The sequence below is a fragment of the Triticum urartu genome, chromosome 1, assembly GCF_003073215.2.
Source record: "Triticum urartu cultivar G1812 chromosome 1, Tu2.1, whole genome shotgun sequence".
Taxonomy (NCBI): domain Eukaryota; kingdom Viridiplantae; phylum Streptophyta; class Magnoliopsida; order Poales; family Poaceae; genus Triticum; species Triticum urartu.
Window position 1 is genome coordinate 445,242,638 of NC_053022.1, and position 72,089 is coordinate 445,314,726.

General features: G+C 44.3%; 4 protein-coding genes across 5 annotated transcripts; 2 read left to right on the top strand and 2 right to left on the bottom strand.

Annotated features, from left to right (window-relative positions):
• Positions 1-16,923: 16,923 nt before the first annotated feature.
• LOC125517436 (probable disease resistance RPP8-like protein 2) lies at positions 16,924-20,739 on the bottom strand. Of its 2 annotated transcripts, XM_048682646.1 has the most exons (3): positions 20,602-20,739; positions 20,422-20,465; positions 16,924-20,354 (listed from the first exon to the last, which is right to left on the bottom strand). In XM_048682646.1, exon 3 carries the CDS (start codon positions 20,268-20,270, stop codon positions 17,478-17,480), a length of 2,793 nt encoding a protein of 930 aa, XP_048538603.1. In that variant the 5' UTR covers positions 20,271-20,354; positions 20,422-20,465; positions 20,602-20,739; the 3' UTR covers positions 16,924-17,477. The 2 variants fall into 2 exon arrangements, with proteins under 2 accessions (XP_048538603.1, XP_048538598.1); XM_048682641.1 differs by lacking the exon at positions 20,602-20,739 and having other exon boundaries at positions 20,422-20,585.
• Positions 20,740-20,946: 207 nt separating this feature from the next.
• LOC125517427 (disease resistance protein RGA2-like) lies at positions 20,947-26,056 on the top strand. The gene has a single exon (XM_048682634.1). It carries the CDS (start codon positions 21,236-21,238, stop codon positions 24,407-24,409), a length of 3,174 nt encoding a protein of 1,057 aa, XP_048538591.1. The 5' UTR covers positions 20,947-21,235; the 3' UTR covers positions 24,410-26,056.
• Positions 26,057-34,969: 8,913 nt separating this feature from the next.
• Positions 34,970-37,509, top strand: LOC125517460. Its single transcript, XM_048682661.1, has one exon. It carries the CDS (start codon positions 35,175-35,177, stop codon positions 37,281-37,283), a length of 2,109 nt encoding a protein of 702 aa, XP_048538618.1. The 5' UTR covers positions 34,970-35,174; the 3' UTR covers positions 37,284-37,509.
• A 1,648-nt stretch (positions 37,510-39,157) lies between these two features.
• On the bottom strand, positions 39,158-51,515 carry LOC125517450 (probable manganese-transporting ATPase PDR2). The gene is made up of 22 exons (XM_048682654.1): positions 51,333-51,515; positions 50,963-51,246; positions 50,768-50,860; positions 50,485-50,687; positions 49,263-49,335; positions 49,013-49,185; positions 48,769-48,934; positions 47,913-48,017; positions 47,718-47,828; positions 47,551-47,637; positions 47,255-47,437; positions 47,132-47,182; positions 46,935-47,060; positions 46,758-46,837; positions 45,777-45,885; positions 44,158-44,286; positions 43,232-43,297; positions 43,073-43,144; positions 42,707-42,855; positions 42,095-42,206; positions 41,904-42,020; positions 39,158-40,530 (listed from the first exon to the last, which is right to left on the bottom strand). The coding sequence occupies exons 2-22, from the start codon at positions 51,209-51,211 to the stop codon at positions 39,460-39,462; spliced, it is 3,525 nt and encodes a 1,174-aa protein (XP_048538611.1). The 5' UTR covers positions 51,212-51,246; positions 51,333-51,515; the 3' UTR covers positions 39,158-39,459.
• Positions 51,516-72,089: the final 20,574 nt, after the last annotated feature.

The following is a 72,089-nucleotide window of genomic DNA, read 5'->3' on the forward strand; positions in this document are numbered from 1 at the left end:
TAGACGTGGAGATCAGAAACGTTTCTAGGATCCCCTACGTGTGCGATCAATCTCCACTACACACATGACATCCTCTTGAAAACTGTTTGTGTTAGGCCACCTTGCGCAAACGTTTACGACATAAAAACTATGTGTGATGAATAGCCTTTGCCACACAGTTTCTTCTATGGACCGTGTGTGATGCATTCAATAACGCAAACGATGAAATTGCTAATATCGTGTGCAATGGCAACGCTATCACAAACGGTTTAATGGAAAAAATTGTGTGTGATATACCTGTGAACGGAAACATTTTCCTTGGAGCGACTGTGTGGGATGTACATACGAATGGAAACGTTTAGTAGGGACTGACAGTGTGGGATGTACTTGCGACCGGAAACAATTTCGCCTGTATAATTGTATTTTTTAGCTCTCATGTATGTATTTCCGTATTTGAGCGCTCGTCAGTCGCACACAAACTCATTTTGCCAGGCGTCTGTGCCAGGAGGGCCATATCCCTGACGGTTTCTGGGTCGTGTGGGAAGGACCCCCCTATCGTCGTCACTCACTAGGCGACGGTTCCAAATGTTGTCGTGGAAAGGGGTTTAAAACCGTTCATATAGCACCGACGCGTACCAGTATATGCCCGAGGATGTTGTCAAGAAGAAGGTCTTCCATTTATCTTTGAAGGGAAGGCATTGACATGGTATAGGCTATTGGATAATATTGGATCACGGAACTACAACCGATTGAAATTGGAATTTCATCAGAAGTTTTATCCTATGCATTTGGTTCATCGTGATTGGAATTATATATATAATTTTTGGCCTCATGAAGGAGAAAGTATTGCTCAAGCTTAGGGGAGGCTTAAGTCAATGTTATATTCATGCCCCAATCATGAGCTTTCAATAGAAATTATTATTCAAAAAAATTATGATCGGCTTTCTCATAATGATCGATCCATGCTCGATACTTCTTGTACTGGTTCCTATATGAAGAAGGATATTGAATTCAAATGGGATTTATTGGAAAGAATTAAAGGCAAATCTGAAGATTGGGAAATCCACGAAGGTAAAGAGTCAGGTATAAACCTTAAGTTTGATTGTGTTAAATCTTTTATGGATACCGATGTTTTTCATGATTTTAGCACTAAATATGGACTTGACTATGAGATAGTAGCTTCTTTCTGTGAATCTTTTGCTACTCATGTTGATCTCCCTAAGGAGAAGTGGTTTAAATATCATCCTCCCATTGAGGTTAAAGTAGTTGAACCTGTTAAAGTTGAAGAAGAAACTATTACTTACAATGTTGATCCTATTGTTCCTACTGCTTATATTGAGAAACCACCATTCCCTGTTAGAATAAAGAATCATTCTAAAGCTTCAATGTGGTCAATGAAAGTTACATTAGAACACCCAAACCCCCTAAGAAAATTAAAGTTGAACCTAGTATTGCTATGGTTAAAGATCTCTTGGTTGATAATATTGATGGGCATGTTATTTATTTTTGTGATGAAGCTGCTAGAATTGCTAAACCCGATATGAAAGATAAACATAGACCTGTTGTTGGCATGCATGTTGTTTATGTTAAAATCGGAGATCATTGTTATCATGGCTTATGTGATGTGGGTACTAGTCTGAGTGCAATTCCTTATACCTTATATAAAGAAATTATGAATGATATTGCACCTGCTGAGATACAAGATATTGATGTTACTGTTAAGCTTGCTAATAGAGATACTATATCACCAATTGGGATTGTTAGAGATGTTGAAGTCTTGTGTGGGAAGATAAAATATCCTACAAATTTTCTTGTTCTTGCTTCCCCACAAGATAATTTTTGTCCCATTATATTTGGCAGACCCTTCTTGAATACTGTTAATGCTAAGATAGACTGCGAGAAAGATATTGTTATTGTTGGTTTGGGGGATATGTCTCATGATTTTAATTTCTCTAAATTCCGTAGACAACCTCATGATAAAGAATTGCCTAGTAAGGATGAAATCATTGGTCTTGCTTCTATTGTCGTGCCTCCGGCTGATCCTTTAGAACAATATTTGCTAGACCATGAAAATGATATGTTTATGAATGAAAGAAGGGAAATAGATGAAGTATTATTTAATCAAGGGCCTATTTTGAAACACAATTTTCCTGTTGAAATCCTTGGGGATCCTCCTCCACCTAAGGGTGATCCCGTGTTTGAGCTTAAAAAATTACCTGATACTCTGAAATATGCTTATCTTGATGAAGAGAAGATATATCCTATTATTATTAGTGCTAACCTTTCAGAGCACAAACAAAAGAAATTATTGAAAACTCTGAAGAAGCACCGTGCCGCTATTGGATATACTCTTGATGCTTAAGGGCATTGGTCCCACTCTATGTCAGCACAAAATTAAATTGGAGAAAGATGCTAAACCAGTTGTTGACCATCAACGATGGTTAAATCCTAAGATGAAAGAAGTGGTAAGAAATGAAATACTAAAGATTCTGGAGGTAGGTATAATTTATCCTATTGCTGATAGTCAATGGGTAAGTCTTGTTCATTGTGTCCCTAAGAAGGGAGGTATTACTGTTGTTCCTAATGATAAGAATTAATTGATTCCTCAAAGAATTGTTACAGGTTATAGATTGGTAATTGATTTCTGCAAATTAAATAAAGCTACTAGAAAAGATCATTACCCTCTACCCATTATTGATCAAATGCTAGAAATATTATCCAAGCATACACATTTTTGCTTTCTAGATGGTTACTCTGGTTTCTCTCAAATACCTGTGTCAAAAGAGGATCAAGAGAAAACCACTTTTACTTGTCCTTTCGGTACCTTTGCTTATAGACGTATGCCTTTTGGTTTATGTAATGCACCCGCTACCTTTCAAAGATGCATGACTGCTATATTCTCTGCTTTTTGTGAAAAGAGTGTTGAGGTTTTCATGGATGATTTCTCCGTTTACGGAACTTCTTTTGATGATTGCTTAAGCAACCTTGATTGAGTTTTGCAGAGATGTGAAGAAACTAATCTTGTCTTGAATTGGGAGAAGTGCCAATTTATGGTTAATGAAGGTATTGTCTTGGGGCATAAAATTTCTAAAAGAGGTATTGAAGTTGATAAAGCTAAAGTAGATGCTATTGAAAAGATGTCATGTCCAACAGATATCAAAGGTATAAGAAGTTTCCTTGGTCATGTTGGTTTCTATAGGAGGTTTATTAAATACTTCTCTAAAATTTCTAGGCCTCTCACTAATATCTTACAAAAATATGTTCCTTTTGTTTTTTATGATGACTGTGTAGAAGCATTTGAAATACTTAAGAAAGCCTTGATTTCTGCACCTATTGTTCAGCCACCTGATTGGAATTTACCCTTTGAAATTATGTGTGATGCTAGTGATTAAGTTGTTGGTGCTGTTCTAGGACAAAGAGTTTATAAGAGATTGAATGTTATTCAGTATGCTAGTAAAACTCTAGACAGTGACCAGAGAAATTATTCTACCACTGAAAAGGAATTTTTAGTAGTTGTATTTGCATGTGATAAGTTTAGACCATATATTGTTGATTCCAAAGTAACTGTTCACACTGATCATGCTGCTATTAAATATCTTATGGAAAAGAAAGATGCTAAACCTAGACTTGTTAGATGGGTTCTCTTGCTACAAGAATTTGATTTGCATATTATTGATAGAAAGGGAGCTGAGAACCCTGTTGTAGACAACTTGTCTAGGTTAGAAAATGTTCTTGATGACCCGCTGCCTATTGATGATAGTTTTCTTGATGAACAATTAGCTGTCATAAATGCTTCTCGTAATACTCCATGGTATGTTGATTATGCTAATTACATTGTTGCTAAATTTATACCACCTAGTTTCACATACTAGCAAAAGAAAAAGGTTTTCTATGATTTAAGACATTACTTCTGGGATGACCCACACCTTTATAAAGAAGGAGTAGATGGTGTTATTAGACGTTGTGTACCTGAGCATGAACAGGAACAGATCCTACGCAAGTGCCACTCCGAGGCTTACGGAGGGCACCACGCTGGAGATAGAACTGCACACAAGGTATTGCAATCCGGTTCCTATTGGCCCACTCTCTTTAAGGATGCTCGTAAGTTTGTCTTGTCTTGTGATGAATGCTAGAGAATTGGTAATATTAGTAGACGTCAGGAAATGCCAATGAACTATTCACTTGTTATTGAACCATTTGATGTTTGGGTCTTTGATTATATGGGACCTTTTCCTTCCTCTAATGGGTATACACATATTTTAGTTGTTGTTGATTACGTTACTAAATGGGTAGGAGATATTCCAAATAGTAGTGTCGATCATAACACGTCTATTAAGATGCTTAAAGAAGTTATTTTTTCGAGGTTTGGAGTCCCTAGATATTTAATGACTAATGGTGGTTCACATTTTATTCATGGTGCTTTCCGTAAAATGCTTGCTAAGTATGATGTTAATCATAGAATTGCATCTCCTTATCATCCTTAGTCTAGTGGTCAAGTAGAATTGAGTAATAGAGAGCTCAAATTAATTTTGCAAAAGATTGTTAATAGATCTAGAAAGAATTGGTCTAAGAAACTTGATGATGCTTTGTGGGCTTATAGAACTGCTTATAAGAATCCTATGAGCATGTCTCTGTATAAAATGGTTTATGAAAAAGCATGTCACTTACCTCTTGAACTAGAACATAAGGCATATTGGGCCATTAAAGAGCTCAATTATGATTTCAAACTTGCCAATGAGAAGAGGTTATTTGACATTAGCTCACTTGATGAATGGAGAACCCAAGCCTATGAGAATGCCAAGTTGTTTAAAGAGAAAGTTAAAAATGGCATGACAAAAGGATACAAAAGCGTGAGTTTAATGTAGGTGATCATGTTTTGCTATACAACTCTCGTTTAAGATTTTTTGCAAGAAAGCTTCTCTCTAAATGGGAAGGTCCCTACATTATCGAGGAGGTCTATCGTTCCGGTGCCATAAAAATCAACAACGCCAAAAATCCGAAGGTGGTAAATGGTCAAAGAATCAAACATTATATCTCAGGTACTCCCATAAATGCTGAGACCAATATAATTAAAACCGTAACACCGGAGGAGTACATAAGGCACACTTTCCAGAATGTTTCAGACTCCGAAAAGGAATAGGTATGTGGTACGGTAAGTAAACCGACTCCAAAACGTTTCCAATGATAATTTTTCTCCGTTTTGGAATATTTAAAAAATTAGGAAAATTAAAAGTAGTCTGAAAGAGACACGAGGCGTCCACAAGGGTAGAGGGCACGCCCTGCCCCCCTGCCCCCCCCCCCCGTCCTTGTGGCTACCTCGTGTGCCTTCCGAACTCCGTTTTCTTGCACGATACTCCTTTTGGTCGGTAAAAATTCATTATATAATCTCCCGAAGGTTTTGACCACCGTACCATGAAAAAATCTCCTGATTTTGTTTTGAGTTGTTTCTGCAACAGATTTAGAGCAATATGGCATCCCAAGATTCGGAGGGAGAGAGCTATGTAGTTGATTTCATCACACACCCTGAGGTGCATGGGGATTTGGAGCATTATGGTTGGACCACGGAGGAAGAAGAATACTATGATCCGAAAGGAAAGGAAGAGACAAGTTTCGATGAAGAGGAAGTTCCACTACCCCAACCTGGGGACATGCACGTGGAGTTCAAAAAGTCAAGTCTCCCGAACAAAGCAAAGAAACCAAAGATCAAGTTTATCCCTTTTATTCTTTTGCGGGAGAATAAGCAAGATTTATGCAGAAGGGTATTAACACTGGAACGGGAGATCGGTGAGCTGAAGGAGGAAAATTGCATCCTCAAGCGTAAGCTGAGGAAAAAGGGCAAGCCTACTACATCAGCAACTCCTTCATCATCACCTCCAAAGAAAGATATCTAAATACATGGGTATGGGCACTCCCCTTGGCAACTGCCAAGCTTGGGGGAGTGCCCCAGTATCGTATCACCATCATACCTCTATCTTTATCGTTTTGCTTAGTTCGATCCTTTTGGTTATATCTTGATCTAGTAGAATAAAGTTTTTAGTATGATCGAGCATTGAGTTTTGCTTTGATCCCTATCTATGTAATCGAGTCCTTGAGATATATAATAAAGAGTAGTTTTGAGTTAAGGGGTTTGCTTTCTTGCTATGATCTTGAAGGAATTAAATAAAAGAAAGAATAAAAAGAAATAAAAAGATCATATATTGATCTTATGGAGAGTAATGACTTCACATATAAAGAGTATGATGAATAAAAGTTGTTGGGAGTTGACAAACATAGTTTTGGTCATTGTTGCAATTAATAGGAAGTAACAAAGAAAGAGAGGCTTCACATATAAATATACTATCTTGGACATATTTTGTAATTGTGAGCACTCATTAAAATATGACATGCTAAAAGGATGATGTTGGACAAGGAAGGCAATATAATAGGTTATGTTTTCTTATATCCCAATAGAAGTTATATTGGATCATCCAACATGTTGAGCTTGCCTTTCCCTCTCTGATACGTCTCCAACGTATCTACAATTTTTTATTGTTCCATGCTATTATATTATCATTCTTGAATGTTTTATAATCATTTTATAGTCATTTTGATGTCGACCGAACCTCAATAGCGAGATCTGATCCGTTGTTGCGGCCCGACCTTTCACGACACTCCACCTTCACCAGCAGTAGCCTCTCGCCCGCGCACGCGATGTACATGAAGTAGAGGGTTTGAACCTTGTGGCTCAGCACAAGAGAAACAATCTGGACGACGGCACCTCACGCGCAAAACAATTTCCTCGAAGAGAAATCGCAACACCGAGGTTTTCTAAAGCTTCCTCCAAAACTTAGGGATTTTTAGACAGCTTCCCCCAAAACTCGATACAGGTATTTTACCCTAAAAACACATCGTGTCTATTCATAAAAATATATCCTCCCCTTTATATGGCGCACGTAGTTCACCTTATATACTAATCGACCCATCTAACTTGACGGACAAACTCAACACGTCTATCTCTACAATCTTGACCTTCTACCAATTTAAATAGCATCTGCCTTTTACATCTCAGCAGGTACTAAACCGACTTAAACATACCTAAGATAAAAAGGTATCTATCTGGACTGTTGCGCCATCTTCAAATGCTTCATGTTCTGCAGGTGGGCCCCATCCCACTTCTTTTAAGGAAAGGTGTACATGTACAAATATTCTTTGCCAAGGATCTTGTTCCTTGCGTGGCTGTAAAAGAAACAAATATCTCCTCTTTATTTCCTTGACAAATCCGAACACATTAACCCTTTCCATTTGATATCCTAGAATGTTTCATCCATACATTAATTCTCTATGTAAATTAGAGTCCCAAAGTTCTAATCTTTTGGCTTCATGCCAACCAAAATTACCAAGGAAATCACGTGCATGTAGAGGTTCCAAATGTACTTCTTTTCCTTTTCCTAGCTGAACAACACCAATCTTTCTTAGCGTATCCGCATGCATACATGCAACGGAAACTAGTTCATTGCCAAAGCTCGATTGTAAATAATATGATGGTACAAATACATCGCCAACAGTGACTAGCAAAGTCGCGGAAGCTTTCTGGTTGGCAGCTTGTACGTTGTCGTCATTGGTCCAACTATAGACGAAACTGGTCATATCATCCTCTCCCCCTTGGAAAGAAACCATCCTCGGTTTTGTGTCTTTCTCTTCAGTTGTATTTATATGTGTAGACTGATCAACCACCATTGAATTATTAGTAGCTTCGGCCTTCTTCGTTTCTGCCTCTTTCTTTATCTTATCAAGATGTTCTCTTCTCCAAGCAACAAAATGATCCTCTCCCATTGGCACGAGGCTGCACTTCTTACCTCGCTTGACGGTATATGTGTGTGTTTTGTAATCATACGCAACATCATGCTTTTTGTACCATGGCTCGCCCAACAATAAGTGACATGAAATCATCGGTGTCGAAATCACATCGCACAAAACCTCACAAAAATAATTACCCAGCAAAAATTGTACCTTGGTTTGGTGCATAACAATAAGCTCGTCATGACCCCAACGAAACAAATATGGTTGTTGACGTGGTGTCATTGGTAGATTTAGTTTCTCCACCATCTCGATGCTTGTTGCGTTGATCAAACTCATATGGTCGATTGTCATGGCACATGACCTCTCCTGTATCACAACACGAGTATGAAAAAGCCCATCCCATCGACCTTCCTCCTCCAATTGAAATCCATAGCTTAGCTTCCAGGATAATCCAGTCATCTCCTGAATAGTGTCGTGAACAACCTTGCTCTGATACCACCTGATGTCGACCGAACCTCAATGGAGAGATCTGATCCGTTGTTGCGGCCCGACCTTTCACGACACTCCACCTTCAGCAGTAGTAGCCTCTCGCCCACACATGCGATGTACACGAAGTAGAGGGTTTGAACATTGCGGCTCAGCATGAGAGAAACAATCTGGACGACGGCACCTCACGTGCAAAACAATTTTCTCGAAGAGAAATCGCAACTCAGAGGTTTTCTAAAGCTTCCTCCAAAACTTAGGGATTTTTAGACAGCTTCCCCCAAAACTCGATACGGGTATTTTACCCTAAAAACACATCGTGTCTATTCATAAAAATATATCCTCCCCTTTACATGGCGCACGTAGTTCACCTTATATACTAATCGACCCATCTAACTTGACGGACAAACTCAACACGTCTATCTCTACAATCTTGACCTTCTACCAATTTAAATAGCATCTGCCTTTTACATCTCAGCAGGTACTAAACCGACTTAAACATACCTAAGATAACAAGGTATCTATCTGGACTGCTGCGCCATCTTCAAATGCTTCATGTTCTGCAGGTGGGCCCCATCCCACTTCTTTTAAGGAAAGGTGCACATGTACAAATATTCTTTGCCAAGGATCTTGTTCCTTGCGTGGCTGTAAAAGAAACAAATATCTCCTCTTTATTTCCTTGACAAATCCGAACACATTAACACTTTCCATTTGATATCCTAGAACGTTGCATCCATACATTAATTCTCTATGGAAATTAGAGTCCCAAAGTTCTAATCTTTTGGCTTCATGCCAACCAAAATTACCAAGGTAATCACGTGCATGTAGAGGTTCCAGATGTACTTCTTTTCCTTTTCCTAGCTGAACAACACCAATCTTTCTTGGCGTATCCGCATGCATACATGCAATGGGAACTAGTTCATTGCCAAAGCTCGACTGTAAATAATATGATGGTACAAATACATCGCCAACAGTGACTAGCAAAGTCGCGGAAGCTTTCTGGTTGGCAGCTTGTACGTCGTCGTCGTTGGTCCGACTATAGACGAAACTGGTCGTATCACATTTTATATCATTTTTTGGGACTAACCTATTGACATAGTGCCAAGTGCCAGTTGCTATTTTTTGCATATTTTTTACATCGCAGGAAATCAATATCATACGGAGTCCAAACACCGTGAAACTTTTTGTGGATTTTTTATGGACCAGAAGACCGCCAATCGGCAAGAGCAGCACCTGGGGGTGCCCCGAGGGGGGCACAACCCACCAGGGTGCGCTTGGGGGCACAGGCACGCCTAGGTGGGTTGTGCCCACCTCGGTGGCCTCCCGCACCCCCTCTTTACCCTATAAATTCCCAAATATTCCAAAAACCCTCGGGATTAACCTAGATCAGAAGTTCCGCCGCTGCAAGGCTCGGTAGCCACCGAAAACCAATATAGACCCCGTTCCGGCACCCTACCGGAGGGGGGAATCATCTCCGGTGGCCATCTTCATCATCCCGGCGGCCACCACGATGAGGAGGGAGTAGTCCACCCTCACGGCTGAGGGTTTGTAACAGTAGCTATGTGTTTAATCTCTCTCTCTCTCTCTCGTGTTATTGAGATGTCACAATCTTGATGTATCACAGACTTTGTTAATATAGTCGGATCATATGGTGTTTTCCCCTCTCTATCTTGTTGTGATGAATTGAGTTTTTCCCTTTGAGATTTCGTTATTATCGGATTGAATACTTTTATGAATTTGAGAGCACTTGATATATGTCTTGCATATGAATACTCGTGGTGACAATGGGGTATCATATAGATTCACTTGATATATGTTTTGGCATTCAACTCGCGGATTCCCATGGTGACATTGGGGTAATCTATGCATAGGGGTTGATGCACGTTCTTGTCTTTGTTTCTCCGGTAGAAATCTCGGGACACTCTTTGAAGTTCTTTGTGTTGGATTGAATATTACGAATCTGAATTTGTTTTGGTATTATTTTAGTACAAACAATTGGTTAGATCGATCGGAAAGAATAGCTTGGTGTTATTTTAGTACGAACTCTAGGATAGATTGATCGGAAAGAATAGCTTTGAGGTGGTTTCGTACCCTACAAACAATTTATTCTTATGTTCTCCGCTAGATAGGAACTTTGGAGTGATTCTTCATCGCACTTTGAGGGATGGTTATATGATCCAATTATATTAGCATTGTTGAGAGATCGCACCAGCGAAAGTACGGACCCTAGGCCTCATTTTCAAGCATTGCAATACCGTTTTTGTGCCCGTTTACTATTTGCTACCTTACTGTTTTTAATTATTCAGATTATAAAAATATATTTCTACCATCCATATTACACTTGTATCACCATCTCTTCGCCGAACTAGTGCACCTATACAAATTACCATTGTATTTGGTGTGTTGGGGACACAAGAGACTTTTTATTATTTGGTTGCAGGGTTGTTTAAGAGAGATCATCTTCATCCTACGCCTCCCACGGATTGATAAACCTTAGGTCATCCACTTGAGGGAAAATTGCTACTATCCTACAAAACTCTGCGCTTGGAGGTCCAACACGTGTCTACAAGAATAGAGTTGCGTAGTAAACATCACTCTCATGCTAGCCAAATTCTTTGCACCAAGTAGAGATACTACTTGTGCTTCCAAACATTCTTAAACCCAGTTTTTCCATGAGAGTCCACCATACCTACCTATGGATTGAGTAAGATCCTTCAAGTAAGTTGTCATCGGTGCAAGCAATAAAATTTGCTCTCTAAATATGTATGATCTATTAGAGTGAAGAAAATAAGTTTTATACGAACTTGTGATATGGAAGAAATAAAAGCGACGGACTGCATAATAAAGTTCCTTATCACAAGCGGCAATATAAAGTGACGTTCTTTTGCATTAAGATTTTGTGCATCCAACCATAAAAGTGCATGACAACCTCTGGTTCCCTCTACGAAGGGCCTATCTTTTACTTTTATCTTCTACCCTTATACAAGAGTCATGGTGATCATCACCTTTCCCTTTTACACTTTTTCCTTCGGTGATCATTACATCTTGGAGAGATCCGGATATATATATATCCACTCGGATGTAGGTTATCATAAAGTATTATTGTTGGCATTACCCTTGAGGTAAAAGGTTGGGAGGCAAAACTATAAGCCCCTATCTTTTTCTGTGTCCGACTGAAACTTTATACCCATAAGTATCGCATGAGTGTTAGCAATTGTGAAAGATTAAATGATAGTTGAGTATGTGGACTTGCTGAAAATCTCTTATATTGACTCTTTCCAATATTATGATAAATTGCAATTGCTTCAATGACTAAGATTAGTTTGTTAGTTTTCAATGAAGTTTTTCTGATTCATACTTTGCCCTGTGAACGAATTGTTGCTTTAGCATAAGAAAGTATATGGCAATATATGTTGTTGTTCTAAAGATGATCATGATGCCCTCATGTCCGTATTTTATTTTATCGACTCCTCTATCTCTAAACATGTGGACATATTTATCGATATCGGCTTTCGCTTGAGGACAAGCGAGGTCTAAGCTTGGGGGAGTTGATACGTCCATTTTGCATCATGCTTTTATATTGATATTTATTGCATTATGGGTTGTTATTACACATTATATCATAATACTTATGCCTATTCTCTGTTATTTTATAAGGTTTACATGAAGAGGGAGAATACCGGCAGCTGGAATTCTGGGCTGGAAAAGGAACAAATATTAGAGACCTATTCTGCACAACTCCAAAAGTCCTGAAACTTCACAGAGCATGTTTTTGGAAAAAATATTGGGCGAAGAAAATACCAGAGGGGGGCCACCAGCCAGCCACAAGGGTGGAGGGGCGCCCCCCGACCTTGTGTGCCTCCTGGCGGGCCTCCGGTGCCCATCTTTGGCTATATGGTGTGTTTTGACCTGGAAAAAATCAAAATGAAGCTTTCGGGATGAAGCGTCGCCGTCTCGAGGCAGAACCTGGGCGGAACCAATCTAGGGCTCCGGTGAAGCTATTCTGCCAGGGAAGCATCCCTCTCGGAGGAGGAAATCGAAGCCATCGTCGTCACCAATGATCCTCTCATCGAGAGGGGTCAATCTCCATCAACATCTTCACCAGCACCATCTCCTCTCAAACCCTAGTTCATCACTTGTATTTGATCTTGGTCCCAAAACCTCAAATTGTACATGTGGGTTGCTAGTAGTGTTGATTACTCCTTGTAGTTGATGTTAGTTGGTTTATCCGATGGAAGATTATATTTTCAGATCCTTAATGATAATTAATACTCCTCTGATCTTGATTATGAATATGCTTTGTGAGTAGTTATGTTTGTTCCTGAGGACATGGGAGAAGTCTTGTTATAAGTAATCATGTGAATTTGGTATTCGTTCGATATTTTGATGATATGTATGTTGTCTCTCCTCTAGTGGTGTTATGTGAACATCGACTACATGACACCTCACCATTATTTGGGCCTAGGAGAAGGCATTGGGAAGTAATAAGTGGATGATGGGTTGCTAGTGACCGAATCTTAAACCCTAGTTTATGCGTTGCTTCGTAAGGGGCTAATTTGGATCCATATGTTTCATGCAATGGTTAGGTTTACCTCAATTCTTCTTTCGTAGTTGCGGATGCTTGCGAGAGGGGTTAATCATAAGTGGGAGGCTTGTCCAAGGAAGGGCAGCACCCAAGCACCAGTCCACCAACATATCAAATTATCGAAGTAACGAACGCGAATCATATGAGCATGATGAAAACTAACTTGACAACAATTCCCATGTGTCCTCGGGAGCGCTTTGCTTTATATAAGAGTTTGTCCAGGCTTTTCCTTTGCTACAAAAAGGATTGGTCCACCTTGTTGCACCTTAGTTACTTTATTTACTCGTTACCCGGTACGATTTATCTTATCACAAAACTATCTGTTACCGATAATTTTAGTGCTTGCAGAGAATACCTTGCTGAAGACCACTTGTCATTTCCTTCTACTCCTCGTTGGGTTCGACACTCTTACTTATTGAAAGGACTACGATAGATCCCATATACTTGCGGGTCATCAGTGATGCCTATATTCGTGATCATTGCCTTAGATATCGTCATAACTTTGCGCTTTTCTATCAATTGCTCGGTAGTAATTTCTTCACCCACTGTATTATTTTCTATCTTGAGAGAAGCCTCTAGTGAAACCTATGGCCCCCGGGTCTATTTTCCATCATATAAGTTTTTGATCTACTATTTTGCAATCTTTTCCTTTCTGATCTATAAACCAAAAATACCAAAAATATTTACTTTAGCATTTATCTATCTCTATCAGATCTCACTTCTGCAAGTAACCGTGAATGGATTGACAACCCCTTTATCGCGTTGGGTGCAAGTTGTTTGATTGTTTGTGCAGGTATTCGGTGACTTGTGCGTTATCTCCTACTAGATTGATACCTTGGTTCTCAAACTGAGGGAAATACTTATCTCTACTTTGCTGCATCCCTCTTTCCTCTTCAAGGGAAAAACCAACACAAGCTCAAGAAGTAGCACATCTATCATTGATGAATTAGAAGATTTGGCAGGGTTAGACCCCTATCTGAGCATGAAGTCGAGATCAAGAGTCAATTGAATGCACAGATAGCTAGCATGTTGCGGGAATAGGAACTCAAATGGTACCAACATTCTAACTCTCAATTTATCCTGAAAGGTGATTCGAATACTAGACATTCCATGTTGTCGCCAATGGCAGACATTGGAAAAAACTTATTCATTCCCTATAATAGGAGGAGGGCACAATTGAGGGTCACAAGCAAATTAAATTCTTATATCACTAATTATTATAAAAATCTGTTTGGAGCCCCAAAGGAAGGAAACTTTTCGGTGGATGAGTCCCGAACAGATGACATCCCCCAAGTCTCTGATGAGGAAAATAGCCTTCTAACAGCCCCATATTCGGAGGAGGAAGTTAGAAGACAGTTTTCCTAATGGAGCACAACAAAGCCCTGGGCCTAGATGGTTTCCCCTTCGAGTTTTATCAGAACTTCTAGGAAGTCATCAAACCAGATCTCCTACTTTTGTTTGGCTACCTACATGTTGGCCAACTAGAATTGTTTCACTTAAACTTCGGTGAGATTATTTTATTATCTAAGATTAATGAGGCTGAAAGGATATAACAATATAGACCTATCTGCCTCCTTAATGTTAGTTTTAAAATCTTCACGAAAGTTGCAACGATTAGGCTAAAATCGGTTGTTGAACATGTAGTTCATCCTTCATAGACCGCTTTTATGCAAGGAAAACACATTCTAGATGGAGTTGTTATCCTTCATGAAACAGTCCATGAATTATATCCGAAAAAGGTGAATGGGGTGGTACTCAAAATCTACTTTGAAAAAGCTTATGACAAAGTCAAGTGATCTTTTCTTCAACAGACTCTCAGAATGAAAGGCTTTTCTATAGAGTGGCGCACTATGATCCATAGTTCATTTCTGGAGGTAGTGTGGTCATTAAAGTCAATGATGATGTTGGCCACTATTTCCAAACGAAAAAGGGATTGCGACAAGGTGACTCATTATCGCCCATGCTATTGAATAAGTGGCGGATATGTTAGTGGTCATGATTAAGCGTGCCAAAGTTGATGGCCACATTGATGGGGTAGTGGATCATATAGTTGATGGTGGTCTCTCTATCCTTCAATATGCCAATGATATGATTCTCTTCAGGGATCATGACCTTGAGAAAGCGAGAATCCTAAAATTTATTTTAGCAGCATTTGAGCTACTCTTAGGTTTTAAGATCAATTTTCATAAAAGTGAATTGTTTTGCTTTGGCAAGGCTCAAGACGAGGCCCACTTGTACGCTGACCGGTTCGTATGTGGGTTGGGCCAGTTTCCGATCACATATTTGGGGATACCGATACATTATCGGAGACTCACAAATAGTGAATGGCCACATGTCGAAGAGAGACTACCAAAAAAGACTAAGCAATTGGAAAGATAAATTGTTTTCTCTAGGTGGAAGATTGGTCCTCATAAATTTAGTACTTAGTAGTATGGTACTCCCTCCGTCCCATAATGTAAGACGTTTTTTGACACTAGTGTGGTGTCAAAAAGCGTCTTACATTATGGGACGGAGGGAGTACTATATATGATTTCCTTCTTCCAGTTGCCGAAAGGAGTATTACATAGATTGGATTATTTTCGATCAAGATTCTTTTGGCAAGGAGATAGGGAGAGAAAGAAATATCGACGGGCTCAATGGAGTGTAGTTTGTCGTCCCAAAGACCAAGGCGGGTTGGGCATTCATGACCTTGAGGTTAAGAATAGGGCCCTCCTCGGCAAATGGTTGTTTAGGTTAGTGACGGAAGATGGTGTATGGCAAACCCTACTAAGGAGGAAATATATGAGTTTGAAGGCGGTATCCCAAGTATACTAGAAGCCTATAGATTCTCACTTTTGGGCAGGTCTAATGTCTACGAATGGATCCTTCTCAATTAAGGACGGTTCGGAAATTAGATTCTGGGAGAATAAGTGGCTAGACAATGCTACACTCCGGGAATAATATCCAGCTCTATGCAACATTGTGCGTCACAAGGGTGATACTATCGCCAATGTTTTGGAATCATTTCCGCCAAATGCAACGTTCAGAAGAGATTTAATTGGACCTAGACTCCAATTGTGGAACATCCTGCTCCAGAGGTTGTCCAAGATGCACTTGTCACATGGGTCAGATGTATTTCGTTGGAACCTACATGGGAATGGACAATTCTCAGTGGAGTCTATGTATAGAGCTTTACTCCAGTCTGATGTGCCAGTTGATAATAACAAGAAGATCTGGAAGATGAAGATACCTCTTAAGAATAAAATCTTTGCATGATATCTTCGTCGTGGAGTCATTCTTACCAAAGGTAACCTTATTAAGAGAAATTGGCCTGGAAATACGCAATGTGTCTTTTGTCAGTATGATAAGACAATAAAACATTTGTTATTCCAATGCAAATGGGCTCGTTCTATATGGTCAGTCATCCAAATAGCTTCTGGCTTATATCCTCTTGTAGTGTTACTAATATATATGACAACTGGTTACATGAGATTGATCACAGGTTAAGAACTCTTCTCAGGGTGGGAGCGCTTGCCGTGATTTGGTCGCTTTGACTATGTAGAAATGATAAGATCTTTAACAATAGGGTTTCGCCTCTTTTTTATTTTTGACTTTTATGAGAAGACTTGGTTTGCCTGTGTGAGGCCGGGTTTAATGCTTAAACCTTTTAAGTAATAAACTGACCCTAATTGAAAAATATAGTGTCACAATAATTTGAATATCAGTCGTTGGATATGCTCCATCCAACGGTTGAGAGACAGATAACATCAAATTCAAAAAATATTATCCATTAGATAAAGTTTTCATGCCCTTTTAATTGAAGGATCCTGATAAGTGCCACACGTGTGACACGAACACATGGCAACTCCAAACATTTTTTATGACAAGTTTAGTGACGCAAGAATGACGACTTTTTTTCGGATGACAAGTTCTAGTTTTTTGGTTGTTTTTTTCTTTTCGAATGACAAATTTAGTTGTAAAAAACATCAAGGGCGGAGTGCTTCGTTCAACACGTGTGACACTTATCATTTGGGTTAATTGAATTCCCACTATCGTCTCATATTAGTCTACAAGTTCTCATGCCAAGAATCTGATTCTCCAATAAAAAAACACGTACAGAAGGAAATAAAATGTCAAGAATGTATTCCTCCTGCTATTATATATTTCTTGACGTGCAAAACATGTACTAATTTACTAGTAATAGAAGAGGAGAAGAACAATGCAAGGTCTGATATAAAAGTTAAAAAGGCCACATCGCCAAAAGAAAGGAAACCCCACGCACCTAAACAAACAGCAACTCGAACCTTAAACAAACAGCGACTGAAAGATTTTTTTTTTCTTTCGAAAAGAAGGATTATCCTGGCCTCAGTGAAAGTACTTGGCCCTCTCCTTGAACCAATAGAATGCATCACGCTTAATTTGCTTTGACACATGATCAAATGAATTGAACTTATTCTCAAATACTCTACCCCGCTGCGTTCTTTCCAGATGGTTGAAGAAATATCACCAGTTGCAATTATCAAGAAATTGAAGCCTTGCAAGATTTAGGCCCCGTTTGGAATGGGTGTAATTTTCTGCGCACATCGGTATTTAGTTCCAAGTTTGAGCTAAATCCCTCCAGCCACAAAAAATTTACACCCATTCCAAACAGCCCGTTAGGTGTCGTTTCATGTTAAGCGAGATGCGAACCTTCCATAATTCCATTCGTCTCCTTCAGACACAAGCCCTTTTGACAGTCAGGCCAGGTTTCAAGATTTTCACATTCATGCACCTCCAATACATGGAGTTTCATGAAAGTATCACGCAGTGCCGTCCATGAATAGTTGAGATGCTTGAGGAACCTTAACCGAAGCACGGTCACCTCCCAGTACTTGTCCTCGCCTAGACTACTTATGATACCTCCCCTGATATAGAGTTTCTTCAGGTTTTTCAGCTCTGCAGGATTAACCCAGCAAGGAAATTCTGCTAGTGGGAAGCAACAGATCTCCAGCTTCTCAAGACCCGAGGGGAGAACACAAGGCATCGCATGATTAACAGCGATAGTAGCAGCACTGCTTGATCTTGAAAGACGATTGTCACTGTGTATGGCAGGTACCGAGGATAACCCAGCCCCCCAAGTAAGTGTGAGCGACCGGAGGGCACAAAACTCGTTAATTTTCTCAAACTGACCACTATCTACACTGTTTCCAATTCTAATGCTCAGCGTCCGTAATTTTTTCAGCATGACAAGTTCCTTGAGATGGCACGGGTCTTTGCTCCTAGTGTTTGCCAGAACAAACCCCTTGAGAACTTCAAGGTGAGAAAGCTTGATTAGTCCCTTGGGCATACCTGACAGCAAGTAGCATTCAGAAACGTCCAAGTACTCCAGCTTCACTAGTTTCACTATCTCCTTTGGTAGATCCTCCAGATTATGGCATGCTTTGAGATCAAGGATGACAAGTCTTGTGAGCTTTCCAATCGAGGTAGGAAGGGCCTCAATTCTCGATATCCCTCTGAAGCTCAGGTACTTCAATTGCTTGCATGACTTGACCTGCTTTAGGAATTCAGCATTGTTCAACTCTACGTGATGCGCCCGAGGGTTATAATCTGAATCCTGCCATCGTCCTAACTGCACAGTGCTCAAACATGTCTTTCCAGAAAACCATGTCTTGTCTAACTCCAGATACTGTTGTTTAATATTGTAAATTGTCAACGCATCGCGATGGAAACTGGTAAGGATCTTCCCATCCTGCAAACATGCACGCCGAGTTCTGGTGAAGTCATTCTTGGAGCTGCCGTCAGAATTGAGCTCAACAAATGCTGCGCTCTTTGCAGCTTCAATCAGTAGCGCACGGATCAACGGTTGCACCTTGCACCCGTGGACTTTGTCGCAGTGGTATTTCTTAACTGGCTTAATGAATCCCTTGGTGATAAGCAGCTCATTAAAAACATTCTTCCCCTCGGAAACTGAACTCACAAAGCCTTCTCCAATCCACCAATGAATTAGCAGCCTCTTCTTGATGACTGCATCCTCTGGGAACACAGCAAGGCACAAAAGGCACTGTCTCAACCTCGTCTCCAGTCCATTAATGCTATCCTTCAGCTTCCACATCTGCACACTTTCCCTGTTAATGTTGAATTTATCTGCTGCTGGCATCAATGGACGAGAAGATGAAGCTTCATGTCTTGCAGCCATCGATCTGATGGAGACATCCTGAACCTTGAAAGAGTCATTCACCTTAACCCATATATTTGTTATCTCTTTATGAATCACACGGAACTTTTCTCGCAGGCCACCCATCTGCTGAAGTTTTAACGAGCCTTCAGCATCTAACATAGACCCCTCAAAAAGTTCATCAATATGTTGCTCAATGGCATCAAAGTTACTGTATATCCCTTTCTCTTTCTCCTGGACCTTCTGGAGTACATCTTTGAGCTGTGACAACTCATCGCTGATATTGCCCAGGAGAATAAAAGCACCTGATTTATCTTCATGGGCTAAGGCTTCTAATGGGAGGTGCCTGATGGTGTTCAAACATGTCAATAATGGCGAGAAGGCTGCATTGACAATGCTGAAGTTTGCATTTCCATCCTGCTTCTTTTTCTCAATCATGCCAAGTACATCTACCAAGTGGTTAATGCCTTTTTCGATCTCACCTTGGAAGCTCGGAGGTTCCAATTGAACATTGCAAGTGGCATTAAGGCGTGACAATAGTGGCCAGATGAGACCTTCCATTGTTCTAAAGCTTTCCTCAACCTCTCTCTTATTTATATCAATCACATGTAGTGCATCCTGCAAGCAGTTTACTTGACCATCAATCTTGGTAAGGAACTTATAGTTCTGAGATTTGTCTCCGCCCTCTGTAGCTACTGATACTAGATGATCAATGGTTTTTATAAGTTTCAGTACTGGGGAGAAGACATGGTCTACAATACGCAAGCTCCCATTGGCTGCTTCCGTTCTTGATTGTACGGTGGCAAGAACATCGTTGATACACTGCATTCCAGTCTTGATACCATCCAGGAAACGAGCTTCTGAACCACCTTCTGCAGTCTTAAGGTATCGAAGTGATTCAAAAAACTCATGTTCATCAAAAGACAGCGTCCCAGTATTGGCTTCTGATGTGGTACCATCCTCAACCCACCCCTCATGATGCTCCACTGCCCATTTCATTCCCTCAAAAGGTGCAGGAGCTCCAGATGCATTCCGGTATACTATTCCCAATCTTCTTTGCCACTTAGAGACTGCCATGCTAACAGACGTAATGCTCTCATAGACCCCCTCCTTGTCTTCCTTGATCCCCTCAAACAATTCTTCAAGATGTTGCACTTCCCATCTGATCTTTTCTGGAAGTTCATGCATTGTAGGACCCCTTCCGTCATCTTCAGATGAGCTCACTATCCCAAAGAAGCGGCGTCTAATTTCAGCAACACGCGACACCAGTGGCTCAAACACATCTTCCTCAATGCTTTGGTGGACAAGCATAACTAACGACTGATGGAACCAGTACTTGAAGATTAAAGTAGGATCAAACAAATATGATCTGGAAAGAAACAGCTGGTAATCTTTCTGCAGGACAATCAAAACAGATTAGTGATATGCTGGAGACCAATGGAAGCTTAAATAGCAAAAGTACCTCAGTTATTTTACAGCACGCCAGATCTTCTCAAGTTTATTGTTCTGCAAACCATGGCGAAGTTCAGTTTGCAGTACCAATAAGCAGAATTTGCAAGATGGGAACCAGGAAACTACACGGCAGGTTCCTACGGAAGAATCTGTCAAAAGTATTATAGTAATGACAACTGCAAAGTCTTACTTGTGGACTGAGAACATGCCAGCTTTTCTTGTGGACTGAGAACATGCCAATTGGAAACTACCAGGAAACTCTACTAATATTTAACCAGGTTTGGTATTTGCAAGTTGCCGGTTAACTCCGTCAGATTTCTTAGCCTTTGGATAAGCTTAGGGGTGTGCTTGTATCTGATTCTAGACTGCCACAAATAAAAGCCCATACATGCCCACATTTAAGACAAAGGCATCAGTGAGACAGTGACGTTCCAACAGCACATCACTAAGGCCTGCCACATATTACAAGATTAAATTTCGGTGACTACGAAGGAAAATTTAATGACCCGACAGTGGAGGGAAAAAGACAATCCATGAGAAACACCTGCCACACATTACAAAATTAAGTTTTAATGGCAGAGATGGAAGAAAATTGTAACAGCCTAAGAAAAATCCACGAAGTTTCCTACGCAATGCACCTAAATAAGCCAAATGGAAAAAATGCCACAGGAAGTCAACAAGCCCAGTCGCCCACCTCCAGATCTTGACGAGGGAAAAATCCTCCAGATCTTGCTCTTCAAAATAAATATTCTCCTTCCAAGTGCGGGCATAGTTGAAGGCAATCATATTTCTCAGAGAGAAGTCTAGGATAGAAGAGAAAAACCATGTCGGTGGAGCATCTGCTGCATGCAATGGTGGAAAAGCTGAAATTGGAACCTGTCCTGGAGATGGGTCGGTTGCTTGGCATTGGAAGCCTACTTCAGGAGTTGCAGACATATTTCAGTATGATCCATGGGAGGATCAGTGGCATCGATGAGAGTGCAGTTCTTATGATCAACGTTAACAATGAGCAGTACCTCCAGCTCCTGCAGAGGCTCTGGTCTCTCACACTTGATACTGATGACGCGCTGAATAGGATCTCTCGCCGTCTGAGAAAAAAGGGGGGCATTTTCTCATTTCATCAGGTACGCAGCTCGCCCATCTTTCGGAAGCTCCATTTTCGCCGTGTCAATAAGATAAGAGAGGCAGTAGCTAGCTTGAAAAACTGCTATGCACAAACATGTAGAATCAGACTTCCAGCCAAACATACAGATATCCAGGAAACTATGAGTTGCCAGAGAACATGTGGCGAACCTGAAGGTGTACTTGGTAGAGAGAGAGAATTGGACGATGTCCTAAGAATGATGCAAACTGATGACAGCACACCCGGCTTGTCAATTCTCCCCATAACGGGAATGGCTGGAATCGGGAAGACTACCCTTGCTCAGCTAGTATTCTGGCATCCATGGGTTGTTGATACCTTTGGTGATGATCGGATTTGGGTTTCGTTACCTCGTGATTTTAACACCATGGTGATATTGAGTAGAATAACACAAGTTCTAACCACCCAGCAGTGTAGCACAAGTGATTCGCCAGAAGAAGAAATGATAGAGCAGGAGGACTCCGTGAAACTGAAGTGCCTTGTCAAAGAGAAACTCAGTGGGCGGAAATTTTTCCTTGTACTGGATGATGCGTGGGATCAGGATTGGGAGAAATGGCAAAAGCTGATGCAAGTCCTTGATAGTGCTGGAAAGCCCGGAAGCAAGATGATTGTCACTAGTCGCATCCCTGATGTTGTAACATTGACGAAGTCCCTCAAACCATACACCTTACAGCGTCTCTTGCCAGCTCATTCTTCAAGTCTGCTCATACAATGGATGCAAAATCCTGCAGAGTTGCCACCACGGCTCATCCCAATCAGGAAAATGATTGCTGAAACATGTGCTGGTGTGCCCTCATTACTACTCAGCGCATCAAACAAGCTGAAGAGCATACGGAAAACTCAAGTCGCTTGGCAGCATGTCCTGAGCAGATTTGATCTCGTCTTCTATGCAGACCGTCTTTTGTTGGATGCGGCTTATGTCAGCTACCAACATCTCCCTCCAAGCATCCAGCAATGCTTTCTTTACTGCTCACTGCTCCTAGTTCATAGCTTTACACCTGAACAACTGACTGACATGTTTGTTGCTGATGAGCTCATAAAACTGATAAGCAGCAAATCTGACATGCATCTCTACTTCTCCAAGATGATGAAAGAACACTTCTATGATGTAGTCCAGAAATCTCGACACGGAGGAAACATTGTTTACAAGATGCATCCTGGGATGCAACTTCTTGCACAAAGGATCAGCCGGGGATTCCACTTAGCAATAGATGCTAGAAAGGAAATAATTTGGCCTTCGTGTGATGCCAGGTGTCTCTCCTTACTTGTTGATTGTGAAACCAGTAAGCTTCCACCAGAATTGTTTGAATTGGAAAGTTTGAGGACCCTAATATTGCTCAGAGATGAAAATATGCTTTTGTCTGAGAACAAGTGCGCAATCACCGATATCCCGGCAGAGTTTTGCCAACGTCTGATAGCTCTGCGTGTACTGCATATGCAATCTTGCAGGATCAAAAGGATTCCTAGGTTAATTGATATGTTACAGAATCTAACCTATATCAATCTTTCTCACAATGATATTGAGCTTGTACCAGATTCAGTTAGCAACCTTCGATTCTTGACCCACTTGAATCTTTCACAAAATGAGATCACTGAACTGCCAGAATCAGTTGGAAAGATGCAATCCTTGCAGATGCTGGACCTGTCTCACTGTGAAAAACTTCTTGGCTTGCATGAAGCAATAAGCAACCTTGTGAATCTACATACTCTAAACCTTGAAGGCTGTTACTACCTTGCTGTATTACCCAAAGGCATGAAAAACTTGAAAAGTCTTACCTACCTGAACATTCTTGAATGTCCTTTACTAACTCAAATGCCTCGTCAGATGAACCAACTCACAAGCATCAAGATATTGCCAAGGTACATTGCAGCAGAAACCCCCAAGCATACCATCTCAGAGTTACGTCCTTTAGTTTATTTGAAGGAACTCGGTGTTCAGAACATGGAAAATTCTTCTTCTGCTGATGCCAGAAATGTAATCCTGCAAGACAAACACAAGCTTGAGTCACTGGTATTGAGTTGGACTGGAGATTGCACAGATCCTGAAACTAGCTCGAGAGCACAGGAAATACTTGAACATCTGAAACCACACCATGGTTTGAAAGTGTTACAATTATTTTCCTATCCAGGAAGGAAACTTCCATCATGGATAACCAGTGGCGTACCTTACCTAGACTCCCTTACTGATATCAAGTTGGTTAATCTGGCATGTGAAAGTCTGCCACCGCTGGGACAATTACCTAACCTCAAGATTGCTGAAGTAAGCGGAATAGATGCTGTCACATGTGTAGATGACACATTCTATGGGGCCGATGGCACATTCTCCTCATTGGAGAAACTATCATTCTTTCACATGCCCAACCTAAAAACCTGGGTACCATCACACAGAGGACTTTTTCCCTGCCTTCAAGAATTGACAATCGCCCAATGCCCAAAATTGACAGCAGTACATGTAAAACTCGGAGCTGTTACAAGCTTGACCATGCTGATGAACAATGAAAATTTGATTGCATGTAGAGGATCACTCCAAGGTTTGTCTGGGAATTTAAGGTCTCTGTCAATTTCCCTGTGTGAAGAGCTATTAGAACGTTCTCAATGTGAGGGGCTGCATGAACTTCATGGGCTTGAGGAGCTCCAAATTTCAAGGTGCACAGAATTAATTTCGTTACCTGGTGGTATGAGGCATTTGTCAGTCCTTCGGAGTTTGACAATAACAAAATGCACAAAATTAGAGACCTTGCCAGAGTGGTTGAAGAATATAACCTCTCTGAGATCATTGTGCATATCTGACTGTCCAAAGCTGCACATTCCCAAGAGTTTGAATAATTTGTCACATCTCCAAATTATTTTGGAGTGAAGTCCATCGGTTTTCCCTTTATATGGTAAAAACTGTTCATGTAACAGGAGCAAAGAATGGTTATGGTTATGGGTACATTTTTCATTCCCTTGCAGAAAGAAAGAAGAAAGACTGGTTATGGGTACATTTTGATGTTCCTTGTTTTAATAATTAATATTCTTGACATAAATACATGTGCGGCTTTGCACTACTACCAGACTATACGATGACTAGTTGAATGCCCGTGCATTGCTACGGAAGAACGAAAAAAATGTAGTGCCCAAACAATTGCTCTAATTCAGAAATGTGTGTCAAGCATGATGGCGTGTGATTTTCATTTATATAGCGAAAGACTGGTTTTCTCTCCCACTCCATTTCTCCTCGGCAGTGGTCGTGGTTGGAGTGGCAACGATCCATCAACTCTAACACGAGCAACTTCAGGGTCACCGTCCTCTTCCTGGGCTTGGTCGTGATTAGTACACCTGTACTGCACTCATGTAGCGGGTTTCTTCTCAGGTGTGTTCCAGATTGGTGCACTGACTTGCTTTGTACAAATTTAACTGTACCGTGGTTATTACGAATCCACTCACTCCCACCTCAGATGCTCCGTCGCAAGCAGCTATTGCCGGCAAGGGTTGGGCACACTGGACCACAGCCAGGGTCATCATGACAATGAAATCCTTCACAGTTTCTAGTGTAGATTACTGCAGCTATATAGTGCTTGAAGATGACTTGTGGTGGCCGGGGGCCTGATGCCAGTCTAGCTACACTATTGTGTTGCCTGCAAGGTGTTCCATATCTATGGAGATGAGGAAGAAGCTAGACACGCACCTCCATATTGTCGGCACCTCTCCCCACTTTCTTTGTCGCCCCTCATGACCCAAGCCGGGCTACGGCTTAGATCCAGCAATGGCGAGCTAGTCCTAGTTGTCTTGTCAACATCCGTGCCTGTGTTAAGTGAAAGACTTCAGAGAATACGGGCGCTGACCTTGTTAAGTGAAAGACTTCAGAAAATATGGGTGTGGACTTTGCTCCAGCCAACCAATCTTTCTGAAATCAGAGAATGAGGCTAATCTTTACGAAATCAGAGAAAGAGGGAAGGCGTGCTGCAACTAACTATTGGACCATGGCATTTCTCCGTTTTGAGTCCAGTTAGTATAATATCAGGAATCAGCCAATAAATTGCACTGTTATTAGAGTCATGATGAAGTATAATTTTCACCTCAACAATTACTAATGTTTGTGCAAAAATATACTGCGCTACAAACCAGATGAAATTATTTTCCATCAAATTAGAGATCTGTCAGATAACAAAGTAATTAAGAGCTAATAAAAAAACCCAGAGCTCTGCAGCCCCAGGTGCTGGAACCTGTATGCCGACTGAGCAGAGTAGCAACCTGACTTGGTTATCCTCCAGATGATAGAATCAGGGATGTCCTGGCATAGCTGAATTTGGGAGTGCTGCAGCTTCTCTAAACGAAGAGGAAATCACTGATGATGTCATTACAAATGCTATACTGAATCTTAATCCAGTTGTGCTCATGCAATGCATCAGCCACCGTGATGACCATGTCCCTGTCATGCCTCTGGAGCCACATCCAAGCCCCATCGTTGGCATCAACTGGCCCTGCCACGGGCTACAGACGTCCTGGGAGGCATCAGGGCCAAGTACGCCTGCAACAGGAAGCAGACGAGGAAGTTGGTGTCACTGGACTTTTAGATTGGATTTTCTGGTGGCAGTACACCGCACCAGCACAAAAAATACGTACATCTTTGTATTTGGTCCAATTTTGGACCTTGGAAGAAAATCCAAATATTTTGGGAAACATATAACTGGATTTCATAATAAAGAAAAGAAATGCCAGTTTTATGATAACTAAAACTAACAGCACCAACACTCTAGCACACCTAGGATTTTCTGTCTACTGTAGCTCGAAGCTAAGCTAATTTTTTCGTGAGGAACTGACGAACCGTAGCACACGTCAATTATTCATTCAAATTTCAACAAACGTTTAGTGGAAAGCGCTAAATCTGACAGCAAAAAAAAAGGAAATTATGCATTAGGTTAAAAGGTGCAAAGACAAGGATCAGCAATCTGATTATTTGACCCAATAAACCTAGCAATTAGCAGTATTTAAGTTTACAGTATGTTCTTGTACCATGAAAGCGGGTCAGGAACATGTTTAAGTAGACATAAATCGTCCTTCTGACAGAATGAATAAGTTTCTATGATGGGGTACTGTTAATCCCATCCTAAACCACTACAATCCAAACAGATCGCTATGGCAAAAGAAGTAATCAATTTCAAAACTGCAATGTAAGAATATTAGTAACTCACATAGGGCAGGCTTCGCCAGCATTGGCCGGACCGGTGCAGCGCCGCGCTGGCCACGCCGAGAACGCCGACTCCACAATGCTGAAGATCCTGCAGTTGAACAAGAATCTGAGCCCCGCGGGGATAGGGCCAAGCCCGCACGCGGAGACAATCAGTGGTCTGTTCTTGGCGGCGACCTCTTGGGCGGCGCACGAGTGGGAGGCATCGGCGAGGTGGATGGGGACAACAGAAACTAGGGGAGGCGACAGATTGGCTCGAGGACTTGTTCCCTTTTTTCCGGTGGTTTGCGTCCGGTTCTTTCGAGGAACGAAACTACCGTGCGGACGACAGTTCCTGGCCCAGCTATACTTTGGTCGATGGAGGATCCAACGGTGGTGCATCGTCCGTAAATCGTCTAGAATTTTTGAAGAAATCCTAAAACAAATTTAAAGTATGCGAGCAAGAAAACCAATGTCTTCCTAAGTGCATCTGTAGCAGACCCCGTAAAAGGGCCGAACCCATATCATTTCCGGCGAGTATACGGGTTCGGTCCATTTTTGTGGCTAGAATAGACACTGTATCCACGGTCCGGTCCATAAAATTTTTACCATGGCCCGGAAAACTCCCTTCTCATCGTTATATATGCGGTTTCACCGCTCGGATACGGGTCAAACCCTATCCACTTTCGCCGCCGCTTCGTCGCGATTCCCCTCCTCCTCGGCCTCAATTTCTCACTGCCGACGAGCCTAAAAAGGCCATGGATGGCTACAGAAGGTATGGGAATGACGCGGAGCGCTGCCGCCGCTGTAGATCCGACGCCGCACGCAAGCGGGGCGCGCAGAGGTGGCTCAACCATGGGAGCCGGCCGCCGCCGGCGTACAAACGCCGCGAGCTCATCGAGTACAAGCGCGAGCTCGCCCGCCGCCGCCACACCTCCTCCCGCTCCACTGCCGCGGGAGCTCGTCCGCGGGCACCTCGAGCTCGCGGCTCACTCCAGTCAAGAGAGAGCCGGAGGAGCTCAGGCCGCTCGCCGTCAAGCGCGAGGTCGACGCGCCGCCGCGTCGAGGAGTGATCGGCCCCGAGGACTACCTCCCCCCGGGGCAGGAGGAGCACCTAGAGTGCGTCATCATGGAGCGCTCGGCGAGGGAGCTCAAGGAGGCCGACGCGCTCTGCCGTCATGAGCTCGACTACGAGCGGATCTTCCTCGAGCAGGGTGTCGCAGGCACACGCGTCCAAGAAGGCGGACCTGCGCGTCATGAAGGCGGGGCAGGCCAAGTTCTTCATCGACCTTGACTCCGACGAGGACTGGGCTCCTCCGGCTCCTCCGTCGCGTCGTCGCCGCCACGAGCTCATCAATTTTTGTAGCGCAGGCTCAGGGCCCGCAGACACCCCCTCCCCCCCCTTCCTAGTAGTACAATGTAGATGAACTATGTATGAGACTAATGTAGTATGATGATGAACTATATATGATCAATGTCGCTACAAGTTTCTCCCGCGAATGTTTTTTTTAAAATTTTACAGTTTCATATACGGGGGTTGATCGGCAGCGCACGAATTTGCCCCGCAAATCACATCAGCAGCGAACTGTAAACAAGTTTTGCGGGTTGGCATTATACGAGGTCTGCTAGAAATGCTCTAACCATCCAACCTTGGGTTGGTTTGCAGCTTTTTCTTTTTCTTTTTATATACTAGGTTATTTGACTGAGACTTAGTTAAGTTGACTGAGATCTAGTCATGTCTTTTATAATATATTAGCTTAAAAAATGATCTTATATAATAACAGAGGAAGTTGTATTTAACCAAACGTGAATATTTTAAGGGAAATGTTTGGCTTTAGCCGACGGATCACAAGTGAGAGCGCCGCCTTTTCTATGTCACGAGTGTCTTTTGCGTGACCACGTGATACTCGTGTAACACCCTCGATGCGACTATAGTTCCCACGTGTTGAGGCACGACTTAGAGACATAATCGCATTGAAGGCATATGTCGCAAGTTAGGCAATCTTCACAACATCCCATGTAATATAAAAATAAAGGGGAGATAACATAGTTGGCTTACACTCGCCACGTCAATCAAATACATAAATAACATTACATCATCCAAACACTCATGGCCCGACTACGGCGCCAAAATAAAAGAGAACCCAACATGCGACACGGTCTCAATCACCCCCAACTGGGCACTGTTGTGGAACGTTGCAGAAAACAAAAAATTTCCTACTCGTTTCACCAAGATCCATCTAGGAGTTCATCTAGCAACGAGTGATCGGATGCATCTACATACCTTTGTAGATCGCGAGCGGAAGCGTTCGAAGAACGGGGTTGATGTAGTCGAACACGTCGTGATTCAAATCACCGGAGATCCTAGCACCGAACGGACGGTACCTCCGCGTTCAACACACGTACGGAGCGGATGACGTCTCCTCCTTTCTTGATCCAGCAAGGGGGGAGGAGAGGTTGATGAAGATCCAGCAGCACGACGGCGTGGTGGTGGATGCAGGGCGTCACAGTAGTAGGGCTTCGCCGTGTACTACGAGGGAGAGATGTAACAGGGGAGAGGGAAGCACCAAAGGCTGAGCTCTCAAGTCCTCCCTCTCGTCAACTATATATAGGAGGGCCAAGGGGGGGTGCGCCAGCCTAGGAGATCCAATCTCCTAGGTGCGGCAGCCAAGGGGAGGTTTCCCTCCCCCCCAAGGCACCTAGAGGTGCCTTCCACCATTGGGACTCTTCCCTTAAGTGGAACCCTAGGCGCATGGGCTTTTGGGGCTGGTGCCCTTGGCCCATCTAGGCCAAGGCGCAACCCCTACAGCCCATGTGGCCCCCCGGGACAGGTGGCCCCACCCGGTGGGCCCCCGGGACCCCTCCGGTGGTCCCGGTACAATACCGATAACCCCGAAACTTGTCCCGATGGCCGAAACAGCACTTCCTATATATAATTCTTTACCTCCGGACCATTCCGGAACTCCTCGTGACGTCCGGGATCTCATCCGGGACTCCGAACAACATTCGGGTTACTGCATATACATATCTTCAAAACCCTAGCGTCACCGAACCTTAAGTGTGTAGACCCTACGGGTTCGGGAGACATGCAGACATGACCGGGATGACTCTCCGGTCAATAACCAACAGCGGGATCTGGATACCCATGTTGGCTCCCACATGCTCCACGATGATCTCATCGGATGAACCACGATGTCGAGGATTAAACAACCCCGTATACAATTCCCTTTGTCAATCGGTATGTTACTTGCCCGAGACTCGATCGTCGGTATCTCAATATCTTGTTCAGTCTCGTTACCGGCAAGTCACTTTACTCGTACCGTAATGCATGATCCCGTGATCAATCACTTGGTCACCTTGAGCTCATAATGATGATGCATTACCGAGTGGGCCCAGTGATACCTCTCCGTTATATGGATTGACAAATCCCAGTCTCGATCCGTGTCAACCCAACAGACACTTTCGGAAATACCTGTAGTGCACCTTTATAGTCACCCAGTTACGTTGTGACGTTTGGTACACCCAAAGCACTCCTACGGTATCCGGGAGTTACACGATCTCATGGTCAAAGGAAAAGATACTTGACATTGGAAAAGCTCTAGCAAACGAACTACACGATCTTGTGCTATGCTTAGGATTAGGTCTTGTCCATCACATCATTCTCCTAATGATGTGATCCCGTTATCAATGACATCCAATGTCCATAGCCAGGAAACCATGACTATTTGTTGATCAACGAGCTAGTCAACTAGAGGCTTACTAGGGACATATTATGGTCTATGTATTCACACGTGTATTACGATTTCCGGATAATACAGTTATAGCATGAATAAAGACAATTATCATGAACAAAGAAATATAATAATAATACTTTTATTATTGCCTCTAGGGCATATTTCCAACAGGCACCACTACTGAACATCGGGAAAGGAAACATAGTAACGTTGAGAGTCTTCGTCGAACTCCCACTTGAGCTCATACGCGTCTCCTGGAGCGGAATCATCAGGCCCTGCATCTGGTGTAATAGTAATCTGTGAGCCACAGGGACTCAGCAATCTCGCACCCTCGCGATCAAGACTATTTAAGCTTATAGGTAAGACAAGGTAAATATGTGGAGCTGCAGCAAGCGTCTAGCAAATATGGTGGCTAACTTATTCGCAAAAGAGAGCGAGAAAAGGAGGCAAAGCGCGAGCGAGAAACTAGAGAGCAACCTGCGCAAACATTACTCCAACACCGTGTCCACTTCCCGGACTCCGCTGAGAAGAGGCCATCACGGTAACACACTCGGTTGAATCATTTTAATTAATTAAGGTTCAAGTTATCTACAACCGGACATTAACAAATTCCCATCTGCCCATAACCGCGGACACGGCTTTCGAAAGTTCAAATCCCTACAGGGGAGTCCCAACTTAGCCCATGACAAGCTCTCACGGTCAACGAAGGAATAGACCTTCTCCCAAGACGTTCCGATCAGACTCGGTATCTCGGTTCTTCAAGACACTTCGACAGGTTAAAACAAGACCAGCAACACCGCCCGAATGTGCCGACAAATCCCGACAGGAGCTGCACATATCTCTTTCTCAGGACACACTCAGATGAGCGCTCCATACAACTAAAACCAAACCTTGAGTTTCCCCGAGGGGGCGCTGCACAGGACTCTAGTTTGGACCAACACTCAGAGGAGTACTGGCCCGGGGGGGTTTAAAATAAGATGACCCTTGGGCTATGGAAACCCAAGGGAAAAAAAGACTAGGTGGCAAATGGTAAGACCAATGTTGGGCATTGCTGGAAAGGCTTTAATCAAGGCGAAATATCAAGGGGTTCCCATTATAACCCAACCGCGTAAGGAACGCAAAATCCGGGAACATAACACCGATATGACGGAAACTAGGGCGGCAAGAGTGGAACAAAACACTAGGCGAGAGGCCGAGCCTTCCACCCTTTACCAAGTGTATAGATGCATTAAGATAACAAGATAATATAATGATATCCCAACAAGTAAATAAATGTTCCAACGAGGAACGGCCTCCAATCTTCACCTGCAACTAGCAACGCTATAAGAGGGGCTGAGCAAAGCGGTAATATAGCCAATCAACGGTTTGCTAGGACAATGGTGGGTTAGAGGTTTGACATGGCAATTTGGGAGGCTTGCAAGCGAATGGTAGGCATCGTAGTAATGTCATAGCAAAAGAGCGAGCAAACTAGCATAGCAAAGATAGTAGTGATTTCGAGGGTATGATCATCTTGCCTGCACAGTGTCAGAGTTGACTGGATCCTCGAAAGCAAACTCAACGGGCTCCTCGTTAGCGAACTCGTCTCCCGGCTCTACCCAAACAAGACAAACAAGCAACAAGGATACAATCAACCACGTGCAAACTCAAACAACACGATGCAAAGATGATATGCTATGCGGGATGCAAAATGCAAGATATGACAGGAAATGCATGAACCTGGCCTCAACTTGGAAAACCAAGGGTGCCACTGGAAAGATGAGATGAAATCGCTTGAAAACGATATAAAGAACGCCGGAATCGGAGTTACGGTTTGGAAATGGCAAGCGATTCAGAAATGACACCGGTCTGCGATTTACAGCAAGTAGGCATCTAAATGCAACGAAATGAACATGCTACAGCACCCAAACATGACAACAAAATACATGGCAGGGATGCACACAAGATGCTTAACAAAAGTCTAGCACTGAGCTACGGCCAAATCATCCATTAACAGGTTCAAACAAGCATGGCAAAAATGCATATGATAAATAGATCTCAGACTTAGGGAAATTAACACTTGTCTGGAATTTCAGATCAGGTAGCACTCTTCGGAGCAACAAACTACATGCTACAGGACCTGAACATGGCAAAGTAAAACATGGCATGGAGCTACTCGAAGAGCTTAACAAAAGTCCCTTAGTGACCTTGAGCCAAAAGGGATTAGAAAATACAATTGCAAGCATGTGAACATAGCAAAAACATAATCAGTTTTCATACTTAGTGAAAACTGACACATGCTGAAATATAACTCAAGTAGGCATGTTTACGAGCTCGATGCACTCACTACGGTGCAAGTCATGGCAAGACAATCATACATCTATCAAGAAGGCACAAAATGCAATCTAGACATGGCAAGAAACAATGGCATAGCATGCACGGATCAACTACAACATCACCGGCAAAATTACAAACAAGTTGACAATCTACCTAGATTCACAAAGTAGCAAAAGTAGAACTCGATTGACTCAAGCTAGGGTGCTCCATAATTGCAAACAAAGGCATGGATGGATAGAGCACTACAAGATTAACAAAACATTCTTACTGATCATCCTCAAAAGAGGCACGGATCACTAGGAAACAACATGAACATATGGCATCATGAGATAAACAGCTCCAGGACTTGGTGAAATTACTAAGTCCCTGAAAACAGAATTAGCAAGTGCACCACTTTGCAAGCTTGCACAAGTCACCACACACATCATAAAAATACATGGGTTGCACCTCTGGAGAGATGACAAAACCCTTAATAAAACATATGTAGAGCATCAGGGCATATCATGCACACATTAATCATGGCAAAAATGACAAAAACCTAAATGGAGTAGCAGATCTGACAAATATCTCAAGTAGCCCTCTTCTAACAGCATTTCGGGCATCAAGATGAGCTCCAATGAAAATGATGCAATGGGATAAAATGATGTACTCTCTGAAATGAACATTTTGATATGCTATATGCATGAATCGGAGCTACGGATGCAAAGTTACGGGGCTAGAAAGAAGGGCATATGGATTAGGGTTTTTTGAGAAAAGTCAACCCAAAAAAACAGATCTCACATCTGGACGGCGCGAATTGCGAGGATGGCCGGGGATGAGCTCCTGTTCGCCGGAAAACGGCGAGGATCGCCGGAGTTGACGCGGGGGGGGGGGGGGGGGGGGGGCGGGGGGGACGAACGTAGGCGCGCCCCCCTGCCTCGTGGCTTCCTCGTTGGTTGCTTGACGTCCGATCTGGGCCGGAACGGTGTGGACGGCGGCGGGGCCCGGCTCCCGCGGCGCGGGCGCGCGGTGGCGAGGTCCGGCCGGCGTCGCGGTGGCCGGTGTCGCGGTGGCCGGCGTCGCGGTGCGGCACGGCGGGGCGGCGGAGTCCGGCGAGGATGGGCGGCGTCGGCCGCGGAGAAGAAGGCGGCGCGGGGAGGCGGACGAAGCGGGCGCGCGCGGGGGCCTGGGGGGCGGCTCCAGGCTCCCGCGGGCCGCGGTGGGAGTGGCGGCGCAGGGGCCACGTGGCAGGCGGCTAGAGGCCGTGGGCGGCGGCGGACGAAATGTCCGGCGCGGCGAACATGTCCGGTGCGGGCGAGGTGGATTTTTAGGGTTTTCGGGGAGAAGAAGATCCGAATTCAGGGGGGGTCTATTTATAGGCATAGAGGGAGCTAGGAGAGTCCAAATGAGGTGCGGTTTTTGGCCACGCGATCGTGATCGAACGCTCTAGATGATGGAGCAGAGTTAGGTGGGTTTTGGGCCAAATTGGAAGGGTGTTGGGCTACAACACACACGAGGCCTTTTCGGTCCCTCGGTTAACCGTTGGAGTATCAAATGAAGTTCAAATGATACGAAACTTGACAGGCGGTCTACCGGTAGTAATCCAAGGCTGCTTGGCAAGTCTCGGTGCAATCCGAAAATGTTTAATCCCCGAACACGAAAGAAAGGTAGAAATGACCGCCGGAGGAGAACGAAGCGCCGGAATGCAAAACGGACAACGGGAAAAATGCTCGAATGCATGAGACGAACACGTATGCAAATGCAATGCACATGATGACATGATACGAGATGCATGACAACGATAACAACACACGGAGACAAAGACCCGAACCCGAGAAAATAAATATAACTTAACGCCGGAAACGGCAAGAGTTGAAGTACAAATAGGGAAAATTACATCCGGGGTGTTACAACTCGGGGTAAGCAATCCAAACTTGATGAAAACAAAAGAATGAGTGTCTTTTGCGTGTCTTCTCTCTTTGGTTTTTCGTTTATGCAACATTATGCGCATTGTAAATTTGTCTTTTGCAACAACACTTATGTCAAAAAAGACAAAAATATGTATATATTTTCGACAACATCATTTCTGTCGTAAAAGAAATTCTTACATGACAACACCCATGTAGCAAGCTGCATGCACATTAATCTATCATTTTTTAATCAGCCATCCTAGCATGGAGCATGCCCTGCTGCGTATGACAAGTGAAGACACAAAATTGTTTTAATGGGGAGAGAAACGTGAAGGCGGCCAACCACTTCCCTTTGGAGACGACCCCTTGCAATGTATGGCGTCGGCTTCAAAGTCTCTAGAGGCAGGGTCAGAGCCGAGAAAAGAGCACACTGTGGGTACTCTAAAGGCATCTTCCCTTCGAGTCAACGGTGATTTGCTGCCGAGTCAAGCTCGAGGCGTCTTCCTCTCGACCGGCGGCCGCCACCGCTGCTGATCGATGACGAGCCTTTGGAGTTTGTGGGGAGAGTGGGAGATCCGGGTGCTACTCCTCGGCAGCTTCTCCCTGCAGGTGTTCCTCCTCTTCACCGGCGGCCTCCGCAAGCGCATCGTCGCGTCCTGGCTGCACTTCCTGCTCTGGCTCGCCTACCTCCTCGCCGACTCCATCGCCATCTACGCGCTCGGCTCCCTATCTCGGAGCCAGAAGCTATGCCACCACACCGACGGGGAGGACGGGTTGCACCTCCTCCTTTTGTGGGCGCCCTTCCTCATCCTCCACCTCGGCGGCCAGGACACCATCACCGCCTTCGCCATCGAGGACAACGAGCTCTGGCTCCGACACCTCCTCAGCCTCGTCACCCAGGTCGGCCTCGCGCTGTACGTCTACTGGAAGTCGTGCCCTTCCGCCGCGAGCCTCGTCGCTCCGGCCGTCGTCATGTTCGCCTCTGGCGTCCTCAAGTATGGCCAGCGCACATGGGCGCTCAAATCGGCCAGCATGAGCAGCCTCCGCAGCTCCATGCTCACACGCCCAGACCCAGGACCCAACTACGCGCAGCTCATGGAGGAGTACCACTCCAGCAAGGATGCCGGCCTGCGCGCCGAGATCGTCATCGTCCCCGAGCGGCTGCCCGTAGACGACGTCCACGTCCCGGAGGAGCCGATGGAGTACGAGGAGCTTGTCATCAAGGCGCACATGTTCTTCCACACCTTCCGCCGCCTTTTCGTCGACCTCATCCTCAGCTTCCAGGACCGCACCGACAGCCTCGCCTTCTTCCGCCGCCTGAAGCGCGACCAGGCCTACAAGGTCGTCGAGATCGAGCTCCAGCTCATGTACGAGTCGCTCCACTCCAAGTCGCCCGTCATACACTGCCCCTCCGGCCGCTACCTCCGCGTCTTCACCCTGGCCGCGCCCATCCTGTCGCTCCTCATCTTCTCCAAGGCCGGCAAGGGACGCTACAAGGAGGCCGACGTTGCCGTCACTTACGTCCTCCTTGTTGGTGCCATTTTCTTGGAGATTTACGGCATCATCCTGATGGCCATCTCCTCCTGGAGCTACGCCGACCTGCGGAAGTTGCGCAGATGCCTCCCGGCGGCGAGCAGAGTGGTCTTCCAGGCCGTCAAGTACTTCATGCCGGAGGCGAGGCCACGGTGGTCGAACCAGATGGCCCAGTACAATCTCCTCAGCTACTGCCTCAAGGACAAGTCCACATGGTTGACGAGAGTGCTGGAGAGCCTCGAGTGGGATTACAACATCCGCGTGAAGACAGCGTGGGACAGCTTATGGTACACGAAGCACATCGGGGTGTCCCTGGTGCTCAAGCAGCTCATCTTCAAGCAGCTCAAGGACAAGGCGAACAGCACGATGGATCCAATGAGCTACCGGCGGTTCGGGGATCACCGCGGGCAGTGGATTCTGCAGCGCAAGGGGTGCTACCAGGAGCTCCGGTGGAGCGTGGATGAGGTCGAGTTCGACGAGAGCATCCTCCTCTGGCACATCGCGACCGACCTCTGCTTCTACGACGACGATAACCAAGCGTTCTCAGATCTTGCCCCCACCGGCGCCGGCGGGTCCGCGGACGAGGGCGACATAAACAGCGGGGCCAGGCTGCCGGCGGCGAGCAGGGAGATGGCAAACTACATGCTGTTCCTGCTGGTGATGCGGCCGTTCATGCTGACGGCGAGCATTGGGCAGATCCGGTTCGGCGACACCTGCGCGGAGGCCAAGAACTTCTTGGTGCGGCTGCGGGGAGGCGGGGCACGGGCGGAGGAGCGGCAGGGCGCGAGCGCGCTGGCGGCAGTGAAGGCGGATATCGACCCGCGGAAGGTGAAGGGGGACCGGAGCAAGTCGGTGCTGTTCGACGCGTGCCGGCTGGCAGAGCAGCTGCGCGGGATGGAGGCTAGGAAGCGGTGGAGGCTGGTGGCCGGGGTGTGGGTGGAGATGATGTGCTACGCGGCGGGCAAGTGCAGGGGCAACTTCCACGCCAAGCAGCTCAGCCAGGGAGGGGAGCTGCTCACGGTGCTGTGGCTGCTTATGGCGCACTTCGGCATTGGTGACCAGTACAGGGTCGAGGCCGGCCATGCCAGGGCCAAGCTCATCGTACACAACTAGCGCAAAGTTCGTTTTGCGTCTTAACGTTACATATCCACCCTCCATCCTGGCATCTAAGATGCGTTCAGTTGCTAGCTATGTGTTCGCACTTTTCTGCTATATCCTCTATAACATACTTCCTCCGTCCTATAATATAAAAGCGTGTCAAAAACAATCTTATATTATAGGACGAAGAAAGTATAACAGTAAGCTTTCTAATTTTAAAAAACTTACGTTCAATTTTCAATTGAAGTTTTCAATTAAAATAGTATCACTCAATTTTGACCGGGTCAATAAATTCTCAAAACATTTTTATTAATTTTTTGTATATTACCTAATTTGTAAGGCCACACATTTGATAGCAAAGTAATTTCTAAGTATTCTGAAAATACCATAGTTTTTCCGATTACCGTAGTTTTATTTACTGTGATCTGTTTGACTAGCATTAGAAATTGTGTTATTAAAACTAGAGTATCTTCAAAATCATAGTATTTCCTTTGTATAAAAAAAGAACCTGGACCTCTTTTTAAAAAACTGAGCAAGCGAAAAACGAGCCCGTCGCTATCTTCTTCCTCGCTTCAAGCCGCCGCCGCCGCTCTCCTGTTCTTGGAGATCGTCTCCGTCGGCGCCCATGGACAAGACACGACGATGGATAGAACAGCGATTAGTATGTTGTCCTTCATCCTCCAACTTGCGCTCCTCCCTCTGTTTCCGATTATCCTTCAAATAGTCTCCTCCTGATCTACGTCTTCTCCCTCACCGGCGGTGCCTCCCCTCCACGCCGGCTCTACCTTTTTTCACACCTCTCGATGCTCTTGGCTGAATTATATGCACTCTGTTCCCCAGAGGGCACACCTCTCAATGCTCTTGGCTGAATTCTCCGCTCTCTTTTCTTCTCGAGGAGTCGCATGGCATGTTTGCTTGCCGAGGATGAGAGACTGGACTGGAGGCTGGGATCAGTTAGGAAATATGGAGTATATATAGACCAATGAAAAAGTTACTCTCATGTTAGTCTCCCGGCCTTTTTCTTTCTTGCTTGATGTTTCATGTTCCATGCATGTCATATGTTTGAAGAAATGCCCGTGAGAAGCCACCACCTACCGGATCCACCATAAAGGCATCGAGCTTGGCCACGCGGTTCTAGATTGCGTGCAGCTTCTGGTGCCCCTCAACAGTGGTGCATCGCCAGCTACGCCGGCACGTCCTAGCTCCAGGCGCAGCTCCTGGTGCCCCTCAACGGCAATGCAGAAGACGGCTAAGGAGTTCATGAGGTGACGCGCCGCGTGTAGTGGTTGTTGGACTGCCTCGCCGAGCTTTATGCATGGGCGTTCATTTTGGCCATGGCCTTCGTGCATGGCCGTTGAGTTTGCAACGGCCTACTAGACAGGAAATAACGGCTAGCTAGCAAATTTACTTAGCCAAACAGCTTAAAGTATTCTTAATACTCTAAATTACTCTGATATGTTAAAACTGTAGTATCCTGCACCTATAGGCTAAGATACTGCAGTTTTCAATACTTTGTTGTCAAACGGGGCCTAATTGGTATTTACTCTGGTAATCCAATTGGTTGTAGCATTTGTCTTGGATCAGCGACAACTGAACACTGTCGTCCAAATTACTCTGTATCGACCTAATACTAATTTGTAAGTGACAGTGATTCGTCCAATTTTACCGTGTGGAACAACTTCTACGCAGTATAATACTTTAAAACACAGTATCGACCAAACTAAAGTATACCTGCCGAATGGAAAAATTGCACATCATATACACAAGAACAAACTTTATGTATGCAAGTAATTCTAGATGCAAAGCCAATGGAACGGCAGAACCGTTTGGGTAGCAGGTCCACGAGAGACTGCAATATCAAATAAGAGTAACTTATAACAGCAGACAGATGACTCATAAATCATACTGTGTCCTCAACGGTATGTTCATGCATATTCATTCATGTCATCATTAGCATAAGGTATGGAAACTGAAAATTCTGGCCCTCCATACCAGGCATGTATGTTGACTAGGTATCGACCCTATATCCTCCTACAAATAAGGCTCAAGAGTCTGACAAAATTCTTCCTAGACTACACATTAGAGTGCAACTATGCCAAATCATCATCAGTTTACTTGTGACAAGATCGCTGCCTTGGCCAGCGGAGGGTGAAGAATCATCAAACAGTGATGGAAAAAAGAATGCAAGATCCTATGCCTGCTTCTTGTCTAGGTTTGCAACCGCCTGTTTCTGGCGCTTCTCCCATGCTGGCATCTTGCCTGGGAATGCCCATCGCAGAAATCGCTCCCATCCATAGCAACCACAAAACATAAGCATAGCCCAGAGCAGCAGTTTGCCCCTCATTCCTTCAGGCAAGGGCTCAAGCTTCATGTAGTCGTTCAGATCCCTGAACATATCCGATGTGATCACCGTGAAGAAAACAACAGCGGAATAGAGAGCATACTTGAATGGCTTGTTCTCCGATATGCTCTGGTTGAATGGGTGGCCCATGTAGTTCACAGCAAAGGTTGCCACCTGGATCATCATGTTCACCATGTATGAAACTGTGTTGACCAGGTTTGGATGGAACTCTGAATCAGGCTCAATGCATTCCTCTGGCATATACTTGGATGCTAAGTTGACAGCTGACATCAAGAAGAACAAGTGCATTGCAAACTGGCCGAGAATGGAAAGGAAGACGTATGCACAGAAGATGTTAGGATGGGGGCGCTCTGCCGACAGTGCTTGAAGTGGGCGAGCATGGGAAATGAAGAGGAAGAATGCTGCAGTGAAGACACCACTGATTGTAGCTTGGACATCACCCAGTTTCACACCATCCAAGTACATTACACTGAGAACGTATGCTGTTGCAAGGCAGTTGAGTCCAAGAATCTTGAACATTTGGAGTGTAGTGACTAGGGTGCTTCGCCCCTGGCGGATGATATCAAGCGTGGGGGCAACAGAGGCATGCTTTGCTGTGAAAGGTGAGGCCATGGATGCATCCCCAAGCTTTACAATCGGTGCTGAGCGGCCATCACTTTCATCATTCATTTCATCTAACATCTTCTGCAGCTTTTCACGCTGTTTCTCAGCAGCAGTCAAGGGGCGGCTGCTGGGTGCTTTAGCGGAACTGCTAGCTGGTGGAACCAATTGTGATGATGACTCGTTAGCAGGTTTCGGTTTTTTCAGCTTCCCTGATTTGCTTTCAAGTTTGGATGACTGAGATTTCGAGCCAGCTTTCTGCACCGGTTCAGCATTTAACAGAGCTATGCCAACATGTGCCTGAAAATTAAGAATTTCACATCAATATATATTGTCATAAGGTGTATAACATATATCCAATCTTCCATTGGTAACACTCAAGAACAGAAACAATAGCTAACAAAACAGTAGATAGGACTGCCCAGGTCAAGAAATTTATCAAGTAACCTTTGAGTGTCCTACAGCGAAGGCCGCAGAACAACTATATTCAGAATAAGGTTGCAGAACAATTATATTTCAGATTATTGGCAAAGCGGAACCAAATGCCAGGCTAATATAGGTCCAGCCTGCATAAAAAAAATACATGGACATGCGTTTGTGGCTCAAACTGGCTAGATATGTTCAATATGCTATGCTTCTCATACCCCACTAATTAAAACAAGTGCAAGAAGTTCGGTTCAATTTTACAGGCTTATCAGACAATAAAAGTATTACCAAGACGCTAACTTACAACTAATACTTGCTTCTCCAACCATTGCACAGTGGACTCCTTGTATAACGTCTTCCAACCAACTTTGTGGGCATGGTGTGCTCATAAGCTGCTCCATAGGAGCTTACTACCCTAGGTCTGAGTTCTCTGCACTGCAGGATGGCAGGCAAACTGGTGAAGTGAATGGCTGTAGCCATAATAATAGGTGGCTGGATTGCATCTTTGCATAAATGTACGAACACCAGAGATGACCACAGCAAAAACAGAGCATGAGCTAAGGCCTACTCATTCTCGGAAATGCAGGCAAAAGATCTAGAAGGCAAAGGACACAATAATCCAGAGTTATTGTGTTTTTCTCTTCTATGTCTGCGGCTTTCTTCTCTGATTTCATTCTTGTATGCAGTTGGGTGATGGGGGGATTGAAATTGATTTCCAGATCTCTAATCTGTAGCTTCTTGCTCATAATTTTTATTTTTATTAACTTCGGCTAACCGAGACAACCAAAACAAACAATTTCAGTGTTTCAGATTAGGTGATTCCTTCCTATGTGATTCATTTGGCTTCCATATTGTAGAGGCCAAAACAGATTTTTAGCAAATAATCTGAATTAACCGAAGGAGTAACTGTTTCTGTGGAATGAGCATATGTAAATGAAAGACAAAGTTGTAGTAAGAAATATCAGACCAAAGTTGCCAGACAAGTTCAAGATCAAGTCAATCATTAGCATGAGTTCCATATTCGGCTTCCTTTCTAAGAATCATAGAGAATATATACATAAGGACAATGTTGTAAGAAGAATATCACATTGAAATCGCCATACATGTTTGAGATCAAGTCAATCCCTGGCATGAGTGCATGACTAACAACCATTTGTGTCATTGTGTGTGTAATGAGCATAATCATAACATTGAATAATTATGAGAAAAAAGAGCAGATTAAACCAGGATATGAGCCAGGTACAGACCTGTTTCAGTGCACCAACATCATTGGTTCCATCTCCACACATCAGTGTCATCCTCCCAACAGTCTTAAATGTTGTCAGTACAAGTTCTTTCTGTTCAGGAGCAACGCGCGCAAAAACCTGAAACAACGACGCTTATAATGTAAATCAGGGCCTTCATAGTTTGAGAAGGTATGCAATCTGTTCTCACTTACCTTCACATGAGGAATGACTTGGACAACAACATCGGTCCTTTGTAGCATTTCAAAGCAGTCCCCACTAATGCAAAGATCGTGTGATTCTGATAATTCTTTAACCTCCTCAGCTCTACAAAACAATAATGCAAGATATTAGAAATGTCACCAAACAAGATATATGTTTACATAGTTCGCGCGATAGCATAGATGAGGGAGTATTCGGAGTCCCTCCACTCCAGACTCGGCTCCCGAAGCTGCAGGCTAAAAAAATGGAGCTGGGAAATAAGGGCTCCGCAGATCCTGTAATTCCGCGGAGCTGGTGGATAGCCAAACAGGCCCGAAGTCATAGTTACATAGTCCTATTTACATATGCAGTGGGGGGAGGAGAAGTTTGGAATGCTAATAGGAAATCCAGCAGATCTTCCTTTTCCATTTTTCTAGCAAATAAAAAAATTGTCTCCTAACACCAATGCGTAAACATCTCTTTCTTTTCCAATGGAAAAAAGAATAGACATGATAACCCTGAATAGCAAGAATCTTTGCCAGGGTACCAACTTAAAAATTATAGAAAAGCTTAATACAAACACTAAGCACTCATCATAGCAGAACCCATTGCATATAAATTGTTACCTGTATGGAACTCTATCAGTTTCATCGGGAGAAACCCACTCAAATCCACTAGTCTTCATCCGTGTTAAAATTAGAACCGGCTTCGAACAGATATTCACTTGGCTAGCAACATGACAAGCAGTCAAAGCTTGGTCCCCAGTGATCATAACCTAATACATCAGGGAGGTGATGAGCACTTTAATCAAACAAAACAGAAAAGTTCCATTGTAATTATTCACAGGTTATTGCTACTGATAAATCAATAGGTACCAAAGCTTTGGTCATATTACTGGTGTAAAAACACTTCGCCCAGGAAATGTTTAAGGAAGCATGAAGATGCTTAGTTGACACTACAGAATGACAAGTAACTTTAAGAATGGGATATACCAAGTCATGGGAAGATTGTTCCAGTTCAAGCAAGACAGCGGCAGAATCACTCCTTATAGGACAGTTGAAGACCTGGTTGCAAAAATGACCCAACAAAACCATTTAAAAATCTTCAAATAAGTTATTGGAGCATAATTTCACTATTTTAGGGTTAGTTACCGCAAAACCAGCAAAAATTAAGTCACTCTCCACTTGATCCCTTTCCAGACTTCTAGCTTCACTAACCTGTTAATCAAATACCAGGACGTCAAACGACTCGTACCAGATAAACTTCTAGTACAAATTCAAACAAAAAGATATCAACTAAGAATAAAATGCAACTACTTGCGAATGCCCAGGCCTAATATTACTTACACTGAAGGAAAACAACTTGCAACTATGTTCTTCTAAAAATGTTAGTAACATGAAAGTTACGAATTGCTAATATAGTAATATCTCACTGGCTTCCAAGTAAATATGCATATAAAACATCACAGTTCACAACTATCTAAGCAATGAATGATTTTCTGATAACTGCTGATCGCAACGCCGTGGACAAAGTAACACTACCAATATCTACAGTGCGGACCTACGATCATCAAAACAAGGGAACATCACTATCCCACAACACCTGGAGACTTGCTACTTCACCCTTCTACGAAACAGTACTAGTAGCTTAATTTGCTAACATGCTGTGCATCAGTTAAACACATGGGTATATATTGAGATGGATGCTGATTTATTCCCCACTAGTGTTTTTTGCGTTTCAATGTTAACACAACGCTAACCACCATACTTTAAACTAGTTTGTCAGCACCAATTCATATGATTCCAGTGTCTAGTGCTAATGGCAGAGAATTTTCACCGCAAGCTACATGCATGCAGGATACCACTGGATCATCTGCGAAATTAAACTCAAAAGGAAAATTGACTGATAGTTGGAACTCACATGGTTCCTACACAACAAATAAAGAAAGGTTGAAAAGAAAGTGTTGCTCCTTGATCTTTACTTAAAATGCTATGCTATCTAATGGCTTGGGAAATTTAGACAAACAGTAGTACTAAAAGAAAAATAAAGGAACCATTATACTTCAATGAGAACTTACAGGCATCTCCGGAAGCAGTTTGTACGCAAGAGACAAGACCCGGGAGCCCTGACGCGTGTATTTTTTGTATGTTTCCACATATGCAGCAGGTAGATCAACTAACCTCTCCTGAATGGTCTCCGGTGCACCCTGGAAACCACAAAAAAAATAAAAAGGCGATATTCTTAACAGTTAACTGGAAAAGGTCAAACAAAACAAAAGATGGAACGAGTTCAAGTTGGAGAAAATTCCTTATTTGACACTATCTTAAAATCTGCTTCCTTATTTGACACTGAAAAAAAATTCTTCCCTATTTGACACAAGTTCTAAATTTTATTCCCAATATGACATTTCCGTTCATTTTGAGCCTAAATGACACCTGAAAAGACTCTTTTGCCCCTCATGTGGTATGTGTGTGGGGGGCAATAGCGCCCACACGCATCACCAATGCGAGGGCAGGAGCACACACGCAGCAACACATACACATGCACCAACACACACGCACACGCACACGCACGCAACAACACGCACGCGCACACACACGCAACAACACGCACGCGCACACACACACACACACACACGCAGCAACACACATGCACGCGCACGCACACACGCAGCAACACACACGCACGCAGCACACACACACATACACACACACGCAGCAGCAGCACACACGCAGGCAGCACATAGGCACGCAACAGCACACACACACGCGTGCACGTACACACGCAGCGGCGCACATGCACACACACATGCAGCAGCAGCACACATGTGCGCTCGCACCCACACACGCAACAGCACACGCGCGCGCACACACATACCACATGACGGGCAAAATCGTCTTTTCAGGTGTCATTTAGGCTCAAAATGGACGGAAGTGTCGTATAGGGAATAAAATTTAGGACTAGTGTCAAATAGGGAAGAAAAACTTTTCCAGTGTCAAATAAGGAAGCAGATTTTAAGATAGTGTCAAATAAGGAATTTTCTCTTAAAGTTGAGGATCGCGACCAGAAAAACAGCTTAGACAGGCCTGCTCTGATGGGCCACAAATTATTCAAAAGGAACATAGCCAAAGACTATTCTCTGAACTAGGTAACTCAGGAGTTACAATCATTCAACTTTTTGTTTGTAGCTCAATTTCAGTTCTCAACACACTCAATATATAGAACTAAAAAAACAAAAGGATGGATTGAACCATTGACTCATCTTGTTGTAATACTTTTGGTGGGATAAAATATAATAATTTAAACCAATGGATGGTCTCTTTGTGGCCACTCAACTGGCTAAGTTATCTTTATTTTACATAACTAAATAAGAATTGGGGAAAAAGAAAACAACAAGGCATAAATAGATTACTTATATGGTGGATCCCGCTTCGTTTTCCATCTAAAACATAAGGATTGCAAAGATGGCAAACCACCAATGGCCAAACACATCCACAAGGAACCCAAGCCCAAACCCTCTGAAGATCATTTTTTATTTCCTTTGCTCTAAAAGTAATTTAGAGATGTCCATGAACAAGAGGACACTAATTTCTTCATGCCAAAATCATGAAACAAGGCCTAAAGAAGCAGTTTCTGAACAATCCCAAGTGTCTAAGAACCGGATCGATAATTTCATTTAGACTGTGGTAGCCTTACCTTTATGAAAGCATAAAATTTCTCCTGGATACGGACAATAACAGACATTCTCTTCAAGTGAGAAGCAAAGTGATATCTGTGTACAATCTGTACAGGTTGGCCACCAGGCCTGCAACGAAGACTAGTCAGCTAAAATCTTTTAATATCCAAGTAAAATATATAATAACTCCTCATGATATTACTGGACTGAGTTCAGAAAAGGGAAAGGATAGTCATTGTTGGCAGCATGTTATTATAAGTCTATAATCAGAGGTAAGATAGTTAAGAACTCAAGATGGGGTGTACCACACCTTTACCACATATACAATAAGAAATTTCTCGCTGGTGTTAACCAAGGTATCAAAAAAGTATTAGTCAATCAAAGATCCAACTGATTCTATGTTTGCATTGCAAAATACAATAATGATTCATGAATAATAATTTTCCCATAAAGTAGTAATACTCCCCTGTTCTACTATAACTGTCCTCAGCTCACCATGCAATGCCAATGCATGCCCCTACCAATATTCAGACTAAAAACCTACTAACCTTTTTTTAAAGCATTTAAGCAAGGGTGAGTGGAACCACAACAATCACTAAACTTGATTTCCTCAGCGGGGAGATAATTTGAAACAGATTCTCCCAGGGCGGGGGACAATTACAGTGCATGAAGGGAGTAGGACTCAAGACTAGTTGAATTACAAACAGGGAAACTTCAATAATTTCAATTTGTTTGATGGAATAAAAGAACGCCTATCATCTTCATAAAAAAATCGAAGCCCTAATAGGCCCTTGATACCATGTTATGGGGGCAGCAGACTTGATCTATTGCCAAGGCTCCAGGGCCATATATACACAAGTAGAGGACATAAACTAGGAATCCCGAAATACAAAAAAGGAACTACAAGAAACCTAGTACAATACATATCTCTCTCTAACAACTTAATCAAGTGTGCAATTGCTGACATAATTATATATGCGCAACAAGAGATGATAGCTTACCTCCTAAACATGGCTTTCTCATCAGAGGTGTAGATCCAGTCTATGCCTTTTATTGCAGCTTTTTCAAGGGGGTCGCCAACCTTTAACAAAATGGAATATACCATTTAGAAAGGCATGTAAACTTCTTTGATTATGCTTCATGTAGACAGCTATTGGTGCTTATCACACAACACATACCAGTTTGTTGTCCACAAATACCAATGCATGGCAGCTGGATAGCACTTCTTGAATGCGGAGAGGCAACTTATTTGCGTCAGATATTAATTCTGCGTCGCTTTCCAAAGTAACAACTCCTTGGAACTCCTGAAATACGGGGTTCATTTGTTAACAAACCTCCAACCAAATGTTTTTTTATAGACAAGAACATAGTTCACCATATCGTCCGATGTCAATGTTCCAGTCTTATCGAAGCAGCATATGTCAACCTGGTAGGAGAGAACTTGTAAGAGCTTGTACAGAAAGAAGAAAGAGGAGCACAACATGGTTCTCTTCCTAACCTTCCCAGCAAATGGTATTCTGAATGGTTCCGTGCAGAAAATGCCACGCCGTACTAAAGCAATTAAAGATGTATTGACTGCTATGGACAGCTCCATTGGCAGTTCAGGAGGAATCACAGAAGTCAGAATCAGTGAACAACTTAAAAAAAGTTTATATCTGCTTCTTGTGGGATCCTCCAGTCCCTATATATGAATACACAGACACTATAACGATAAAACAAAGTACATAATTTAAAAAGATAGTATGCAACTGAAAGATCAATGGATTTATCGATGGTGTTGCTATCTGATATTACCTTCATAAGCACATAGCCTGATGCAATTATCGCAAAGAATAGCAAAAATAGTATAAACAACCCACTTTCCTTGCTATTTGCAGTAACCTGTCACACAGATCAAATGTTAGCTTTAAATTTGCATACTCAGAAGTCAGATTTATTTTTCATTCAGGAAAGGAAGTTACCCTCTCAGTTGAGAATAAGATAGTTCTCATCAATTTTCCCTGGCTAGTCTCAAATCCAGTTCTCAATACAAAAGCTACACAACCACCATCAGGTGCCCGAAGATTTACAGACTGTATAGAAGAAAAGGAGTCAACGATACTATAAAGCTATCAAGGATAGCTCTCGTTAGCATAACAGATATATGATACATCTACCTTATCTGGCGTGTGTTGCAGTATCTTCGTGCCACCAAATAGGATATGATTCTTATCTCTCTTTATCGATAACATTTCGTCAGGGCCACGGCCAGCAACTGAGACCTATATAGGAGAAGATGATCATTCAGAGCTAGAGCAAGATGAACAAAATACTAGGGGTAGTAATAAAACATGTCTCGGAAAAGGAAAAACGGTACTTAGATGCTATAGTTGGATTAACACAATATACTTAATCTGTCTTGGAAGCATACTTTTCTGACAAGAATCGTTTGGGCAGGTAAATTTCGGTAGAAAAATGGAAAAGAAGCAGTTTTATTCTGCTTAACCACATATTGGCTCTTTCTTTCTTTTTTGAGAATAATACCAGCTCATTCAGTTAGAGGTGATGTTTGAACCCCATCATTTATGTTACAGCCACATTGTCTCCTCAAATGGTGGGCTGGAAACCCTTCTTATATTACCTATATCATTGCTACCTTGTACCTTGCTCACACGCATAACTGCATAAGGTATTTGTTAAGTAAACCAATTTCCATATTTTAATATTACATGCAAACCATTATTTTATATCTAATATATGCATGTTTGGTGTACAATTAGAAATGTAAGTATATTTCAAAGGAGTGTGCATGCAGCTTTCTAAAAAGGAATATTTGTTGAAGGTCTGAATGGCACATCAGAACAGGAATGTTTCACTCCAAATTAGGAATGAAAACAACTTGCAGAATGGAACTAGCGAGTATGATTCCATCTTATAAAAACAAGTATGATTGGAAGTCCTAATTACCCCAAACAAAAGGAAGTCATATAATTAGCACGATCAGAAGAGGGGGGGTGGGTGATAGAAGAAAACCTTCCATTGCGGAGTAGACTCTCCTGTAAGAATAGCTTCATTCACTATGGCAGATCCAGCCAGTAATAGCATATCTGCTGGTACAGATCTATCTTCACCAGTAGGCGAGCGGCCTATTGACACAATATCTCCAGGTAGTAGTTCTGTGCCTGAGATTTTAACCCATCTGAATAAATAAATGCACTATTAGGATGTGATATATACTTGAACAGTGTAAGCACTAATTCAAATGAATAAGGCATACTTTCCACAGCGGTAAGTCAACACAATCTGATTATCAACTTTCACACGCCTAAGCTCAGTCAATGTCTTCAATCTATTCTTTGCCATAGTAGACTCAAATAGGAAGAGCATGAAAAGTGTAAACAAACTGTAGTACCAATACTCATCCAGACACCAAAGGCCAACACAGAAAACCTGTAGAGTAAGAGCTCACTGTTGGAAAAAGAAAAGACATATAAGCAAAATGCAGGTCAAGTGAGAAATAGACTAACCTGGAAAACGAAAAAGGGCTCCATGCATTGCTCCTTCATTAATTTCTGAAATGTGGGCTGTGGATACTCAAATCTAGAGGAAACAATTTACAGGCATTAGCCACTATAGCTAAACAGGTGTATGACAAAAGCTTAAGCATGCAAAGCTAGATATTCGATTCAATACACTGTAGCAAAATACTGATATACAGAAAATTCTCCTTGATCACATTAAAGTGCATCAAGCATCAACCTCCATTGCCAATATTTGAACTTTCCTAGACAGATAGTTTATGTTTACTTTACAGTAGGTTCTCCTAGAAAATGCCACTACAGAAACATGTTTTGCACCCATTCAATATTTATAATTCGTTCCAGAACAGCAACATATTTCTTATTTAAGTGATTTTACGATATTTTGCATGCATGAGAATTGAATCCTATACATAACTAAGTAGGTGATTCCCACTAACCTACTTTTCTCAACATGCAAACATGACACCTTAACATGAAACCATTCATGGGAAAGGTCCAACTCAGCATGCAACCATGCATGGGAAAAGGTCCAAGTCAACATGCAACCATACATGGAAAAAGTCTCAAGTCATTTCCATTTTATTATACTATATACTTATATTCAAAAAATATTTTACAACTATATACAATAATCAAATACAGTAAATCATATGTATTCTCTGTTTCAATTCTCATATTATAAACCCAAATATTCATGGTCCATACAGTAAAATCTCATCAAAATATATTACAAGCAATTCCAGCAGCAGTGTGGGGCATCATAAATTTGCACATTTGCGGTGAACATATTTATGAATGCTCCAAATTCCTTCAGCTACTATTTATAGTTTTGGCTCTATTTGGCTAATGGTTTATGCATTGTAATGTACAAGAGGCTGCTATGACTGCATGTCAGCATGTGTGATAAGAAGGAACGTAGCACATCAACAAGATTTCTCTACTTTCTTGCCAATATAATCTCTTTTTTCATACCATGTACATTTTACATAAGTCGATTTGGGAGTTCCCTATCGAATTGCACATTTTTCAGGGAACTATTCCGCTACAATGTAGCAACTCTAGAAATAAAGAACAAGAGAAAACCAAGCGGAAGCTACAGTTCATGATTGTGCCATCTATATCAACAACTATGATAAGTGATCAATTTACAGTCCTCTACCTCAACTACTGAAAGAGTGTACAAACAGGGAGCAAAACAGCAGCTTACATGTTTCTCCCCCACTTGTCCATAGCAGTGTTAATCTTGGCCTCTGTTCCATACCCGGTGCCCTTGATATAATGCCCAAATAAGTCCTTTGTCGGGTAACGGAGCTTGAAAAAGTTATCCTTCTCTGCCGAATAAAAGAATCTCTGCTTCCGGAAATCAAAGTAGATCTCCTCCGTCTCACCTGAAGTCAACGATGAGGCAACCTGAACAGACACCCAAACCACACTCAGTGACCAAACATCGAAAACACTACCAGTTCACAGCAAAACCAGAACTAACTCACAGTTTTCTGTATATGCAGAGGCACAATTTCTTTTGACCCCAGGAACTTCGCTGGGATTACTTTGCACGCGTTCGCCGCATGGATATCCTTAACCTGCAACGTAAGCAAGTGTAAGATGTTTAACCCAATATAGACTGCGCACCAGACAGATGAGGATAATGTTGATTATGTGGGGGGCGAGAGGTGGTGTCTTGCCTTGGAGTGCCCGACGAAGGCCCGGAAGTCGACGGACCAAGCGGTGAAGAGGAACGCGAGGATGTGGGAGGCGGAGAGCACGCCGAGGATGACGAGGGCATCGGTGAAGTCGAGCGCCGGGACGGCGAGCAGCAGCCAGAGCGCGTAGAGCGCGAGGAAGGGCCAGAAATCGAGGCGCGCCGTCCAGTGGCGCCGCCGCAGCAGGTCCACGCCCTCCACCGACTTGCCGTTCACCTCGAACCGCGCCATGCCGGCGCCACGACCGCCCGGATCGGAGGGGAGACCTGCGGGGTCGCCGGGGGGTTGCTCAGATCGGGTCTCGATGCGAGTCGGAGAAGGGGGCGGCGGGCGGGAGTTTGGAGGGGTTTACCAGCTCGGTTTCGACGGGATCGGATCGGCGGCGGGGTGCGGCGGTGGCCGTGCTGGCGGCCGACGCGCGAGGGGTTTTCCGCCGCCGCTGCTGCTGCGGTGCTGTGCTCTGTTGGCTCGTCCTCTACCCCTCGGAGGGCCGCTTGCTAGCAGTTTTACGGTGGGGAATCTCACGGGGTCACGGCGATCTGAATTCTCACGAGTGACTTTTTCTTTCTGCCACGTTTCCATGCTACTTACTCCATAAAGAGAGGCAATCAGGCAAAGCTAAAGCTAAAGATGTCTGATTTTGTGTTTTAATGGACTGTACTTAGCAAAAGACAAAGTTTATACATGAAAATCAAAACCATGTATAAAATCCAGTGTTAAGTGTAAGATGGCATTTTGTAAGCGGTGTCAATTTTTTGAATATAATCCGTTTGAAATATGGTTGAGGGCGCAAAATTATTTGTTCCTTCGCAAATCTGTGTGACATTCTTTCTACGCGGTTTCGTAGAAGAGCAAGAATTAGTCATCAAAAATCTATCACCGACATACAAAGTATACTTCGATCGCATGCGATATTCTTTATGAAATATTTGGCCTGATGGGATGTGACCACAAAAATTATGAATGTGTTATGCACTCATGATATACTTTTTTTAGATGAAAAAGGTTCGAGAAAGAGCTCAGTTTTGAATTAAACAAATTTTATGAATGTGCTACTCGTATTATACTCTCTTCGTTCCTAAATATTTGTCCTCCTAGAGATTTTAACAAGTGACTACATACAGAGCAAAATGAGTGAATCTACACTCTAAAATATGTCTATATACATCTGTATGTGGTAGTTCATTTGAAATCTCTAATTCGACAAATATTTAGAAACGGTTGGAGTACTTTTTAGATGAAAAAGGCAACTCGGGGTTTTCACCTGGGAGGTAGAGGGGAAGGGGGAAGTAGACCTGGCGGGCGCGCTCCAGAAAGGTGAGCGGCGCCCGCAGGCATCGCCTAGGTCGAAGCCGGCAAGGCTGACTTGGGATTTTTCTCGTCTTGCATTCCTGTCACCAGTACCCACCCAACGAAGAACCGACCCCCCCCCCCCCCCCCCCCCCACACGGAGCAAGCCAGATCTTGGAGGACTCGCCAAATAAGCAACGGGGGGAGGCGGCCAGATCTGAAGCTGAAGCTGCGCCTTGGCCGGCATCAACCGAAGGTCTCGCCGTCCATACGCCCGGGAAAGTGGAATATCTATGTCATGTGATCACGGGAGAGGGACTTTCCACATACCCCGAAAAGATCTCTGCCATTGCTGAATGGAAAACACCCAGCACCGTCACCCATCTAAGAAGTTTCTTGGGTCTAACTGGCTACTACAGACGTTTCACAAATGGATTATGGCATCATTTTGTAGGCCTCTCCATGTTTTGTTGAAAAAAGGGCAATTCAAGTGGATAGATTACCAAGAGAAAGCTTGCATTAAACTCAAACATGCTCTCATATCAGCACCTGTGCTAGCTTCATCAGATTTTGGGCAACCTTTTGTCCTCGAGACAGATGCCTTCGGCATTGGAGCTATAATGTTGCAGCAAGGGAGAGCATTTTTTTACTATAGCAGAGCACTATGCCCTACAAATGCTACCCTCTCAACCTATGACAATGAAACCTTGGCAGTTATTGAAGCACTGAGAAGGTGGAGACACTACTTCCTGGGCAACAAGCTGATCATCAAGCCATATCAATGGTCCTTGAAGTTCATCTCTGACCAAAAATTGACTGAGGGTATACAACACAAATTAATGATGAAATTCTGGAATTTGATTTTACCATCCAATATAAGAAAGGGATATTGAATAGGGTTGTTGATGCACTCTCTAGGAAATATTATCTCTTAGTTATGTCCCAAGTCACTCCTATTTGGGCTGAATACCTACGGCACAACTATGCTAATGACTCTTGTTACAGAACAGCTCTGCACCTGCAGATTACACACTCTCCTATGGAATTATCAGACACAGAGGGAAAAACTAGTTGTGGGCAAAAATGAACGACTCGGAAACAAAGCTGCTCGTTGCACTACACTCTTCACTTGTAGGTGGACATTCTGGCATAAGAGCCAATTACCAAAGGATAAAGGGCATTTTTATTGGTCAGGATTAAAGCAAGACACCGAGACATTTGTAGCTCAATGCTCCTTTTGTCAAAGGTACAAGCATGAGCAATGCCTATCCACTAGCCTCTTGAAGCCTCCCCATGTGCCAGATACGGTATGGGCTCATGTATCCATGGATTTCATTGAAGGGTCGCCCAAATCCCACGGAATGGATGTCATACTGGTAGTAGTGGACAAGTCTCGTAAATATGCCCATTATATACCTTTACTTCATCCTTATTCAGTTCGGTTGGCATATCAAGCTTTTACTGACAACATTATTAAACTGCATGGTTCTCCAAGACAGACCATGTCTGATAGGGACAAAATTTCCACAACAAGTTATGGAAAGTGGAATCGAGGTATAACTCTTCTTACCATCCACAAACAGTCGGGCGGACAGAAAAGATTGAACCAGTGCCTAGAAACTTATTTAAAATGCACTACAACAGAAGAACCAAAGAAATGGGTCTCTTGGCTATCTCCAGCAGAGTATTGGTACGACACAACCTACCATACTGTTGGAGATATGCCCTAGAGGCATCATGTGATGATGACATTTCCATATGTATTCATGACTCCTTTGTATTGTCCTCGACCCTGTTCAAGAATTCATCCGATTAACCAGTTAACTTGCCGATTAATCCCTACTCATAGGGTCACCGAGTAGCCGATAAACCGAAAAATCGTCCGATTAATTGATTAAATGGCCGATTAACTTGCCGATTAGCCGATTAATCCCCTACTCGCTAGCCAACCGAGCAGCTACCAGTTAACGATTTCCTCAACAATGGTCCTCGAACATCATCAATGATATGTATCAATAAGTATGTGACTTGTTTATGGAACTATGTATTGTATGATGATTGTTCTAATGGTCCCTAGTTGATAAGGCTGTGCGGACACATATCCTTGACTAGTATACGACTCGGTTGATGACTATGTTTCACAAGTCATGTGCATGGAGATGCTAAACCGATAGTATGGGCTCAGGGATGGAGATCACCGAGCCGGACAGACCCACTTTGAGACGCAGCGAGATATAGTCATATGTTAGTCTCAAGTGCAATGTCTATGCCATGTCCTAGACCTGAGGTCCTCGCATGTTCTCGGGATGAGGATCGACTCACTTAGGGTCTATCAAACGCTACTCCGTAACTGGGTAGTTATAAAGGTAGCTTTCATGTGAGTCGTGAGACATGCCGCGAGACATGGTTGACCAAGATGGGATTTGCCCCTCCTATTTGGAGAGATATTCTCTGGGCCCTCTCGAGTGATCAGATTCAGAAAGCATGACCATGCGACTTGGGTTAAGTCTTAACCCAGTTTGGGAATCTGTATCGTGGTTTCGAGAAGAGAGGTCAAGCTATCACAAGGGTGACAAGTACTCGCCTTGAGCTCGATAACAAATATCGTGAGGCAAAAGGAATGTTGCATATGCCACATTGTTGAGGTTCGTCAAACGACTTTACGCCCACATGGGAGTTGGCACGTTCTGCTAGGAGCCACTACCAACTATCGACTCTGGTCGTGTCCATGTGTACGTGAACCTATAGGGTCGCACACTTAAGGGGTTGCAGCCCATTCAGATTGGATCCGAGTGGAAAATGGATGTGGACTCCTAGTGGGCTCAAGTGTTGAGCCCATCTCGGAGGTCTATATAAAGGGAGTGGGCACACCACTTAGGGTTGATCTATAGGGAACCCGGGTTAGCCACCGCCACTCCCCACACCCATGCCGCGCAACCGGACCTAGCAGTCTGTCGCTCGACGCTGCTGCCCGTACGTGTGGATACCTTGGAGGCATCGCATCTGCGGTGCTTGGACGAACCGTTCGAGGGAACCGCGAGGTGCCGTTCGCGGGAGATCACCGTTCACGGGTCTTCGCTGTTCGCGGGAGATCGGCTACACGCATCATCAACTCTACTTCCGCTATGGTGACTGCGCGTCTAGTGGTAAACCCGATCCCGTGATCTATTTCCAGCAGCATGATCTTGGGTGCGTGGTAGAAAATTTTATTTGGCGCTAGCATAGCGTACCGCGTGTCCCAACAGTGGTATTAGAGCCAGGTTGTGTGGTGATAGATTCGATGATATGCATATGAGATATGTAAATCAGTTCAGGTGCGAGTCGATGAGATCGGTCGCGCATGTCAGTGTTGAAGGTTGGTTTCGTGATCTTATTTCCGTGATCGTGACGCAGAGGTCGTGACATGACTTACCCCTACCGGTCGGTTTCCACCATCGGGGTAGACAGTGGAATGTAAATCCGAATGCAGCACGCGAAGATCAATGAGATTGATCGAATCGGAACATAGATCAACACCTTGGAAATGTGATTTCCGCAGTGCTGAAATCTGTTGGAGCAGTTTCAGTAAAACGGCTGTAACTTTTGCATACGAACTCCGATTTTGCTCCACGACCTGTCAAACTGAAGCTAACGAAAAGTTAGATTAGCAGACCCACCTGCTCAAGTCGGTAGAACGTCTGACTCGTTTTTGCAGGGAATGATTGTGATTTGGTATAGCCCATGTATGTTGCTTGTATATTATTGTTTCATGACCTGTATGTCATGAATGCGGCAACCGTTAGGAGCCATATGGTTGTCCCATTATTGTATTAATGACCTGCATGTCAACATGAGAAGCCATGTAATGTAATTTACTTTCAGTAGCTATTAGTTTTTCGTAGCATAGTACCTTATGTAACACTTGGCGGTTGACACCATGGCGTGGAGATGGAGATCACCACGAGGACAACCATCCATGGGCAGACCGCGCACGTGGAGATGGAGATCACCACGCGCCGTGAAAGGGGGCTATACCATATCACACATACATAAACTACCTGTGAAAGTTTATCCCTTTTATGCACCCTTCTTTTTGCATGGTAGATGTTTTAAGTAGGGTGATCCCTCAAAGAATGTCAAGTACAAATGCCTCTCCAATTGCTGCACCTTCACATGTCAAGTATATTTAGTGGCGGGCCTATGAAATTAGGTGTGACGCCCCAAGACCGGAGCTTCAGATGCCTTCCAGGGTTTCCGAGTTTCGTCGTGTGATTTGTTTGGTTCGTTGCTTTCATTTTTTGCATCATGTGCATTGCATCATGTCATCTTGCAACATGTTTTAAAACTCAACCAAATAAAATCGGATGGATCTTCGGTCCATTTAAATCGAGGGATATTCACATGGTGAAATTCTCTTTATAACATATCTCCCAATATGTATAGGGAGGTAAAATAAATATTCCATTCTTTAGGAATCGACCACAAAACACTCACAATATAAATCCCTTGGGTTCTTTTGCTTCAAGTTTCACCTCCGAACCATGGCAGTGGCTCTTTCTCCATTTATCGAGGGTCCTCCAAAAACCCTCAACATTTTTGTACACCCCTTTAGCCTAGCCTCCATTCAAACTCTTTTGGCTCAAGTCAAATAAGTTTGAATTTAAATTCTCCTAACTTGTCGGTACTATTTTTGTTGAGGTGGAAATATTCCATAAAGCCATACAAAAGTGTTCCATAATTTTGTTCTTCTCCATGGCCTCTTCTCTTAATTATTCTTGGCCTATCTCTTTTGCTGAAAATAGAGATTAAGAGAGAGAGAGAGTGAGCCCAGCAGGCCCAAACCTCCCTAGGCGCAGCCTTCCCTCTCCCTGGGCCGGCCTCCCTAAGGCCCAGCCATCTCCCCCTGTAACCCTAGGCCATCTCCTTCGATCCTCGTGCACCTCTCCCTCTCGTACCCCTTCCACCCAGCGCCGCCAGGGAGAGCGCGCTCGATCTCATCTCCCTCGATCCCACTCCTCTCCCTCTCATCCTCCCGTGCCCGATCCCAACTTCCTCTCTCCCCTCGTCCAGTTCTCACGAGCGCCGCCCAGGCCTCGCCCGACCCCCCTGTCGCGGCCTCTTCAGGAAACCATGGCGCCCCGTCGGCCGGCGAGCCGCCGCTGCCGTTGGCACCCGCTACCCTGCTGCGCCGGAGTCTCCTCGTGCGCCTCCCTGCTTCGTCCAGCCGCCGCGCCGCCAAGCTCCTCCCCCCCGCCTCGCCTTCGACCTCGGATTTCGCGTCCCATGGCCACGAGCACCACCAGCAGCAGTTTCAAGCCGTCCCCATCGCCGAGTCCCTCTCCGCCCTTCTGCACCTCGTCTCCGGCCTTGCCCGTCGGAGCCACGCCTCTCGGTGCCCGCAGCTGCATCGCCGGTCTTCCTCCTTGACGTTGTCGCCTCGAGCCTCCCCATGCCTCGCGAGACCAACGTGCCAAGTCCCCGCCGCTACCGCTGCTGCTGCAAGTTCCACGGCCGTTGCTCCTGCATCGCGCCAAGTCCCTGCATCACGCCCTGTTACAGTGGACGCCAAGTCCAACGGTCACCGAGCGTGGAACTCGCCAAGTACCACAAGTTCCTGATGGATGTGCCAAGTCCCCAGCGAGACCCGTTTTCGTCAAGTTCGACTACACGGCTAAGACCTCGGAGTTGGACCGCGAGCGCCAAGTACCCCATCGGCAAGACCACACGGATGCCCGAACGAGTACCGAACGATTCGCAAAGACCGACGAGAACGACTTCGTGGACCGACGAGTACCACGGCGACCGTTGTACGCCAAGTACCTCTCAGAAAAAAACGAACATGTACCACTACGTCCGGAGGTATTGGATCCGTCAAGTCCAACCACGAATGGGTACAACTATCGGCGACCCCGAACGACTACGAAACGTGAACCTCTACCTTCGACCCTAGAGCATGCGAGATCGACTACTTCCACTACCGCCGTCGCGAGAACGCCTACTTCCCTCTACGAACGAGAACCGTCCCGTTTGCACACTTCGAAGGTATAACCCCGAGACGACCGTCCGAGAACGTTTGCATGTGTTGTATGAGATGCACCCGTTGTCTGCATCATGTCCGAGTTGTCACTTGCTCGGTCCTCCTCTTTTGCCGCTAACCCGTGGGGACCCGGTATCCGGGAGCACCCCACCATCCTTGCATGACACGCTCCCGTCACTTTTCCTTTTGCACCGGTATCCCCGTGAGCTACCGGAACCGATATGGTGCCGCGGCATCATTTTTGGATTCGTCGTGGCACCCTTTCTTTCCGCCACGATGACAAATACTTCATAGTATGTTCATGTGAACCTTTCCAAAAATTGCATAAAACTTGCATATGCCATTCGCATCATGATAACAACATTTAAAATGGTTAAAAGTGTTGTTTGCTTAAATTACTAATGCATATGGGGATTTACCGGGTTTGTTGTTTGCTATATCCGGCCCCATTTAAATTGTTTAGATAGATAATTCCTTTATGTTTCACCTCTTGACATGTTAACCAACATTTAATATTGTTGAGTACCTAACTGAGAGAGAACTAAATAATTGATGTGGTGTTCCGTCAATACGCAACTCGTTGCATATTGAGCTCCACTTAACTTGTAGTTTTGTTTGTGCCCTTTGCCATGCCATGCATATTTAAACCAGACATGCATCATACTTGTTTGCGCATCATGCCATGTTATGTGATGGTCGTTTACTATGTTGTTTGCTTCTTTCTGGGTTGCTTCTCGCGTTAGCTTCGGTTTCGTTCCGGAGTTGTGAGGATCCGTTCGACTACGTCCGTTTGTCTTCTTCATGGACTCGTTCTTCTTCCTTGCGGGATCTCAGGCAAGATGACCATACCCTTGAAATCACTTCTATATTTGCTTGCTAGATGCTCGCTCTTTTGCTATGCCTATGCTGCGATACCTACCACTTGCTTATCATGCCTCCCATATTGTTAAGCCAAGCCTCTAACCACCTTGTCCTAGCAAACCGTTGTTTGGCTATGTTACCGCTTTGCTCAGCCCCTCTTATAGCGTTGTTAGTTGCAGGTGAAGATTGGAGCTTGTTCCATGTTTGGAACATGGATATTTTGTTGGGATATCACAATATCTCTTATTTAATTAACGCATCTATATACTTGGTAAAGGGTGGAAGGCTCGGACTTATGCCCGGTGTTTTGTTCCACTCTTGCCGCCCTAGTTTCCGTCATATCGGTGTTATGTTCCCGGATTTTGCGTTCCTTACACGGTTGGGTTATAATGGGAACCCCTTGACAGTTCGCTTTGAATAAAACTCCTCCAATAAGGCCCAACCTTGGTTTTACCATTCGCCACCTAGCCTCTTTTTCCCTTGGGTTAGGCCAGCCCAAGGGTCATCTTTATTTAAACCCCCGGGCCAGTGCTTGTCTAAGTGTTGGTCCAAACTAGAGCATCGTGCGGGGCCGTCCCTTGGCAACTTGGGTTACGTTGGCTCCCATACGCTTAGCTTATCCGGTGTGCCCTGAGAACGAGATATGTGCAGCTCCTATCGGGATGTCGGCGCATTGGGCGGTCTTGCTGGACTTGTTTTACCATTGTCGAGGATGTCTTGTAACCGGGATGCCGAGTCTGATCGGATTGTCTTGGGAGAAGGAATATCCTTCGTTGACCGTGAGAGCTTGTGATGGGCTAAGTTGGGACACCCCTGCAGGGATTTGAACTTTCGAAAGTCGTGCCCGCGGTTATGGGCAGATGGGAATTTGTTAATGTCCGATTGTAGAAAACCTAAAGTTGATCTTAATTAAAATACACCAACCGCGTGTGTAACCGTGATGGTCTCTTCTCGGCGGAGTCCGGGAAGTGAACACGGTGTTGGAGTAATGCTTGACGTAGGTTGTTCTAGGATCACTTCTTGATCATAGTTGTTCGACCGTGCTTTTGCCTTCTCTTCTCGCTCTCTTTTGCGAATATGTTAGCCACCATATATGCTAGTCGCTTGCTGCAGCTCCACATCATACCTTTACCTTCCCTATAAGCTTAAATAGTCTTGATCGCGAGGGTGTGAGATTGCTGAGTCCCCATGACTCACAAATACTTCCAAAACCAGTTTGCGGGTGCCGATGTTACCGTGCAGGTGACGCAACTGAGCTCAAGGAGGAGCTCGATGAAGATCACATTCGTTATGTTGTTCCGTTTCCAGTTGATCAGTAGTGGAGCCCAGTTGGGACGATCGGGGATCTGTGTAGCATTTGTGGGTAGTCTTCTTTTATTTTGGGTTCCGTAGTCGGGCCTTGTGTGTATCTGGATGATGTAATGTTATATTCATGTATTGTGTGAAGTGGCGATTGTAAGCCAACTATGTTTCTCTTTCCCTTATGTACTACATGGGTTGTGTGAAGATTACCTCACTTGCGACATTGCTTTCAATGCAGTTATGCCTCTAAGTCGTGCTTCGACACGTGGGAGATATAGCCGCATCGAGGGCGTTACATTAGGGTGCCACTAGATCTCCTTGAAGTGATGGGTTTGTGTTGGACACTTACATGTGAAGCATTGGTTGACTTGTTGTGGCTATCAAAATAGTTTTGGGCTACGAGGCATAGGAGTTGGCGAGGCATTAGATGTCCCCAACAACAAGAGTCGTATGGAGATACGATTAGCAAGAGTTGCTTATCGAGTGATCTTGTCCTCTAGCGGTGATGCAAAAGCTCACTAGTTGACATGTTGATCTTGGATCTTGAATCACTAAGTATCAACCGAGGGATGTTGATTTTAGTGGGAGTAATGATCTTATTAAAATATTTATTATGAATTACTCTTCATGAATACATGTCTTAGTGTTTTGCATATTTCTGTTGTAGATCAATGGCACCACCTGCTCAAGTTACCCCTTTTGTGTTGAAATCAATCCTGGAAAAAGATAAATTGAATGGAACAAACTTTACCACCTGGTATAGAAACCTGAGAATTGTTCTTAGGCATGAGAAAAAGGAACAAGTTCTAGAGAATCCGCTTCCAGAGGAACCTGCCGATAATGCTAATGCCACAACCAGAAATGCCTACCAGAAACTCGTTGATGAATCAAAAGAGATCAGCCGTCTCATGCTAGCTTCTATGGAGCCTGAGCTACAACAACAGTTCAAAAATATTGAGGCTTTCGATATGATCGAGAACCCTAAGAGCATGTTTCAAATGCAGGCTAGGACCGAGAGGTTCAACGTCTGGCGATCCTTGATGGATTGTAAGCTGAAAGGGTGATCCACTGAGCCCGCATGTGATCAAGATGATCGGGTACATGCAAGCTCTGGATAGGCTGGGCTTCCCACTTGGGGATGAGTTGTCCACAGATACAATTCTGTGTTCTCTTCCGGATAGCCATGGGCCGTTCATCTCGAACTCACATATGCATGGGATGGAAAAGAAGCTCACTGAATTGCATGGGATGCTCAAAGTGGCAGAGTAGGATATCAAGAAAGGTACGCATCGTCAAGTGTTGATGGTGCAGAACTCGGCTAAGTTCAAGAAGAGCTGGTCCAAGAAAAAGGCTAAGGCAAAGGGCAAAGAGAAGGAGGCAACTCCAACTGCAGCCGCTGCGCCTAAGTCAGGGACGGCTTCGGGGAGTATTTGCTTTCATTGCAAGGAACCCGGACACTGGAAAAGGAACCGCAGCAAGTGGATTGCCGAGAAGGGCAAAAAGACTGGAAGTATGACTTCTTCTTCAGGTACACTTGTTGTATATGTTATAGACATTTATCTTGCTGATGTTTCTAGTAGCTCTTGGGTATATGATACCGGATCGGTTGTTCACATATGCGACTCGATGCAGGGGCTAAGCAGAACTAGGAATGTCGCAAGAGGAGAAGTTGACATTCGCGTCGGGAATAAAGCAAGAGTTGCTGCATTGGCCGTCGACACTATGCAACTTAATTTACCTTCAGGATTTGTAATGGAACTTGATAATTGTTATTATGTTCCTGCTTTGAGTCGAAACATTATTTCTGCCTCATGTTTGATGAGACAAGGTTATGAATTCAGTATTAAGAACAATGGTTGTTCAATTTACTTGAATAATATGTTTCATGGCTTTGCACCCGTTGTGAATGGGTTATTTATCCTAGATCTTGAAGGTGAATCAGTCTATAACATAGCTGTCAAGAGGCATAAGCCTAATGAGATAAATCCGACTTACATTTGGCATTGTCGACTAGGACACATTAGTCAAAAGCGCATGAAGAAGCTCCATGATGATGGAATCCTAACTTCGTTTGATTTTGAATCATTTGAGACATGTGAGTCTTGCCTACTCGGCAAGATGACTAAGACTCCTTTTGCAAAGAGTTGTGAGAGGGCGTCCGAGCTGTTGGAACTTATACATAGTGATGTATGTGGACCAATGAGCACGACAGCCAGAGGTGGTTTCCAATACTTCGTGACTTTTACTGACGACTTGAGTAGATATGGATATGTCTACTTGATGAGGAGTTTCAGAACGAAGTGGAAAATCAAGTCGGCAAGAAAATCAAACTTCTACGATCTGATCATGGCGGTGAGTATATGAGCCAGGAGTTTGATGATCATCTTAAGAGTCATGGAATAGTTCCACAGCTGACTCCCCCGGGTACGCCACAGAGAAATGGCGTGTCAGAACAGAGGAATCAGACTCTGTTGGAGATGGTCCGATCAATGATGAGTCAGTCGGATTTACCCTTGTCATTTTGGGGATACGCTCTAGAAACCGCAGCTTTCACACTAAACAAGGTACCATCTAAGTCCGTAGATAAGACACCATATGAGATATGGACTGCGAAGAGTCACAGTTTGTCTTTTCTAAAAATTTGGGGATGTGAAGCATATGTCAAACGACTCCAGTCGGACAAGCTCACACCCAAATCGGACAAGTGCATATTCATGGGATATCCAAGGGAAACCTTGGGGTATTACTTCTACAACCGTGAGGAGGGCAAAGTGTTTGTCACTCGACATGGAGTTTTCCTTGAGAAAGAGTTTCTTAATTGGAAGGCTAGTGGGAGGACGGTCCGACTCAAAGAAATTCGAGAACCACACAGGGACGTTCCGGTAGGTGATTCTGTCACAAAGGAATTAGTCAGGGAACCCGTGGTGGAGTCGACGCCGGTTCCACAGAGGTCGGAAAGGTTACGCAATTTGCATGACTGCAATGTGTTGTTCTTGGAGAATAACGAGCCGACTACGTATGCGGAAGCAATGGAGAGCCCTGATTCCGAGTTATGGCTTGAGGCCATGAGATCCGAATTAAAGTCCATGGATGACAATCAAGTTTGGAACTTGGTTGATCTGCCAAGTGGCGTACAAGCCATTGAGTGCAAGTGGATCTTTAAGAAGAAAACTGATATGGACGGAAATGTCACAGTCCATAAGGCTCGACTTGTTGCTAAAGGTTATCGACAAGTTCAAGGAGTTGACTACGATGAGACTTACTCACCGGTAGCGATGCCTAAATCAATTCGGATCATTCTTGCTATAGCGGCATATTTCGACTATGAAATATGGCAGATGGATGTCAAAACGGCTTTCCTTAATGGAAATTTAACCGAGGATGTGTATATGACACAGCCCGGGGTTTTTGTCGATCCAAAGAAGTCTAGCATGGTATGCAAGCTTCAGAGATCCATTTATGGATTAAGGCAAGCATTTCGGAATTGGAACATTCATTTTAATGAAGCCGTCAAAGAGTTTGGCTTCATCAAGAATGACTGTGATCATTGTGTATTCAAGAAGGTCAGTGGGAGCTCAGTTGCATTTCTGATCTTATATGTGGATGACATATTATTGATTGGAAATGATGTTCAAATGCTTGAATCTGTCAAGGACTCATTGAAAAATAGTTTTTCTATGAAGGACTTGGGAGAAGCAGCTTACATTTTGGGAATCAAGATCTATAGAGATAGATCGAGAAGTCTTATTGGATTAAGCCAGAGTGCGTATATTGACAAGGTGTTGAAGCGGTTCAACATGCAAGATGCCAAGAAAGGTTTCTTGCCCATGTCACATGGCATTAGTCTTAGCAAGACTCAGAGTCCTACGACTCCTGATGAGCAAAGACGCATGGATGGGATTTCGTATGCTTCGGCTGTTGGGTCCATCATGTATGCTATGGTATGTACTCGTCTCAATGTCAGTTTTGCTCTTAGCGTGGTGGGCAGATACCAGGCTGATCCAGGTGAGAGTCACTGGACATCGGTTAAGAATATCCTTAAGTACTTGAGAAGTACTAAGGATATGTTCCTGGTTTATGGAGGTGAGGATGAGCTCGTTGTAAAGAGTTACACCGATGCTAGTTTCCAAACAGATAGGGATGATAGTCAATCACAATGTGGGTTTGTGTTCATTCTGAACAGAGGAGCAGTGAGCTAGAGGAGCTCCAAGCAAGATACGGTAGCTGATCCTACAACAGAGGCTGAGTACATTTGCGGCTGCTGAAGCTGCAAAAGAGGGTGTTTGGGTGAAGAATTTCATTTCTGATCTTGGTGTGGTTGAGGGTGCGCCTAAGCCATTGGACCTCTATTGTGATAATAGTGGTGCCATTGCGCAAGTCAAGGAACCACCAAACCATCATAAAACCCAGCACATACTCAGGCGTTTTAACCTTATTCGCGATATTGTTGAAAGAGGTGATGTAAACATATGCAAGGTACACACAGATGCAAATGTTGCCGATCCATTGACGAAGCCTCTCCCACGGCCGAAGCATGAGGCGCACATGAGCTCCATGGGCATACGATGCCTAAATGATTGACTCTACTACAAGTGGGAGACTGTTGGAGATATGCCCTAGAGGCAATCATGTGATGATGACATTTCCATATGTATTCATGAGTCCTTTGTATTGTCCTTGAACATCATCGATGACATGTATCAATAAGTATGTGACTTGTTTGTGGAACTATGTATTGTATGATGATTTTTCTAATGGTCCCTAGTTGATAAGGTTGCGCGGACACATATCCTTGACTAGTATACGACTCGGTTGATGACTATGTTTCACAAGTCATGTGCATGAAGATGCTAAACCGATAGTATGGGCTCGGGGATGGAGATCACCGAGCCGGACAGACCCACTTTGAGACGCAGCGAGATATAGTCATATGTTAGTCTCAAGTGCAATGTCTATGCCATGTCCTAGACCTGAGGTCCTCGCATGTTCTCGGGATGAGGATCGACTCACTTAGGGTCTATCAAACGCTACTCCGTAACTGGGTAGTTATAAAGGTAGCTTTCATGTGAGTCGTGAGACATGCCGCGAGACATGGTTGACCAAGATGAGATTTGCCCCTCCTATTTGGAGAGATATTCTCTGGGCCCTCTCGAGTGATCAGATTCGGAAAACATGGCCATGCGACTTGGGTTAAGTCTTAACCCAGTTCGGGAATCTGTATCGTGGTTTCGAGAAGAGAGGCCGAGCTATCACAAGGGTGACAAGTACTCGCCTTGAGCTCGACAACAAATATCGTGAGGCAAAAGGAATGTTGCATATGCCACATTGTTGAGGTTCGTCAAACGACTTTACGCCCACATGGGAGTTGGCACGTTTTGCTAGGAGCCACTACCAACTATCGACTCTGGTCGTGTCCATGTGTACGTGAACCTATAGGGTCGCACACTTAAGGGGTTGCAGGCCATTCAGATTGGATCTGAGTGGAAAATGGATGTGGACTCCTAGTGGGCTCAAGTGTTGAGCCCATCTCGGAGGTCTATATAAAGGGGAGTGGGCACACCACTTAGGTTTGATCTATAGGGAACCCGGGTTAGCCACCGCCACTCCCCACACACATGCCGCGCGACCGGACCTAGCAGTCCGCTGCTCGACGCTGCTCCCCATACGTGTGGATACCTGGAGGCATCGCATCTGCGGTGCTTGGACGAACCGTTCGAGGGATCCACGAGGTGCTGTTCGTGGGAGATCACCGTTCACGGGTCTTCGCTATTCGCGGGAGATCGGCTACACGCATCACCAACTCTACTTCCGCTGCGGTGACTACGCGTCTAGTGGTAAACCCGATCCTGTGATCTATTTCCAACAGCATGATCTTGGGTGCGTGGTAGAAAATTTTATTTGGCGCTAGCGTAGCGTACCGCGTGTCCCAACACATACTACCCACAAAATGTCACCCATCCAAGCTATGTATGGGCTCCCTCCTGAAGAAATATGCCCTAAAGGCAATAATAAAGTTGTTATTTATATTTCCTTATATCATGATAAATGTTTATTATTCATGCTAGAATTGTATTAACCGGAAACTTAGTACATGTGTGAATACATAGACAAACAGAGTGTCCCTAGTATGCCTCTACTTGACTAGCTCGTTAATCAAAGATGGTTAAGTTTCCTAGTCATAGACATGTGTTGTCATTTGATGAACGGGATCACATCATTAGAGAATGATGTGATGGACAAGACCCATCCATTAGCTTAGCACTATGATCGTTTAGTTCATTTTTATTGCTTTCTTCATGACTTACACACGTTCCTATGGCTATGAGATTATGCAACTCCCGAATACCGGGGGAACACTTAGTGTGCTATCAAACGTCACATCGTAACTGGGTGATTATAAAGATGCTCTACAGGTGTCTCTGATGGTGTTTGTTGAGTTGGCATAGATCGAGATTAGGATTTGTCACTCCGTGTTTCGGAGAGGTATCTCTGGGCCCTCTCGGTAATGCACATCACTATAAGCCTTGCAAGCAATGTGACTAATGAGTTAGTTATGGGATAATGCATCACGGAACGAGTAAAAAGACTTGTCGGTAACGAGATTGAACTAGGTATGATGATACCGACGATCGAATCTCGGGCAAGTAACATACCGATGACAAAGGGAACAACGTATGTTGTTATGCGGTTTGACCGATAAAGATCTTCGTAGAATATGTGGGAGCCAATATGAGCATCCAGGTTCTGCTATTGGTTATTAACTGGAGAGGTGTCTCGGTCATGTCTACATAGTTCTCGAACCCATAGGGTCCGCACGCTTAACGTTCGATAACGATTTGTATTATGAGTTATGTGATTTGATGTACCGAAGTTTGTTTGGAGTCCCGGATGAGATAACGGACATGACGAGGAGTCTCAAAATGGCCGAGACATAAAGAATGATATATTGGACGATGTTATTCGGACACCGGAGGAGTTCCGAGGGGTATCGAATGACTATCGGAGTGCCGGGGGGTTATCGGAACCCCTGGGGGAACTAATGAGCCACCATGGGCCTTATTGGAGAGAGAGGAGGGCAGCCAGAGCAGATCGCACGCCCCCCTTAGTAGTCCAAATTGGACAAGGGAAGGGGGCGGTGTCGGTGTCAAAACCGGCGGATCTCGGGTAGGGGGTCCTGAACTATGCGTATAAGGTTGATGGTAACATGAGACAGGGGACACGATGTTTACTCAGGTTCGGGCCCTCTCTATGGAGGTAATACCCTACTTCCTGCTTGATTGATCTTGATGAATATGAGTGTTACAAGAGTTGATCTGCCTCGAGATCGTAATGGCTAAAACCCTAAAAGTCTAGCCTATGTGATTATGATTATCCCTATGGACTAAACCATCTGGTTTATATAGACATCGGAGGGGACTAGGGTTATACATGGTCGGTTACAGAGAAAGGAATCTTCATATCCGAACGCCAAGCTTGCCATCCATGCCAAGGAGAGTCCCATCCGGACACGGGTGAGAGTCTTCGGTCTTGTATCTTCGTAGGCCCATTAGTCCAGCCCATGTCCAACAGGCCGGACGCCCGAGGACCCCTTATTCCAGAACTCCCTCAGTAGCCCCTAAACCAGGCTTCAATGACGAGGTGTCCGGCGTGCAGATTGTCTTCGACATTGCAAGGCGGATTCGTCCTCCGAATACTCCAAAATAGCCTTCGAACACAAAGAACATGTCCAGATCTGCAAAACAAGTACCACACACCACCACAGAGAATATAATATTTCACGAGTCCAATCCGCTGACAACCTTTTTGTAACGTGACATCACGTCCCTGCCCGGTTATTATTTCAAACCATTTTTAGCCTGTCGCTCCATGTTTCGAGAGGCGGTTTTATTGGCACCTCTTGTTGAAGCAGAGATCGTGTCCCCTTATCGCAGGATTCTCATCAATACGGGCGTGGGTATCCCAACGGTTCTGCTAGCATGATTCCTTAGGAATAGGCAGATTTTAAGGCCTAGGAGGAGACATTCGATATTCATCGTCTTTATAAAGGGGCCACGACCCGGCTTTCTCCTTTACGCAAACCCTTTCCTCAACCTCTCCAACCTCAAGTTCCAGCACCCAAGGTTCAATCTAATTGCTTCGAGCTTCCCAGTCATGTCCGGACCTAGCCTTCAAGGCCGGTGGGTGGCTTCCTCTATCACAGAGGAGGACATTGCGAAGCTCCGGGCGGCAAGGTACATGACCGCGGAAATCCACCACAGGTTTCCTGCTCAAGGGCAGGTTACTCCTACTCCCAGATCCGGCGAGAGGGTTGTATTCATCTCCCACTTTCTTCGAGGCCTAGGGTTCGCTCTTCACCCCTTTATTCGAGGGCTCATGTTCTATTACGGGCTAGATTTCCATGATCTAGCCCCGGACTCTTTTCTTCTCACCTTGGCGTTCATCGTTATGTGCGAGGCCTTTCTCCGTATTCCCCCACACTTTGGCTTATGGCTCAAGACCTTTAATATGAAGCCGAAGGTGATCGAGGGGAAGCAAGCGGAGTGTGGTGGCGCCACAGTGAGCAAGCTCACCAACACTGTTTGGCTAAAGGGATCCTTCACAGAATCTTCCAACTTATGGCAGCGGGAGTGGCTTTACATCACTGAACCCCATGGTACCAAGTGGGAAGCTACTCCTGCGTTCCGATCCGGCCCTCCAATTCAGCTTGCATCATGGATCAACAAGGGGCTGGACTGGGGATCAATCGACGAAGTGTAGACTCTACAAAGCCGCATCCGGAGTCTCCTTGAGAGGGACACCGGTCTCATCGACGTGATTCAAGTAATGTTAGTCCGCCGGGTCCTCCGTGCCAGCGACAGCCCCTCCGTATGTGGGAGTTTAATCTGAAAGGACCACGAACCCTTCAGCACTTCTTTGGCACGACGCACAGAGGAATGTGGAAGTTATTTTCCGGGACACGAAAACAGTGGCCGGACACTACCGAGGACACCGGCCTTGACTGCAACCATTCGGACACCTTGGTAAGAACTTGACTCCCAAACACAACTTAATTAAATATCCCGTGATATGATACCGAGAAAATCATCTTTTTCCAGGGATGGACGAAGAAGGCGAAGCGAATTAGGTGTTCGACCCCTCTCCCCGAAGACTTAGGTAGTCCTGTGCTAACAAAGATGCTGGTCCCGGCACCATTCCAGGGGCCGGTGAAAGAGGACAATGAGGAGAGCGGGAAGGCCAAAGGTGGCCTCCATCCCGAAGGTACACCAAACACTGTGTCGAGAGAGGTTAAGGTTCCCTCTTCCGAAGATAAAAGAGAAGGAGAAGCTGACATCTTTCCTCCCCATGGTAAGAAAAGGGCCGCCCGCGAAGGTCGGGAGGTAAAGGCTCCTAAGCGGGGTAAGACGCTCCTATCAGGCGGTTCGGGTTCGGAAGACGACATTGCCACGCAGTTCCTCCGTAAGGACGAGCCTTTAGCCGAATCGTAAGTGAACAAGGGTGTTTTAAACATATCCCGTTCCTTTTCCGGTGACAAGGGTAATATTTAGAATATATGTTTTGAAGTCCGGTAGCAGTCTTCCTCAACAATCCTCTTTGGGGGATCTTCTTCCAGAGATGATGGAAAGCAAAACACCTCCATAGGATTCCTCGCCCAATAGGGTGGACGACTTCGAGGTATCGTCCCAGAGGATCTCTCCCGATCAACAAGTGGTGCAAAGGATAATGAAGACAACGCCCCCAGGTCAAACATCGGTCGCCCAGGGTCCGGGGTGTGTGGAGATGGACAATAAGGGCCCCGGACTATCCATCTTACAGCCAGAGACGACTCTAGGGTCGAACAAACACATCCCTTCAAAGGGAGTCCGGGCTCCTGATACGTCTCCGATGTATCTACTTTTCCAAACACTTTTGCCCTTGTTTTGGACTCTAACTTGCATGATTTGAATGGAACTAACCCAGACTGACGTTGTTTTCAGTAGAATTGCCATTTTTGTGCAGAAATAGAAGTTCTTCGAATGACCTGAAAATCAACGGAGATTATTTTTTGAATATATAAAAAATACTGGCGAAAGAATCAAGGCCAGGGGGCCCACACCCTGTCCACGAGGATGGGGGCGCCTACCCCCCTGGGCGCGTCCCCTGCCTCGTGGGCCCCCTGGTGCTCCTCTAACGTCAACTCCAACTCTATATATTTGTGTTCGGGGAGAAAAAACCAAAGAGAAGGATTCATCGCATTTTACGATACGGAGTCGCCGCCAAGCCCTAAACTCTCTCGGGAGGGCTGATCTGGAGTCCGTTCGGGTCTCCGGAGAGGGGAATCCATCTCCATCATCATCATCAACCTACCTCCATCACCAATTTCATGATGCTCACCGCCGTGCGTGAGTAATTCCATCGTAGGCTTGCTAGACGGTGATGGGTTGGATGAGATTTATCATGTAATCGAGTTAGTTTTGTTAGGGTTTGACTTTGCTATGCTTAATGCTTGTCGCTAGGGCCCGAGTGCCATGATTTCAGATCTGAACCTATTATGTTTTCATGAATATATGTGAGTTATTGATCCTATCTTGCAAGTCTATAGTCACCTATTATGTGTTATGATCCGTTAACCCCGAAGTGACAATAATCGGGATACTTACCGGTGATGACCGTAGTTTGAGGAGTTCATGTATTCACTATGTGTTAGTGCTTTGGTTCGGCACTCTATTAAAAGGAGGCCTTAATATCCCTTAGTTTCCAATAGGACCCCGCTGCCACGGGAGGGTAGGACAAAAGATGTCATGCAAGTTCTTTTCCATAAGCACGTATGACTATATTCGGAATACATGCCTACATTACATTGATGAACTGGAGCTAGTTCTGTGTCACTCTATGTTATAACTATTGCATGAGGAATCACATCCGACATAATTATCCATCACTGATCCATTGCCTACGAGCTTTTCATATATTGTTCTTCACTCATTTACTTTTCCATTGCTACTGTTACAATCACTATAAAACCAAAACTGCTACCGTTACTTTTGCCACCGTTACCACTACTATCATATTACGTTGCTACTAAATACTTTGCTGCAAATATTAAGTTTCCAGGTGTGGTTGAATTGACAACTTAGCTGCTAATACTTGAGAATATTCTTTGGCTCCGCATGTGTCGAATCAATAAATTTGGGTTGAATACTCTACCCTCGAAAACTGTTGCGATCCCCTATACTTGTAGGTTATCAGCTCCCACAGCTGCTTCCCGAGATCCGGAGGCACTGGATACACTGATGGACATGTTGCGATATTCGTCCGTCTCGGAGGAACACCGTACCTTGATGGGTATGGTGGTTGAGAGGATTATGTCCGCAAAGAGTGGATTGAATGAAGCTTTCAAGGGCTTGCTAAGAGGTTTTGAGGTACGTAATGTAATATTTTTGATTGTGCTATATACGCAAAATGTACCTGTGTATAGATAGTAGCCCCTAAGACCGTGGTTGGCGTCCAAAAGGAGGCAATCAGAGGATCGAAAAAGATATGCCCAGGAAATAATCTGATTAATTGGAACACAGGCTGTTACATCCACGATGACTGCATACGCTATAGAGGTTGCAGGTCTGGAGCAAAAACTTGATGCGGCGAATGACGACGTCGTTCTTA

Bases quoted from the DNA above. Each gene is read 5' to 3' on its own strand.
- LOC125517436 (XM_048682646.1), bottom strand. From the start codon at position 20,270: ATGCTTGTCCACCAAAGCATTGAGGAAGATGTGTTTGAGCCACTGGTG.
- LOC125517450 (XM_048682654.1), bottom strand. From the start codon at position 51,211: ATGGCGCGGTTCGAGGTGAACGGCAAGTCGGTGGAGGGCGTGGACCTG. The intron at 48,935-49,012 runs GTATGCCTTATT...TTATTTATTCAG, and splicing joins TTGACTTACCGCTGTGGAAA to ATGGGTTAAAATCTCAGGCA. The intron at 40,531-41,903 runs GTCTGTACCTGG...CTTAATTTTCAG, and splicing joins ATGTTGGTGCACTGAAACAG to GCACATGTTGGCATAGCTCT.
- LOC125517427 (XM_048682634.1), top strand. From the start codon at position 21,236: ATGTCGGTGGAGCATCTGCTGCATGCAATGGTGGAAAAGCTGAAATTG.
- LOC125517460 (XM_048682661.1), top strand. From the start codon at position 35,175: ATGACGAGCCTTTGGAGTTTGTGGGGAGAGTGGGAGATCCGGGTGCTA.